The sequence below is a fragment of the Chiloscyllium punctatum genome, chromosome 31, assembly GCF_047496795.1.
Source record: "Chiloscyllium punctatum isolate Juve2018m chromosome 31, sChiPun1.3, whole genome shotgun sequence".
NCBI classification, from domain to species: Eukaryota; Metazoa; Chordata; class Chondrichthyes; order Orectolobiformes; family Hemiscylliidae; genus Chiloscyllium; species Chiloscyllium punctatum.
Window position 1 is genome coordinate 40,734,858 of NC_092769.1, and position 72,089 is coordinate 40,806,946.

At 41.4% G+C, this 72,089-nt stretch overlaps 1 non-coding gene across 1 annotated transcript; it reads left to right on the plus strand.

The window, feature by feature from the left end:
• Nucleotides 1-18,945: 18,945 nt before the first annotated feature.
• On the plus strand, nt 18,946-19,136 carry LOC140457248 (U2 spliceosomal RNA). The gene has a single exon (XR_011953351.1). It is a non-coding gene; the product is annotated as a U2 spliceosomal RNA (small nuclear RNA).
• Nucleotides 19,137-72,089: the final 52,953 nt, after the last annotated feature.

Here is a 72,089-nt window from a genome sequence, read left to right on the forward strand (position 1 = left end):
GTGCGAGAATTGGAACCAGAGGTCCTAAATCATGTTTTGGAGCAGTTCGCACGTTCGTGGCTCATTCAATCAGCAACAGCAATGAAAGATATTACACTCTCAGAGGAACCTCTGGACCTGTGCTTTCATAGCGTCGCTAGTATTAAGGTGCGCCCCGAGATCTAAGCCATGTTGGAACTGAAACGGAGGAGTCGACAGAGAGGCTACAGAATGACATCGCATCCATTTGGTTTTCTTTAAATCACTGAGGAGCAGGAAAATGTAAACGGGGAGGGCGAGTGGGGAAGTCAGGCAGTTGCAGCTCTGGAGAAAGTCCTTCTTTGTGATTCACTCAGCAACCAGAGACGTGAAGGTGACTCAGGCGTGAGAGCTCTTCACATCGAGAACAAAAAGCAATCAAGGGCAGTTAGCACCTCTTCCGGAGTGGGGGTGGGGTGAGGTAATTACCTTTTGACTTCTGTTACTATGTTCAGAAACTGCCTTTTGGATTGAGGTGAACAGAAACTGCATTTCTAAAAAGCACCATGGAACTTGTTAAACTTTATTGAGTCGCTTTTTCTCATCGATTCCCACTCAGGTTTCCAACTCAGTTGGTATCCATGTGGCTCGTGTCCAGGAGTGAACATCTCTGCAGCAAATTGCACTGTTAAGGTAAAAGGCAAGGAAAGTGGCATCTCGAACTGGCTCCGAGGTCAGACCTTCCTCACAATGTAATCTGTCGTTCTCGGATTTTTTTTTATATTTCAAAAATATACTTTATTCATAAAATGATTTGATGGTCTGTACATTGGATCATGCCATACATATGTCCACATTTACAAACACAGATTCAAATTTATCCTTGTCATTTACAATCCTGTGCCTTTTTCAATCTTGTACATATACATATATTTGGCTGAGGCATCAGCAGAGCCCAAAAAAACATCCTCATGGGCCCCCTGTTCTTCTTTAGGCAGGCCGATCTTACACGGTGGTCTTTCCCCACCGCGCCTTGGCGGCAGCTGCCCCAAGCTTCAGCGCGTCCCTCAACATGTAGTCTTGGACCTTGGAATGTGCCAGTCTGCAACACTCGGTCGGGGTCAACTCCTTCAGCTGGAAGATCAACAGGTTTCGGACCGCCCAGAGAGCGTCCTTCACCGAGTTGATGATCCTCCAGGCGCAGTTGATGTTCGTCTCGGTGTGCGTCCCGGGGAACAGGCCGCAGAGCACGGAGTCCCGCGTCACGGCGCTGCTCGGGACGAACCTCGACAAGCACCACTGCATTCCTCTCCAGACTTCCTCTGCATAGGCACATTCCAGAAGGAGGTGTGTGACAGTCTCGTCCCCCCCGCAGCCACTTCGAGGGCAGCGTGCGGTGCGGCAGAGAGTCCGGGCGTGCATAAAGGATCTCACAGGCAGAGCCCTTCTCACCACCAGCCAAGCCACGTCTTGGTGCTTGTTGGAAAGTTCTGGCGATGAGGCATTCTGCCAAATGGCTTTGACAGTCTGCTCAGGGAACCGCTCGACAGGATCCGCCCTCTCCTTTTCCCGAAGGGTCTCAAGGACGCTACGTGCTGACCACTTCCTGATGGACTTGTGGTCAAAGGTGTTTTTCCTCATAAATTTCTCCACGAAGGACAGGTGATACGGAACGGTCCAACTACTCGGAGCGTTCCGCGGCAGCGAGGCCAGGCCCATCCTTCGCAACACCGGGGACAGGTAGAACCTCAGTACGTAGTGACACTTGGTGTTTGCATACCGGGGATCCACGCACAGCTTGATGCAGCCACACACAAAGGTGGCCATCAGGGTGAGGGTGGCATTGGGCGTGTTTTTTCCCCCATTGCACCGGTCTTTGTACATAGAGTCTCTTCGGACCCGGTCCATCTTTGATCTCCAAATGAATTGGAAGATGGCCCGGGTGACTGCGGCGGCACAGGTCCTGGGGATAGGCCAGACCTGTGCCACATATAGCAATACTGAGAGTACCTCACACCTGATGACCAGGTTTTTTCCCGCGATGGAGAGCGACTGTTGCCCCCATCTGCCTAGTTTCTGTCTCATCTTGCTGATCCGCTCCTCCCAAGTCTTGGCGCACGCCCCAGCCCCCCCGAACCAAATACCCAGGTGGTCAGTCCTGACGGTGAAGGGGATAGAGGATTGGTCGGCCCAGTTCCCGAAGAGCATGGCCTCGCTCTTGCCTCGGTTTACCTTGGCCCCCGAGGCCCGTTCGAACTGGTCACAGATGCACACGAGTCTGTGCACGGACAGCGGATCCGAGCAGAAAACAGCGACGTCATCCATGTACAGGGAGGCCTTAACCTGCAGGCCCCCGCTGCCAGGAATAGTCACCCCTCTCAGGCTCGCGTCCTTCCTGATGGATTCGGCAAATGGCTCTATGCAACACACAAACAAGGCGGGTGAGAGAGGGCATCCCTGCCTGACTCCAGATCTTACAGGGAAGCTATCTGATTCCCACCCATTGATTGAGACTGCGCTGACAATGTTGGTGTAGAGCAGTCTGATCCAATTTCCGATTCCCTCCCCGAAGCCCATTTTGGAGAGGACATCCCTCATATATGTATGCGATATCCTGTCAAAGGCTTTCTCCTGGTCCAGGCTGATGAGGCAGGTGTCCACCCCCCTGTCCTGCACGTAGGCGATCGTATCCCTGAGGAGTGCGAGACTCTCAGAGATCTTCCTGCCCGGTACAGCACAGGTTTGGTCCGGGTGGATCACCGATCCCAGAGCAGACCTGACCCGGTTGGCGATGACCTTTGACAAGATTTTGTAGTCTGCATTTAACAGTGAGATCGGTCTCCAATTTCTAATTTCCTCCCTCTCCCCCTTCTGCTTGTAGATGAGGGTGATGATGCCTTTCCTCATGGATTCACTCATGGTACCTGCCCGAAGCATACTGACATACACCTCCAGCAGGTCCTGGCCGATCAAGTCCCAAAGAGCGGAATAAACCTCGACCGGTAAGCCGTCGCTTCCGGGAGTTTTATTCTTTCCGAAGGACTCGAGGGCCTTGGTCAGTTCATCCAGAGATAGCGGCTGGTCCAGCCTCTCTCGTGTTCCGTCATCTAGGACCTCCGTGATAGAGGACAGGAATGACTGGGAGGCCGCGCTGTCGGTTGGCTTCGAGTCATACAGGCTGGCGTAGAAGGATTTGCTAATCCTCATGACGTCAGCCTGAGATGACGTTACCGAGCCATCTTCTTTCTTCAGGCTGCTGAGCACAGAGCTCTCTTTGTGCACCTTCTGGAAGAAGAAACGCGAGCACGTCTCGTCCTGCTCCACCGAGCGGACCCTGGACCGGAAGATTATCCTGGAGGCCTCCGAGGCAAAGAGCGAGGCTTGCTGGCCCTTCACCTCCTTGAGGTCCTCCGTGACATCGACCCCCATCGTCTGCAGCAGGAGCAGGTTCTGCATACTTTCCTGGAGCTGGGACAGTTTTCCCGCCTCTCTCTCGCCTCCTGGACACCTTTGAGGATAAAGAACCTCTTGATGTTCCCTTTTACCGTTTCCCACCAGTCCGCTGGAGACTCAAAGAGAGGCTTCACGGTTCTCCAACCTGCGTAATCCCTCTTGAGCTCTTCGATGTTTCCCGGGGTCAACAGCTTAGTGTTCAGTTTCCACGTTCCCTTGCCCGCCCGCTGTTCGTCCTGTAGGTGACAGTCGGCCAGCAGGAGGCAGTGGTCAGAGAAGAACACCGGCTTGACGTCGGTGGATCTGACCGAGAGCGTTCTCGGATTGTAATGCTACCTCCGGTTTTAGGGTGGATCATTCTTTGGGAACCTTATTCTGCAAAACAGACACAGTGACTGAAACTATGCTACACGGTACGATTTGGGACACGGCCTGCTCAGCTTCGTGCGTTTTTTCTGTAGTCCGGTGTGTTTCGTGTTCCGTGTAAACGTGAAAGTTGTCCTGTTTTGAGCAATGGGTGAAATCATTTAGCAAAGCAAGAATTGAAATTGCAGTAATGTCAAGTAGCTCATGGTAATTTGACCCAATCATAACCGATCATATATTTGCACGCACTCACAGATACATTTGTAGCTGAATCCAGTCTGAGAAGATAGACTCAGCTTACCAGTGATTTTTGTCTGGATTGATGGGCTATCGTTATCTGCTGAGAAATTGATATTGTAGACGGGCACATCCCCGCAACTGTGCGAGTCGGAGAGGGATCATGGAACCGTTTTCACGTCAGTTTGCATCTGTTGTTATGCAGGAGCACAATTGGAAGTGCAAGAAAATGGCGCGCTGGGCGTGTTGGTAGCGTGGCCGCGCGGTCTAAATCGCTGAATTATGGCTGCAGTCTCGACAGAGGCATGGGTTCGAATTCCATCACTGCTGTTTCGGCTGAACCAGTCCAACGGCGCTGACCGTTTGGAAGCTGTCTGTCGTTATTCAACGTGCGAGAATTGGCACCAGAGGTCCTAAATCATGTTTTGGAGCAGTTCGTTACCAGAGCTGCAACTGCCTCACTTCCCCACTCGCCCTCCCCGTTTGCATTTTCCTGCTCGTCAGTGATTTAAAGAAAACCAAATGGATGCGATGTCTTTCTGTAGCCTCTCTGTAGATTCCTCCATTTCACTTCCAACATGGGTTAGATCTCGGGGCGCACCATAATACTAGCAACGCCACGAAAGCACCCCTGTCACCTCAGTGTAATAACAGGCCAATTGTTTGAAAGATCTAAAGATTAACCCACCCAAAAACTTTTCCCGATCATATTTCTTCACATTTATTGCTTACTAATACACATATCCCTGTACACAGTGTGCGATTTAGCGTGCCAGCTCACCTAACCTGCACATCTTTGGATTGTGGGAGGACACCACAGCAAAGTCACATAGACTTCGGGAGAACGTGCAAAGTCCCCACTGTCACCCGAGGAGTGAATAAAACGAATGTCCCTGGCGCTGTGAGGCAGCATTGCTAACCGGGTCCCATGTAATCTTATGCAATAAGTAAAATCAGTGAACGATACGAAAAAAAAAGTTTCAAATGAACACTCTCCGACATTGTCAAGGCATGTCAATCTTACATTCAATATGAATAGGTGTATGGAAAACAATAAAAAACAAAATCCCGGCAATTCATGAATAAACTATAATTAAAAATTTAATTTGATCAAAGGTCATAACAATATTTAGACGAATTGCAATTTTTCATGACAAATGTAGGTAATTAGCTGACTAATGAATAATTGGAAGTGGCATATATTTACTGAATGCCGAAGAAAGCGACTTGTTTATCCCCTTGTCACACAGCAGAATAACTGTGTGTGTGTGTGTGTGTGTGTTCGAAATGTTTGAATCCAGCTCTTTCTATCAAAATAAATGATGACTTACGATCACTTCGCCTTGTCACCTTTAAAACCATAACATTCTCAAATATTTTCCAGGCATTTGCAACCAGAAGAACTAGTTAATTTCTTTTCATAGGAACCCAAAGAGAATAAGTAGCGGACACTGTGAATTAGTGAGTCAATGCAAGAATTCAACTGAAGGCAACATCCCTTCTTTCCAAAATGTTCAAAATTTAAAAAATCAAAATTTATTGCCATTGTTGAATGAAAGAATAGAGATACTAATTCTTTTTCATTTGATTTTGTTGCATGAAACATCCGTAAGTCGTATTATGATTACAAACACAATAAATGTGAGCATTGAAGTCAAATATAATTAATTGAATTCAACTATGTTTCAACAGGTAAAATAAAAATTGATATTTACAATGATTGAGAGATTGTGCACTGCAATATCTTTACAGTGGTTCATGTACTGTGCCGTAAATCCACATTTGCGCAATCTACTAGATTGAATAATCATTATTTTTTATTAAATAAATCAGCAACACTTGAATTATCAAAGTCTGTCAATGCATTCAAGAATAATGAAAAATCTCTTTTTACAAGTGATTGAGCAATGTCTGGAAATGAACTCGAATTAATTCAGTGAAAAGTAATTACATTTTCCTGAATTTTAAGGCTGACATTACCGTGATCATTCAAATAAGCCATCATCAGATATTTGCAATGACTTTGGATGGGAATTCATTGGTTCCTTTGTGGGGTAGGTGACCTGAAAAATAAAGGCATTTTCATACTGTATATTAGTACTCAGACATAATGGATTAAATGTAAATGTGAATCTCATTATACTTGTTCAAAAGACTTTTTTATAAATAATTGTGCCATTATTATCATGGCAATGACTTGATAATGAATGCTCTTTTGAAGAATTAAAATAATTCAATATTACAAAAGCACTTTGCTGTGATGTTGATTGGATATTTATTAAGATCAGTAAACTGAGGAATAAAACATAGTACCTAGCTTTATGGATTAAAGAAAAATGAGCCATTCTGTGATTATTGAGCGAAATTCTTCTTTTTTTAAGTAAAAAATGTACGTAATACAAGAATTGAGAATTTCCATACACCGGATTCCTTGTAGAGATATGTTTCATCAATTTATATGATCAATATTATGATCAATGTTTAAAGATTTGTGTCAGAATTAGGAAGAAAATTCGTAAGTCATGAAAGTGAGCTTGAAACTGAACAATGGAGTAAATGACATGTGGCATATATGCGATTTTAATAATATTGTCATTTTTGGACAATGATGAAAAATGGTGGAATAGAAATGTCATAAAATCAACATGGTCAAAGCAGTTCTTTTCTTACAATGAAATGAAAACAATAATCATTTTGTAGCACGCATGATTTGAAATAGCAGATTTTTAACATGACATATATAGTGAAGACTAACCCTTTTGAAAAATGTCGGAACTTCACAAATTTAAAATGCAGTATTTGTTGAATTTGTAATAAAAATGGTTATAATTTGAATTGTCTCTTGTACACACACAATAAAAAAGGAGCTTAAAGATTGTTAGATTGACAAAAATTTGCTTCCCAACGTTATTGCCGTATAGTCAATATCTGTGATAAAGTAGAATTATTGGTTTAAACAATATAAATCAACATTAACGACTGAACTGAAATATAACACATCAATTGCATTAACTGCATAGAATAGTAAATAAATGCTTACTGTTGTCATTTGTCCAAGGAACAATAAGATACTTACTCAGGTTATTCCACTGAATAGTAATCAGCTGAATATCTTTGTGTCGCTTTATGTGCACTGTTTTGTGTGAACATTGATTTCAATAAACTTAGATATTTACATGAATTCAGAACAGACTGATAACTGGGTGTGAAAGATCTTATTTAAGATTAGACAATTTTTATGATTCACTAGGTTTGCTGAACAAAACACAGTTAAGTCATCATGCAATAAACTGGATTAGAGAGAAATATGCAAATTCAATTTCAAATGGATGGACTCGGATATTTTCACAACATTTCAATCTTACATTCAATATAAATAGATGAATGGAAAACAAAAAACAAATTTCAGACAACTCATAAACAGATCAATAACTAAAAATTGATATATAGTAGGAAGTTGCATTTGTTTATTTAACTGAAGAAAAACTTGATTTTTTCCTCATATTTATACCTTTGAAGCATCAAGTTCTATGTGCAGTCTGAACTCAGCTCTTCAGAACAAACGAAAATCAAGGAATATCTGTACTTTGCATATTTCATCTTTGTGAGTGCAACATTATCAAATATTTTGCAAAGAACATTGATTGAGTGGAATTAGATACATTCTGCTATTCGCAGAATGAAGAAAATATATAGCAGATACTGTGATTATTGGAATGAACAACAAATGAAAACATATCTAATGTTGAATTGAAAGGCAATTCATTCGATTCTTAGATATTTTCTTATCAACATTCAGAGCTGCTCTGGCACAGCTCTGTGCAAGGTGGGAATTGAAATTGTACCCACGGGTCTGGTAACAGAGACACGACCAGAGTTGCACAAGATTCCTTCATAACATTCCCAAACAGGCTGGGCAGGGCTGAAAAGTAATCAGATGTTTATTGTGATAATTGGATTGGAATTAAATGGTTGGATACTGTGTGTAATCTACTGAAAATTCAGTAGTAATTTACAATAATGATGGGAGTTAACAAATGTCTTAATTAAACATGATTTTATGATCACTTGTGGAACGATAGCTTGACAGGATTATGTGATTCGTGTGCATTATATACAAAAAATCAATTTAATTATTCTATATGGTCAGAAGTTTCTCATTTTCTGAAATGCAAATTAAAATGTTTTTGATCGATACGTAAATTGGAACAAAATGATGAATTGGGCAATCAATGTGCCTATTCAGCTGAAGACAACTTTCATTCTTTCTGAAAATTTATGATTTCTAACAAGTCACCATTTCCTGTGATTGTTTAATGAAATAAGATAGATGCCAACCCTTTTTTGTATGCATCAAAAAATTCATGGGGATTTGAATGATTTTGCACATGAAAAATATTCAATTGTTATTGTGAATAAAAGCACAATAAATATTAACATTGCAGTGATTTCCAATCAAATCAATTCAAAAGTGTTTCCAAGTTTAAAATGAAAAGCAATATTCAGAGTGATTGAGAGATTGTACATTGCAATGTCCTTGCATTAGTTATTATATGGAAACATAGTTTCACAATTACACCCCTTACCGAATTGAACAATTATTAGGTATTGGCAACAAATTGATTTGAAAACTTTTATTAATGAATTTAAGAATGATGAGGTATCTCCTCTTCCTATTCCACTGAGCAATGTTCAGAAACGAAGAGAAATATTGCAGTGTAAATTAACTGGTGTTCTCTCAATTCCAATTGCTGAAAAGACTGTGATCTTTCAAATAAGCAAAAGTCAGATATTTACAAATGATGTTGCAATGGCAATTATTGGTCTTTTGTGGGTATATTGGCCTGATCGAACAGGTTTTAATATTGTAGCACTCACACTAAGAAACATGAAAGGTATTAAAAGCAAATTGTTCTTGTTATCAAGCCTAAGTTAAAGTATTGCGTAATTATTGTATTTGATCATTGTTTCTAAAATCCTGATAGATAAATTGACTTAATATTTTGAATACACTTTGCACTGATGACGATTGTATATTCATTAAGATTAATAAACTGAAAATTAAAATATAAAACGTGACTTTAATAATTTAAAAAAACTCAGCAACGATTGAACACAGTTCAATTATTTTTGGTCGGTTCTTGTCTATTTTATTAATGTAACCTTTATCATGATAAATGTTTAGACAAATGTCAGAACTAGGAAGAAAATTATTAGGCCGGGAAAGTGAGCATTATTATGAACAACACATCGGGTTAATGATATTTGGTACAGGAAGTCATTTTGTCGCAAATGACTAATAATTGTGTGATTATTGTTCACTGACAACTAATGTTGGAAGAAAATGAAACTATCTCAAAATGAAATTAAAATAAATATCATTTTGGTGGTCACATGATTTGAAAAATGTCTTTACTTTAACTTAATGTGACATTTGAGCTGAAAAATCGTTCTTTCCCCCGCCCCCTCCCCCCACACACCCAGTGTAGTCTTTTCAATAATTTAAAATTTAGTATTAGTTGAAGTAAATAACAAATAGATGTACCTACATTGTTTTTTTGCACACGAAAAAAGTAAAACAATTTTAACATGAAAATGATATCGCTCTGCAAGTAATAATTTCACAGATAATAAGTGTTTGTGTTGAATTTAAATGTCACCATAGCTGTAGGAGTGACTTCCCCTGACAGGGAATGAAGACTCAGGAGATCGGCAGTACTCAGGCAAGTGGAAAATGTTTACACATGCTGAAATCAGTTAATGAAGGGATCATCCCCCGAGGCCAAGTTCGGCAGGGAGGTCCATGACACACTGTAACGTTTACAGTAAAAAAACAGTATTTTTACACACTTTCTGTATTACAATGGCCACATGCAACGTGGTTACAGTCCTTCCCTCCTTATACTGACACCCGATCCTGTAGAAAACCTAATCTTAGATGGACATCGCTATGGATAGCCCCAGCTTCCTCTTGTTTCATGGTGTTTCCAGGTGCTATAATCGCCTGCCTTGGGATCTCTCTGTGCATTTTATTTCCGCAGATTACAAAATTAATTGCTGCAGTCCTATGGGTCTATCACTCTGCCTTATTCACTATTCTCAAGAGTATGTAATTAGAAACTTCTTAAATGTTCTGAGCAACTTTAAAATAGTAACTATTTCTGACAATCAAACTCTGTCTGCTTCCCTGATAGCAGCTGTGGAAGTTAGCTGGGCTCTATCCTACAACTGGTGTTTATTCATTCACTGGGGCAATCATTCTTTCATTAATGAAGTCAGGGTTGGTCATTTTACTGTATGCTGGCATTCTCTTATCACTATCTGGAATATGACTGTCTGGAATGGCATAGTTATGGAATTGGAGTAGGATTGTGCAAAATGTTCTTTTTTTCCATTAAGACTGTAAAAGACTGTTAGTCTTGTTAATCTACTCTCCACTATTTGTGTTTTAATTCCAAGGCAGGCTGCTCAGGGCATCCCTACAGCAGCAAATCAACAAGGATTTCAGCATTAAAATAAAAATCAACATTCGCTACCATTAGGAAACAGTACCATGCTATATGCTTAGGTCACTGAGACTTATTTCCAGACTTAAAGCCGATTATACCGGATTTGATCAATGATTAAATATTAGATATATGTAACAATTAGTGTTAAAACTGGTCACTGCAAACAAAAAAATGTTTAGATATGTCATATTGCTATCTGTTACATGTAGAATTGAACATTAATTATTGGAGTCTAAAACAATCAGGCGTATCTTCATTTGTAAGACCGAATATTAATCCAATGATTTCTGTGAGCATTCACATTAGAATATATCAGATATTTCCTGTCAGTGTTGGATGATGAATCATTGCTTGGTTTGTGGTTGTGTTGACCTGGAATAAAAGATCAATTTTTCTTTGTAAAATTGGCACTACAAAATAGTGACTTAAATTGAAATATGAATCTCACGATATTTGTTACAATACCTAAACTGAATTACTGTGTGATTGTTGAACTAATAATGAATTGGTAATCTATTTTAGAACACTGACACATTAAGGTGATTCAATATTTCCAAGCGGGTTTGCTGTGATATGGATTACATAATAATTAGTATCAGTGAACTGAGCATTAGAATGCTGGCATGATGTTTTGGAAAATACATTCGATATGCAGTCATTATTAATCATTCAACATTCTCAGATACTCCTGCAATCTGTACTTGCTGACTCAGCTTTTCTTCTGTAGAAATACAATATATAATCCATGCAAATTTTCTTGTCATCAATATTCACACATTTGTGTAAGCATTACAAAGAAAATAATTAGACAAGGAACACGGGAATTATAGCAAAAAACAGTCAGCAGCATTTACAGAGGAAATTTTTAAACATTGTCTCTGACTAAATACATGAAAAAGTTTAATGGGGATTTGTTACAATGTGCTGAGCCGCAATTACATTTTTATCATGATGACTGAGGAACCCTATCAGAAAACTCGCCTATATTTAGGAATTCCTTTACCTCAAAACATGCTACTTTCAGCATCCTTCATCGTAAACAATGAAGTGTGATTATTGGGCTGGCGAAGATGTAGTGTGTAAATTATAAGAAGGTATCTTGTATATATTTGAGATGTTGTGAAAGCGTGATGTTTGCTGTGGCTATTCATCTTGAGAACAATACAATATTGACAAAAGATTTTGCACTGAACAGTAGTTCGGTGGCCTTGAATACCATCGTGTGGCTTTATGTGCAGTGATTACTTTTATTTCAAGAGCTTTGAGATATTTTCCATGATTTGTAAAATGATTAATAATTTTGTGACAAACGTCCACATGTGGTTATGAGCTGGATTTAAAGAATCCAATGTGTTGGTGTGAAAACCCTTCATTGTTGACATTTCCAAGCGAGGTGTATAATGCTCAGGCACTGGCTGGAAGTCAAGGTGGAAGAAAATCTGATTCATCCTGGAGCTGATTGATTCCAGCTGCTGTTTGACTTAGTTTAACTAATTTTGTATTTGTCCCGATTTCTCTGCCTGTCGGTGAATTTAGAACGTCCAATTTCAGTCCAAGGGTCACTTCACATCACTGGAGAGTTAAAATATAATTCACATATTGTGATAACAATGAATTTTCAATTAAAATTTGTGTTTTCACAAACAAAACGATTGGATGTTTTCCGGGAATTAAAAATGACATTGATTAAATATTTATTAAGATTGATAAACTGAGAATTATAATCTAGTTGCAGGAATGTTAAGCTGTTAAACCACAGACTTAGGACTGTTTTGATTTGGAGTGATTTGGAGGCGACAGTGTTGGACTGGGCTGTACAAAGTTAAAAATCAAACACCACCACGGCTATCGTCCAACAGGATTATTTTGCTGAACTAGCTCTCAGAGCGCTGCTCCATCATCAGGCGGAAGCTCGTGCTTCCAAATAAACCTGTTGGACTATAGCCTGGTGTTGAGTAATTTTTAACTTTGTTTTTTAGAAGGAATGTTTTCTTTTATTCAAATATACAGGCTGTTCAAGAATTCTATCTAGCCTTCTGTGATTTTCTTTTAGAGACCACTCATGTATAATTCATACAATTTTCACTGAAATCAGTATTTCAAATTTCCATCAGATTTAAGATGAAAATGAGTAACAAGTAATGAGTACTTCCACGAATGGAAAATACAATAAATTCAATTTACAGAGGCAAGATTCAAGTTCGATCTGAATAAGCAAATAAACACTTTGAATGGAAAATATCTGAAAACGTTTACATTTAAATTTGGACGAAGTCAAATTACTTCTTTTTGAAATACATGGCCTGAAAACTTTTTTGAAAATATGAACAAATCAGGACTATCAACATGTCTTGCTGTCAGTGTCGTCGGCCAATTGTCATAAAGAATAAATACCACTTTCAGCAACAAGTATCATGTGTAATTACTGAATTGAAAAATAAGTTGATAGCTCTTGTATTTGTTCGCAAAATGATAACCAGATGTTTACTGTGGTTATTGCGCTCAGTAACAATATGATCAAGATCAATGGCTGTTAGAATCATTGGCCACTCGTAAATAAGAACAGACACTGCTTTGAGCAACAAGTATCATGAATAATTACTGAACAGAAATTTCAGAGACACCCATTGTATTTATTGGAGGGAATGATGACCAGACGCTTACTGTGGTGATTAATCTCAGGAACAATAAGACAATTACTCAGATGATTTCCTGAACACTAATTAGATGGTCATGAAGACCATTGTGTGGCTTTATGTATCGTGCTTTGTGTGAGCATTGATTTCAATAACATTGTGATAGTATACAAATGTGCAGCTGAGGTGACTTGGCCATGCTAAATTGCCCATAATGTTCACGGATGTTTAGGTTAGGTGTATTAGATTTTGTTAGAGTGGTGCTGGAAAAGCACAGCAATGCACGCAGTATCAGAGGAACAGTAAAATCGACGTTTTGGGAAAAAGCCCTTAATTAGGAATGCAGCCTGTATTCCTGATGAAGGGCTTTTGTCCAAAACATCGATTTTAATGTTCCTCGGATGCTGCCTGAACTGCTGTGCTTTTCCAGCACCACTCTAATCTAAACTCTGGTTTCCAGTATCTGCAGTCATTGTTTTTACCTAGGTTAGGTGTATTAGTCAGGGGAAATGTCGAGTAATCGAGCAAAGGAGTGTCTGGGTGGGTTAATCTTTGGATGGTCAGTGTGGACTGTTGGGCCAAATGGCCTGTTTCAACACTGTAGGGATTCTATGACTCTATGATTCTATGATTTTGGATTAAATTGATAGGTGAGTGCTAAAGATACTACTTAAAGTCAACAAAATCTTTAAGTTTAGCAAGGTACTTTGAAGCCATCATGCATGAAGTGAGATACGTGAGTGAGAGAGAGAGAGAGAGAGAGAAATTAATGTTCAAATGAAAACACGCTAATAGTTTCACAGCATATCAATCTTACATTCAATATGAAAAGGTGAATGGAAAATAAAAACAAATTCCTGACAATTCATGAATGACTAATAATTAGAACTTTAATTTGATCAATGCACATACCAGTATTTAGATGAATTGCAATGTTTAGTTACAAATGTAGGTGATCAGCTGACCAATGAATAAAATGAAGTTGCATTTGGTTATTTTGCTGAAGAGGAATTTCGACTGTTAATATTTTCCTTTTTATAATTTCCGAACTGCTCTGACACATCTCCGCTGAAGGTGGAAATTGAAATCATTCCTCCTGATGTTGTCATAGAGAAACTGTCAGAGCTCCACAAAAACCCGTCATAATGTTACCATCCGGGAAGGGCAAGTGTATAGTCATATATTTACGGCGGCAACTCAAATGAAAATTAATCAGATGTTTCTTGTAATTATTTGAATGGGAATTAATTGCGTATGTCCTGTGTGTAATGAACTGACAAACCGAATTAGTAATTTACAGTAATGATGTAACAAAGCAATAATGACTTTAATTAAATATGAATCTCGTGATTATTCATGATAAGAAAAAACCGAATCATTCGATCAGTGTACACTGATGAACGAAACTTAATCAATCAAATAGTTCTATATGTTCAATGCTTTTTATCACAGAATGAAAAGAAAATTAATATGCATTTGCAACATAAATGATTAGGAAAATAAATGAGAATTTTAAATGATTTTGTTCCATGAAAAGTGATTAACTTGTATTGTGTTTATAGATACAGTAAATGTTAACATTGAAGTTAAACATAATTAAATCAATTCAACTGTTTCCACGGTCAAAATAAAAATTGATATTCACAATGCCCACTGCAAAATCTTTACTTTATTTAATTTATGAGCCATAATTTCGTAGTAATACTTTGAACTATATTGAACAATGATTAGATAATAGCAACAATTGAATTGCCAAAATAATATCATTTCATTTAAGAATACTGAGAAATTTCAGTTAATTATTTCACTGAGCAATGTGGAGAAACGACCTGGAGTCATTCTAATGAAAAGTAATTACAGTTCTCTGAACGCTTCAGGCTGAGATTACCACGATCATTCAAATGAGCAATTATCATATATTTACAATGAGGCATCGAATGGGAAGTCATTGGTTCCATTATGGGATCGTTCACCTAAACGGTAAATTGATTTTTAAGTTGGAGTGTTCGTTCGAAGAAACAATTGATGGAATTAAAATGCGAATCGCACTATATTTGTTAGAAAAACTAACTCCAATAACTGTGCAAATTACTGTCATGGCAGTGACTGGAAAATTACGTTGTAATCTAAAAAAAAGATTCAATATTTTAAAAGCACTTTGTTGTGATGATGATTGGGTATTCATTTAGTTCAGTAAACTGAAAAATATAATATGGTAGCTAGCTTTATGATTCACAAAAATGAGCCATTCAGTGATTATTCAGCAGAATTGCTTTTGGTTCAAAAATGCAGGATTACAAGAATTACATGTTTCCATCCATTGGTTTGCTTATTGAGATGTAGCTTTAATTTACAACTTTTTGTTCATGGCCAATGTTTAGACATTCATGTCAGACGTATGAAATAAATAAGTAGATAGTGAAAGTGCACATTGCAGTGAACATAAGATACAGGGATCTTCCATAATTTTGTGATTATTGCACATCGACAAATAACTCGAGAGTAAAAAATAATTAGAAATCAACATGGAAGCAGTTTTTTTTCTTATAAGAAATTGAAAGAAATCCTTATGCATTGCACATGGTTTGAAAACACATCAGTCACCAAAACACCAAGGTCATAAAAATCATCGGTTTAAGACAATAAGACCCGTAATGAAGAGTATTCTGCTCAATGGTATTTAGAGGACCTTGAACATCTTCATGTCGTTCTTGCAGAGAAAATTCAACAGTTCTAATTGAGCACAAACAGCCAAGTTTCTGGTATTGAGATGGGGTATGTCAGGTTTCACGAGTGGCAGGTTTATGGGGTATGTCAGGTTTATGGGTGGCACGGTGGCACAGTGGTTAGCACTGCTGCCTCACAGCGCCAGAGACCTGGGTTCAATTCCTGCCACAGGCAACTCTCTGTGTGGAGTTTGCACATTCTCCCCGTGTCTGCGTGGGTTTCCTCCGGGTGTTCCGGTTTCCTCCCACACTGCAAAGATGTGCAGTTCAGGTGAATTGGCCATGCTAAATTGCCTTATTATTAGGTAAGGGGTAGATGTAGGGGTATGGGTGGGTGTGGACTTGTTGGGTCAGTTTCCACACTGTAAGTAATCTAATCTAAAAAGAGATTGATTGTGTTCAGACACTCTCTAGTCCGAGGCACAGACGGACGTTTCTGTGGCCAGCAACAAAAAATCATAATTATGTGTTGCCTCCCTGGTGCAGGATCAAGGATGTCTCCGAGAGGGTGCAGAATGTTCTCTCAGGGGAGAGGGATCAGCAGGAGGTCATTGTACACATTGGAACAATAGGAAGGAAAAAGGATGATTTTCTGAAGGGAGAAAATAGAGTGTTAGACAGGAATTTAAAAAGGAGGTCTTCGAGAGTAATAATATCTGGATTCCTCACGGTGTTACAAGCTAGTGAGGACAGGAATAGGAGGATAGAGCAGATGAATGCATGGCTGAGCAGCTGGTATTGATGGCAACCAGTTTCTAGTGGAGTGCCACAGTCCTGGGACAACATATTAATAATGACTTGGGTGAGGGAAGTGAATGTACTGTCACCAAGTTTGTAAATCAGTAGGAAGGCAAGTGGGGAGAATGTCAGTGTCTGCAGAACATTCTAGATAGTTAAATGTGTGGGTGAAAACTTGGCATGTGGAATATAAGGAGGAGAAAGTCAGGAAAAATGGAAGAGTTTAATTTTATTTAAATGGAGAAATACTGCAGATAGCTACAGAACAGAGGGATTTGGAATTCCACATCTGTGAATCAGAAAAAGCTGACATTGGAGTTCAGTGAGTAATAGAGAAGGTAAATGGAATGTTGGAACCAAAATCTGCAATTGCTGGAAAAACGCAGTACTGAAGAAGAGTCATTGGACCCAAAATATTAACTCTGTTTTCTCTCCACAAATGCTGCCAGACTTGCTGAGTTACTCAGTCAATTTCTGAATTTGTTTCTGATTTCCAGCAATCACAGTTCTTTGGATGTATTTTTTAACACATTGCTGGTTTTTATTTCAACGGGAATACAGTACAGCCTTCATCCTTTCAAAAGAGTCTCACAATCTGCTAAGCAGACCACTTTTTGCTTGTTTAGTTTACAAATTTGTTAAAGGCAAGATATCCAGCGAAAATTATGCACAAATTTCCAGTAAGCTCACACATTCCTGAACATTTACCAATTTGTCATTTAGTTTTAGGAAAAAATGAATTCTATTAAAGTCTTCACTTTTGCTGTCCTTGGCAATATCTGTGAATATGTGTGTGTGACTGCCTGCTTGTGCATGTTTGTTTGGGATATGTGTGTCTTTGTGTGTGTGTATGGGTGTCTGTCTGTGTATATGTATGTGTTTCTGAGTGTCTCAATATAGCGATAGGAGGTATATTTAGTAAGTTTGCAAATTACACCAAAATTGGAGGTGTCCTTCGAAGTGGAAATAATTGTCGGTTTGGAAGGTGTTGTCGAAGGATTTTTGGGAAACGTTTGCAGTGCACCTTGATTCAACTCAGCATCGGTGGTGGATGGAGTAGATGTTTGTAAGGCGGGTACAATTACAACACTTGAAAAGCATCTGGGTGGGTATATGAATAGGGAGGATTCAGATGCTGATAACTGGGACTAGGTTTATCCACGTTATCTGATGGATGCCAGCCACTTAAACAAAGTGTCTATTTCCGTGCTGTACAACTCCACGACTCTGTGAATCTTGATTTGCAATTCTAATGTAGCAAATTGCAATTCGAGTATTTGGAGTCAAAGCCAAATCACTTGTTGCTGATTCACTCGATCGAACTTCAGGTCCACCATGGTTCTGTTAATTTCAATTGACGGGGTTGGCAGAGTTTAATGGTTTGGAGATCAGAGTTGACATAATACAAGATGGATGGATTAGTCTAAGGATTTCCGTTCAGAACAGTCGCCTAATATTTCCAGGCAGTGATAGTACTCGATCAGAATTAGAACCCGTTTCAATTGTTTGCCTTGATTTGCCTTGTGGAGAGGCAGGAATTGTTACCATTAACAGCTCAGTTTGTTTATACCAGAGAATGGAACAGCACAAACTCCAGGCAATTGCATATATCAAGTTAAAAATCACACAACACCAGGTTATAGTCCAACAGAATTAAACCTGTTGGACTATAACCTGGTGTTGTGTGATTTTTAACTTTGTACACCCCAGTCCAACACCAGTATCTCCAAATCATGGCATAGATACATGATGGCGGGGAGTTGAGGTTAATTATTTTTGAACGAATGTCACATTTCATCAAGGTAAGTAGGTAAATCCCTACCATCTTCATTCAGTAGTTACTATTGGCTGTGCACTGCCTGAGGGGCCACTGGAGCCGGATTCAATCATCGGGAAAAGCATGGTGACTGGGACTAGGGAAGGAGCCCATACAGAGTGACAGCTGACGCAGACAATGAGAGGCTGCAGTACATCCCCCTGTGCCGCACCATTCCCTGTGTCCAGCTCTGTTCCAGTGGGTTGCTGCAATCTCATTGATACTCTGTCAGAGACACACTACCGGCTTGTTAGTGACGTACACTCGGCCCCAGCGTAGCTGATTGCTACATTGCTGGTCATCTACATTCACTATCAAACAGTTTCATAGAAAAGATTAAATGAATTCACCTGGACAAACGGATCGTTTACTCTGGTAAGAAGATCTGGAAATGACTAGGCAGCAATGAAACTGTCAGCCGTGAGCTATAGGTCTTTGTTCACAGTCAGGCTGATGGTAAATGTAGGAAGCGGCTGGGTCCTAAGGTAGTCAGGGAGACGACAAGTATTTCTTCTCGGCCTTTTGGCTAAGATCATGCGTAGTTCTGTTCTTGTCAGTTTTAATATCTGATAAGTCCCTGATTTAGGGACTGAATATTAATCTGATTTTTGCAGGACGAAGTTGTGTCAGGAGCTTGCTCCGATAACTTCACACATCATCCCAGTATTGCAGTGTTTCGGGGAATGGTGCACGTCCCCACTAAAAAAGGCGAACAGTAGATTTATTTTTTATATGTTGTATTCTTTATGATCCGAATACGGAAAGCTTTCGGTTAGTCAAGTCAGACTTGCCTTCGTGCTAATCAGCTTGTTCTACCATCCGATTCGTTTGAGTCTTTCTGCGTGTTATGTTCAGCACTCACTCTTAATGTTGTCACTTCATCCCTGGAACATGCTGCCCCTTCCCACCAACTCCAATTCCCAACAACAAAAGTTTTACAAAGTTGCCCACCAGCTCTACCTAATGGCAAACGGCATTTCAGAAAACAAAAGGGAGAACATGAAGCTATTGAAGTAATCAACAGTTCGGATTTTGATGATGATGAGAGTCACTTTGATGTATTAAATGAGAGATTTTAAGAACAATGTGAAGCAAAGATCTGATGTATTTAAGGCACAGAGTCAGAGAGATGTGCAGCACAGAAAAAGATCCTTCAGCAAAACTCGTCCATGGCAACCAGATATCCTAACCTAATTTCGTCCCATTTGCCAGCATTGGTCCATATCCTTCTAAATCCTTCCTGTTCATATATCCAACCAGATGCCCTTTAAATGCTGTAATTTAGTTTAATTTAATTTAAATGCCTCCACCACTTCCTCTGGCATCTCATTCTATACATGCACCACCCTCTGCATGAAAACGTTGCCCCTTACATCCTGTTGATTTTTTTCTGCCCTCTCATGCTGAACCTATGCCCTCTAGTTCTGGACCCCCCACCGCAGGGAAAAGAACTGCTGACCTCTACATTGGACAGAGCGACTGCTGCTCTCTATATGATACACAGGGACAGCTGTTGTCCATATTATGCACAGGTACTGCTGTTCTCCAGATAAGACACAGGAACTGCTGTTCTCTTTCTTATACACAGGTACTGCTGTTCTCTATATTCTACACATGCACTAGTAATAGACAGAGGGATTGCTATTCTCTGTATTATACATAGGGACTCATGTTCTCTATATTAGACACAGGGATTCATGTTCTCTGCATTATACAATGTGACTGCTGTTCTCTGTTTTCACAGGGACTGTTGTTCTCTATGCTATACCCTGCTATTCTCAGGAACTATAGACCGGTGAGCCTGACATCAGTTGTGGGCAAGTTATTGGAGGGATCCTGAGGGATAGGATTTACACACATCCGGTTAAGCAAGGGCTGGTTAGGGATAGTCAATGTGGCTTTGTGCATGGGAAATCATGTCTCACAAGCTGGATTGAGTATTTTGAAGAATCACCAAAGAGGATTGATGAAGGCTTTGACAAGCTCCCTCATGGTGGCCTGGTTAGCAAAATTAGGTCACATGGAATACAGGGAAATCTAGCCATTTTGATACACAACTGGCTTGAAATTAGAAGACAGATGGTGGTGGTGGTGGAGGTTTGTTTTACAGACTGAAGCCCTGTGACCATTGGGGTGCCACAGGGATTGTTTTCGGGTTCACTGCTTTTTGTCATTTATATAAATTATATGAATGTGAGCATAAGAGGTATATTTATTAATTTGCAGATGACACCAAGATTGGAGGTGGAGTGGACAGCGATGAAGGTTACCTCAGAGTATAACAGGATCTTGATCAGATGGGCTGCTGAGCTGAGGAGTGGCAGATGAAGTTTAATTTAGGTAAATGAGAGGTACTGCACTTTAGAAAGGAAAATCAGGACTGGGTTTATACACTTAATGGTAAGGTCCTGGGGAGTGTCCAATGAGACCTTGGAACACGGTTCATAGTTCCTTGAAAGGGGAGTCACAGATGGATATGTTAGTGAAGAAGGTGTTTAGTATGTTTTCCTTTATGGGACAGAGCATTGAATATGGGAGTTGAGAGGTCATATTGCAGCTGTGCAGCACATTGGTTGGGCTACTTTTGGATTATTGTGTTGCATATCAGGCTTTCTTTCTCTTCAAAGCATGTTATGAAACTTGAAAGGGTTAGAAAATACATGGGAACAAATGTTCTCGGCAATATGCACATGATCTGCTCTTCTCTATAATACAGACAGGGACAGCTACTCTCTGTAATACACACGGGGACTTCTGTTTGATATACTCAGAAATTGCTGTTTAGTATAGGATACACAGGGACTGCTGTTCACTGCAGTTTAGAGAATAAGTGCTATTCTGTATAATCTAATATTGCAGGTCAAGCGATGACCCAGTGATGTTATCGTTGGACTGCTAATCCAGAGACCCAGGTAATGTGCTGGGGACCCAGATTCAAATCTTGCCATGGCAGATGATAGAATTTGAATTTCAGAAAATTCTGCAAGTATGAGAGTAATCATGATCATGAATCCATCGCTGATTGTTTGAAGAACCCAACTTATTCTGGAATGGCTTTTAGGGAAGGAAATTGCCATCCTTACCTAGTCTGGTCTCCATGTTTTTCCAGACCCACAGCAATGTGGTGGAATCTGAACTGCTCTTTGCACCATTAGGGATGGCCAATAAATGCTGGCTGAGACAACAACACCCTCATCCCACAAATTAATAAAAAAGATAACATTTAACAAACTGGAACAGAAACGATGTGCCAAACCGCCACCTTCTGCACTGTAACATGACATTGATTACTACTTGAGGTCCTGTGGGATGTAAATTGTGGAATTTATAATTGATAATTTTGTTCAAAAAGTGTGGAGCTAAATAAACATAGCCAGTCAGGCAGCATCTGATGAGAAGAGTCGATGTCTCCAACATAAGCTCTTCCTCAAGACCATCTGTTCCTTTTCCAGCACCACACTTTTTGACACTGATCTCAAGCCTCTGCAGTCCTCACTTTCTCCCAGCATAAATTTTGTTGGTGTAGTTTTTTTCTGTGTCTCTGAACTTCACAGTATTCCTGTAATTGTGGTGATTTCTTAAAAGAACAGTTTCAAAGCTCGGCTGCAGAATGGATGGGTTTTGTGCACTAATGAATGTTTATTAAAGCTAAGCTGTTATGTCTCAAAGTCAAACAAATTTGAACTTTTAGAAAGAGATTCACTGAACTCACCAAATTTCTAGCCACTCTGTTTACGGTGAATTTCTAAGGCAACAAAAAGTGATCAACCTTATCCCAAACTGTAATCCCAGTCTTTCAAGCAAACTATATCAGTAATATTGCTCACGTACAGGTGGCAACCAGTTCTATTGTTTCGAAAACATTGCAAAAGGAGTTGAAATGTGAAAGGTGATGCTGATTGGCTAGCTCATCATTAAAATGGCATTGCAGCAAAAACAGTTAGCCGTCAATCTTAATTCTCAGACCCGATAGGTGGACTCTGATTGGTCGGGGTGTCAGCATGGGGATACAGCAGTGGTTGGTTGTCTCCATGATGCATTTCTTATCGAATAAGTGCAATGTCGGTAAAAATTCTGTTTGCCTACATGAACCAGGGTCCTGCGGAATTATATTTGTTGCTTCTAACGCATGCGCAGATGCACCCAGCTGTTGATCTTGCGTGTTTGAAGGTGGTAACCTGCCGAATGATGCCAATGATAGAAATTGTTCTCACGGTTCATTGCACCCACCAAGTCTGGGTTCCCCATGACATGTAAAATCGATGTCCCTTTTCTGTCCTATCATATCTGTTACTGAATCTGCACAGCCTGAATTGGCTGAATACTTTGTGAAACTATTATAATCATATCTAAATGAGTTTTCCACATGCACAGTGAAGGAGTCCCTCATGATTACGAAGACCACATGAGAACTACGTTCTGAGAGTGACAACATGCCCACGTGCTCTTTCAACATTGCCAGCTTATTATTATTACAGTTCAAATAAGCCATTGAAATTCAGACATACCACTTGTGTCTGATTCAGTGTTCACCAAACATCATCTCTTTTTTCCTTTCTGGTGGCATCATGGCTTCCTGGTTAACACAGCACCAGGGTTCTGGGTTCAATTCCAGCCTTGGGTAAATGTCTGTGTGAATATTGTCCCCCGTGTCTCTTTGGATACTCTCCCCAGGTCTGCATGGGTTTCCTCCTACAATCCAAAGATGTGCTGGTTAGGTGAATTGGCTGTGCTAAATTGCCCATAGTGTTCCAGGTTAGGTGCATTAGTCTGGGATAAATGTAGAGTAATAGGAGAATGGGTCTGGGTGGCTTACTGTCTGGAGGATCGGTGTGGACTTCTTAAGCCTATGGGCCTGTTTCCACGTTGTTGGGAGTCTATGATACACATGAACTGAGCACCTTGTGCAGTTGACTTCAGTTCCAATAACAACGTGTCTGACCAAATAGATAGTGTTGCCATGGGATATTCTCGAGGGAAAACTCTTCCTAACATCTTTATTGGTAACCATGCAAAACACATCTCTGATGGCATGATACCTAGCCTCTATCCATTTGCATATCTTCAACATGTAGATGACATGTTTGCGACATTTGAATCTGCATTAAAGAGTTTCTTTATAAAGCTCGATGATCGCCACCTGATGCTAAAATTCACCACTGAAATGGAGTACCCTTTCCTTGATACATTCATTGCGAAATCAGCCAAATTGTTTTTAAACTCCAATAACTGAAAGCCAACATTCACTGGTCAGCATACTTGTTAGGATTCCTACAGGCCCCAAGATCAACTTGTGGGGACCGTCATGAATATAGTCCTCACCATCCTCTCACTGTGTGGACTTGATACTGAGATAGAGCCGATCAAAACTGGTTCTTGTATTAACAGATTCCCAGATGAAACCATCACTCATTGTACATCATAAAAACTCATGAAAAGGCCTGTCTCCACCACTTTGACACTTTGCAGTGCCTTATCAGGTCATTATCTGGGAAAGGAAATGTCATAGAATCATAGAGTCATCGAGTCTGACAGCATAAAGACAGCACCTTCGGCCCATACTGGTCTAGGATAACCAGAAGATAGAACATGGAGCATTACAGCACATGCCCTTTATGGAACTGCTCGGCTAATACAGAAAGTTACACTCACAGAATATGGAGCATTACAGTGCAGTACAGGCCTTTATGCTACCCCTTGTCTAACACCAGACATTAGACGAATACAACATAGAACATTACAGCGCAGTACATGCCCTATATGGAACCGCTCAGCTAATACAGGAAGTTAGATTCAAAGAACATGGAGCATTATCACGAAGTACAGGCCCTTCGTGGAGCCGCTCAACTAATAAAGGATGTTTGACTAATATAACACAGAACATTACTGCGCAGTACAGGCCCTATATGGAACCACTCGGCTAATACAGAAAGTTTGTCTCATAGAACATAGAACATTACAGCACTGTACAGGCCCTTTGTGCAACCACTTGGATTATAAAGGAAGTTAGAGTCATAGAACATGGAGCATTAAAGTGCAGTACTGGCTGTATATGGAACCGCTCGGCTAATACAGAAAGTTAGACTCATAGAACATAGACTCAGAGTCTCAGAAATGTACAGCATGGAAACAGACCCTTCAGTCCAACCCGTCCATGCCGACCAGGTATCCAAACCCAATCTAGTCCCACCTGCCAGCACCCAGCCCATATCCCTCCAAACCCTTCCTATTCATATACACAGTTCTCCAGTTTCCTCATTTCCCCGACCCCCCACCTTGTCTCAGTCCCAACCCTCGAACCTTGCTAACCTGCAATCTTCTTCCTGACCTCTCCGCCCCCACCACCACTCCGGCCTATCACCCTTACCTTATCACCCTCACCTTAACCTCCTTCCACCTATCGCATTTCCAACGCCCCTCCCCCAAGTCCCTCCTGCCTACCTTATATCTTAGCCTGTTTGGCACACTCTCCTCATTCCTGAAGAAGGGCTCATGACCGAAACGTCGATTCTCCTGCTCCTTGGATGCTGCTTGACCTGCTGCGCTTTACCAGCAACACATTTTCAGCTCTGATCTCCAGCATCTGCTGTCCTCACTTTCCCCTATTCATATACCCATCCAAATTCCTTTTAAATGTTGCAATTGTACCAGACTCCTCTGGCAGCTCATTCCACAGACTACCACACTCTGCATGAAAAAGTTGCCCCTTATGTCTCCTTCATATCTTTCCCCTCTCACCCTAAACCTATGCCGTCTAGTTCTGGACTCCCCGACTCCAGGGAAAAGACTTTGCGTATTTATCCTACCCATGCCCCTCATAATTTTGTAAACCTCTATAAGGTTCACCGCTCAGCCTCCGACGCTTCAGGGAAAACAGCCCCAACCTGTTCAGCCTCTCCCTATAGCTCAGATCCTCCAACCCTGGTAACAGCATTGTCAATCTTTTCTGAACCTTTTCAAGTTTCACAACATCTTTCTGATAGGAAGGAGACCAGAATTGCATGCAATATTCCAACAGTGGCCGAAACAATGTCCTAACCAATGTCCTCCCAACTCCTGTTCTCAATACTCTGACCAATAAAGGAAAGCATACCAAACGCCTTCTTCACTATCCTATTTACCTGCGACTCCACTTTCAAGGAGCTATGAACCTGCACTCCAAGGTCTCTTTGTTCAGCAACACTCCCTAGGACCTTACCATTAAGTGTATAAGTCCTGCTAAGATTTGCTTTCCCAAAATGTAGCACCTCGCATTTATCTGAATTAAACTCCATCTGCCACTTCTCAGCCCTTTGGCCCATCTGGTCAAGGTCCTGTTGTAATCTGAGGTAACCCTCTTCGCTCTCCACTACACCTCCAATTTTGGTGTCATCTGCAAACTTACTCACTATACCTCCTATGCTCACATCCAAATCATTTATGTAAATGACAAAAAGTAGACTGCCCAGCACTGATCCTGGTGGCACTCCACTGGTCACATGGAACATTACAGCACAGAACAGACCTCTTATGGAACTGCTCGTCTAATTCAGCGTGTTAGACTCAGAAAATAGATCATTACAGTGCAATACAGACCCTTTATGGAACCGTTTGGTGAATACAGGGTGTTACACTTATAGAACATAGATCTATAAGTGTAGTACAGGCCCTTTATGGAACTGCTCGGCTAACACAGGAAGTTACTCTCACAGAACATGGAGCATTACAGCACTGTACAGGCCCTCTATGGAAACACTCGGCTAATACTGGACGTTAGACTCATACAATATGGAGCATTACACCGCAGTACCGGCCCTTTATGCCACAGCTTGGCTAATACCGGATGTTAGACTAATACAACATTGAACATTACAGCGCAGTACATGCTGTATATGAAACCAGTTTTGTTTGTGTTCCGTGTTAATTGCTTTCTGTTTTGCGATTCGCTCAATACATTACGAATTAACAGGGTTTCTGAGGTAACTTTCAGCTGCAAAAATCCTCAACTGAGAATCTGGGAAACTTTCACGGAGTATGGTCAGTCGGAGCAAAAGTAAGGAAGTCGTTCGTTTCTGCAGTGTTTCACAATACTACCTTTCCCGTGAGCAGTCGAACAGACTAAAGATTTTGCCACAGACTGCGACGGTAAGCTCCGCAAAAACGTAATTCTTTAAAGCAGGTGTGAGCAACACAACGTTATTAGGAACACCGCGTGGAAACAGATACTTCGGTGTATCTCGTCCATGTTCACCACATAGCCAAATTTAAACAAGTCCCATTAAACAACGAGCTAATGGAAACAGAAAGGTGAAAGGTAGAATGGCTTCAACTTTCAGTGCTGGATGCCACTGAGCCCCAGCAGGGACGGCAGAGGCCTGTTTCTGTAGTGTAGTGGTCATCACGTTCGCCTCACACGCGAAACGTCCCCATTTCGAAACTGGGCAGAAACTGCTTTGTTCTTCATCTGCAGCCTTCTACATGGAAAAGACAGAACTTTCTTGCTTGCTTTCCCATCTGCAAACCTGCCTTCGAGTTTTCTTAAACAAATCTGCTCTCGTAGTGAAATGAAATGCAATGCAATTCCATTTACTTACAGTGCAAAGCATTGCAACGTTTTTCTCCAACCTAGTTCTGATCATATGCCATTCTGTTTGAGAGTGTAGTTACCCCCTTCTGATCCTTCCACGAAACGTAGTACAGCATTTGCATTCTTTGTGCAGGCGGCCCGGTTCAAAGACAGGGAAGAAGCTGATGCGCTGGTGTCACAGCGCACCACCGAGTTCCTGAACTAATCTGTCTGTCAAATGTATCCCAAAGTCGTCTCTGAAAGACCTCATTTGGAAGGTGTCTGTCGTTATTCAACGTTTGAGAATTGGCACCAGAGATCCTGAATCATGTTTTGGAGCATTTCGCACGTTGGTGGCTCATTCAATCAGCAACAGCAATGAACGAAATTACACTCTCAGAGGAACCTCTGGACCTGTGCTTTCATAGCGTCGCTAGTATTAAGGCCCCGAGATCTAAGCCACGTTGGAACTGAAACGGAGGAATCGACAGAGAGGCTACAGAATGACATCGCATCCATTTGGTTTTCTTTAAATCACTGACGAGCAGGAAAATGTAAACGGGGAGGACGACTGGGGAAGTGAGGCAGTTGCAGCTCTGGAGAAAGTCCTTCTTTGTGATTCACTCAGCAACCAGACACGTGAAGGTGACTCATGCGTGAGAGCTCTTCACATCGTGAACAAAAAGCAATCAAGGGCAGTTAGCACCTCTTCCGGAGTGGGGGTGGGGTGAGGTAATTACCTTTTGACTTCTGTTACTGTGTTCAGAAACTGCCTTTTAGATTGAGGTGAACAGAAACTGCATTTCTAAAAAGCACCATGGAACTTGTTAAACCTAATTGAGTCGCTTTTTCTCGTCGATTCACACACAGGTTTCCAACTCAGTTGGTATCCATGAGGCTCATGTCCAGGAGTGAACATCTCTGCAGCAAATTGCCCGTTTAAGGTAAAAGGCACGGAAAGTGTCATCTCGAACTGGCTCCGAGGGCAGAGCATCCTCACAATGTGATCTGTCGCTCTCGGAATGTAATGCGACTTCCGGTTTTAGGGTAGAGAACTTTCTTTGGGACCCTTATTCTGCAAAACAGACACAGTGACTGAAACTATGCTGCACGGTATGATTTGGGACACGGCCTGCTCAGCTTTGTGCATTTTCCCTGTAGTCCGGTGTGTTTCATGTTCCGTGTAAACGTGAAAGTTGTCCTGTTTCGAGCAATGGGAAAAATCATTTAGCAGAGCAAGAATCGAAATTGCAGTAATGTCAAGCAGCTCATGGTAATTTGACCCAATCATAACCGATCATATATTCTCACGCACTCAGATACATTTGTCGCTGAATCCAGTCTGAGAAGATAGACTCAGTTTACCATTGATTTTTGTCTGGATTGATGGGCTATCGTTAACTGCTGAGAAATTGATATTGTAGACGGGCACATCCCAGCAGCTGTGCGCGCGGAGAGGGATCATGGAACCATTTTCACGTGAGTTTACATCTGTTGTTATGCAGGAGCACAATTGGAACTGCAAGAAAATGCGGGCTTGTTGGCAGTGTGGCCGAGCGGTCTAAGGCACTGGATTAAGGCCCCAGTCTCGACAGAGGCGTCGGTTCGAGTCCCACCGCTGCCATTTCTGCTGAACAGCTCCAACGGCGCGGCTGGTTTAAATGCTGTTTCAATTCCCTGCTGCATTTCTGTTTAATACAGAAGAAAAATGGGTTTCTTTCCCGGGGAATTGACTGCGGTGTGGGAAAGTGTCTGTGCTGTCATGATTGTGTTCGCCTCCCGCGCGGAAAATCGCCAGCAGCTCTACTGTTCTGTTTTCTGTTTTCTCTACTTTCTGATCCAGGCAAATTGAGCTTTTACTGGAACCGAATGGAGACTGTTATTTCATCGCTGTTGCGAAACAGAGTCCTACGGTGACTCGGCTCGTCGTTATTTGGTTTTTTTTTAGATGACTTACAGTGTGGAAACAGGCCCTTCTGCCCAACAAGTCCACACCGCCCCGCCGAAGCGCAACCCACCCATACCCCTACATCTACCCCTTACCTAACACTACGGGCAATTTAGTATGGCCAATTCAACTGACCTGCACATCTTTGGAGTGTGGGAGGAAACCGGAGCACCCGGAGTAAACCCACGCAGACACGGGGAGAAAGTGCAAACTCCACACAGAGAGTCGCCTGAGGCGGGAATTGAACCCGGGTCTCTGGCGCTGTGAGGAAGCAGTGCTAACCACTGGCCAATGAGAAAATCGTTCCAATGTATTTCGATGTCATATGTTATTGAATTTCTCCCACTTCCTTCATTTCCGTCCTGGAGTCATCGGAAGGGAAGTGTAATCTAATCGAGACTGTGATTGGTGAAATTCACTTTTTATGGCCCATTCTTATTATGTTCTTTCTTTGTCTCTTTGCAGCATTGTCTGGGAAGTGGTGGTGCACTCAGGCTCCAGTATGTTTGACAGAGTAGTTTGGAATTGCCCTGTTGTTAGTTGTGTGATTCCTTTATGGCTCATGCCCCCGGACTGTCTCACATTTAGCAATCATGCATCTCTGTGTCTGAAAATGCATTTGGTTTTCCAGTTTTGTTTGTGTTCCGTGTTAAATGCTTTCTGTTTTGCGATTTGCTCAATACATTACGAATTAACAGTGTTTCTGAGGTAACTTCCAGCTGCAAAAATCCTCAACTGAGAATCTGGGAAACTTTCACGGAGTATGGTCAGTTGGATCAAAAGTAAGGATGTCGTTCGTTTCTGCAGTGTTTCACAATATTACCTTTCCCGTGAGCAGTCGAACAGACGAAATGATTTTGCCACAGACTGCGACGGTAAGCTCCGCAAACACGTAATTCTTTAAAGCAGGTGTAAGCAACACAACGTTATTGGGGTACACCGCGTGGAAACAGATACTTCGGTATATCTCGTCCATGCTCACCACATAGCCAAAATTAAACAAGTCCCCTTAAACAACGAGCTCATGGAAACAGAAAGGTGAAAGGTAGAATGGCTTCAACTTTCAGTGCTGGATGCCACTGACCTGCAGCGGGGCTGACCGAGGCTTGTTTCTGTCGTGTAGTGGTCATCACGCTCGCCTTACACGCGAAATGTCCCCAGTTAGAAACTGGGCAGAAACTGCTTTGCTCTTCACCTGCAGCCTTTGACATAGACAAGAACGGAGCTTTCTTGCTTGCTTTCCCATGTGCAAACCTGCCTTCGAGTTTGCTTGAATAAATTTGCTCTCGTAGTGAAATGTAATGCAATTCAATTTAATGACTATGCAAAGCATTGTAAAGTTTTTCTCCAACCTGGTTCTGATCATATGCCATTCTGTTTGAGAGTGTAGTTACCCCCTTCTGATCCTTCCACGAAACGTAGTACAGCATTTGCATTCTTTATGCAGGCGGCCCGGTTCAAAGACAGGGAAGAAGCTGATACGCCGGTGTCACAGCGTACCACGAATTCCTGAACCTGCCTGTCTGTCAAATGTACCCCAAAGTCGTGTCTGAACGGCCTCGTTTGGAAGCTGTCTGTCCTTATTCAAGTGCGCGAATTGGCACCAGAGGTCCTGAATCATGTTTTGGAGCAGTTCGCACGTTTGTGGCTCATTCCATCAGCAACAGCAAGGAAAGAAATTACACTCTCAGAGGAACCTTTGGACTTGTGCTTTCATAGCGTCGCTAGTATTAAGGTGCGCCCCGAAGTCTTTGGACTTTCACCAGAGCTGCAACTGCCTCACTTCCCCACTCGTCCTCCCCGTTTACATTTTCCTGCTCGTCAGTGATTTAAAGAAAACCAAATGGATGGGATGCCATTCTGTAGCCTCTCTGTCGATTCCTCCGTTTCAGTTCCAACATGGCTTATATCTTGGGGCACACCTTAGTACTAACGACGCTATAAAAGCACCCCTGTGACCTCAGTATAATAACAGGCCAATTGTTTGAAAAAAATGACCATCTAAAGAGTAACCGAGCCAAACACTTTTCCCGATCGTATTTCTTCACATTTACTGCTGACTAACACACATATCCTTGAACACAATGTGCAATTTAACATGGCCAGCTCACCGAACCTGCTCATCTTTGAATTGTGGGATAACACCACAGCAAAGTCGCATCGACTTGGGGAGAACGTGCAAAGTCCCCACAGTCACCCGAGGAGTGAATCAAACCAATGTCCCTGCCGCTGTGAGGCAGCATCGCTAAGCACTGAGGTACCATGCAATCTTATGCAATCAGTAAAATCAGTGAAAGATACGAAAGTTTCGAATGAACACTCCGATATTGTCAAAGCATGTCAATCGTACATTCCATATGAATAGGTATATGGAAAACAAAAAAAAAACTAAATCCCAGCAATTCATGAATGAACAATGATTAAAAATTTAATTTGATCAAAGGTCATAACAATATTTAGACGAATTGCAATTTTTAATTTCAAATGTAGGTAATTAGTTGACTAATGAATAATTGGAAGTGGCATATGTCTACTCAATGCCGAAGAAAGCGACTTGTTTTTTCCCTTGTCACACAGCAGAATATCAATGTGTGTGTGTGTTTGCAATGTTTGAATCAAGCTCTTTCGAACAAAATAACTGAGGACTTACGATCACTTAACCTTGTCACCTTTGAGATCACAACATTCTCAAATATGTTCCAGGAATTTTCAACCAGAAGATTTAGTTAATTTCTTTTCATAGGAACCCAAAGAGAATAAGTAGTGGATATTGTGAATTAGTGAGTAGTGAAAGCATTCAACTGAAGACAATATCCCTTCTTTCCAAAACTATTCAAATCTTAAAAACTAAAAATTTATTGCCATTGTTGAATGAAAGAGTAAAGAGATGCTAATTCTTTTTCATTTGGTTTTGTTGGATGAAACATCCGTAAGTCATATTATGATTACAAACACAATAAATGTGAGCATTGAAGTCAAATATAATTAATTGAATTCAACTATGTTTCAAAAAAAAATAAAAATTGATATTTACAATGATCGAGAGATTGTGCACTGCAATATCTTTACAGTGGTTCATGTACTATGCCGTAATTCCACATATGCGCAACCTACTGGATTGAATAATTATTATTTTTATTATAAATCAGCAACAATAGAATTATCAAAGTCTGTCAATGCATTAAGGAATAATGAAAAATCTCTTTTTGCAAGTGATTGAGCATTGTCTGGAAATGAAAAGGAATTAATTCAGTGAAAAGTAATTACATTTTCCTGACTTTAAGGCGAGATTACCGTGATCATTCAAATGAGCAAACATCAGATATTTGGAATGATGTTGGATGGGAAGTCATTGGTTCCTTTCTGGGGTCGGTGACCTGAAAAATAAACGCATTTTCATACTGTACTATTAGTACTAAGAAATAATGAATTGAATCTAAACGTGAATCTCACTATACTTGTTCAAAATACTTTCTTAAATGATTGTGCCATCATTATAATGTGCCAGTACTTGATAGTTAATGCTGTCATAGGAAGAATTAAAATGATTCAATATTTCAAAAGAACTTTGCTGTGATGTTGATTCGATATCTATAAATATCAGTAAACTGAGGAATAAAACATAGTACCTTGATTTATGGATTGAAGAAAAATGAGCCATTCAGTGATTATTGAGCAAAATTCTTCTCTTTTTAAGTCAAAAATGTACAAGAATTGTGAATTTCCATCCACTGGATTCCTTGTAGAGATATGTTACATCGATTTATATGATTAATATTATGATCAATGTTTAAGGATTGGTGTCAGAATTAGGAAGAGAATTCGTAGATCATGAACGTGAGCTTGAAACTGAACAATGTAGTCAATGACATATGGATAATAAGCGATTTTAATAATGTTGTCATTATTGTACAATGATGAATAATGTTGGAATAGAAATTATAATAAAATCACCATTTTCAAAGCAGTTCTTTTCTTACAACGAAATGAAAACAATAATCATTTTGTAGCACGCATGATTTGAAGTAGCAGTTTTTTAATGTGACATATATAGTGAAGACTAACTTTTTGTAAAAATGTAGGAATTTCACAAATTTAAAATGCAGTGTTTGTTCAATTTGTAATAAAAATGGTTATAATTTGAATTGTCTCTTGTACACACACAACAAAAAAGGAGCTTAAAATTGTTAGAATGACAAAAATTTGGTTCCCAATGTTATTGTAGTTCAGTCAATATCCGTGATAAAGTATAATTATTGGTTTAAACAATATAAATCAACATTAACGACTGAACTGAAACATAACACATCAATTGCATTAACTGCATAGAATAGTAAATAAATGCTTACTGTTGTTATTTGTCCCAGGAACAATAAGACACTTACTCAGGTTATTCCACTGAATAGTAATCAGCTGAATATCTTTGTGTCGCTTTATGTGCATTGTTTTGTGTGAACATTGATTTCAGTAAAATTAGATATTTACATAAATGAGGAACAGAGTTATAACTGGGTGTGAAAGATCTTATTTAAGACAAGACAATTTTTAGTATTCACTAGATTTGTTAAACATAACACACTTAAGACATCATGCAGTAAATGAGATTAGAGAGAAATATGCAAATTCAATTTTCAAATGAATGCTCTCGGATATTTTCACAGCATTTCAATAGACAATAGACACTAGATGCAGGAGTAGGCCATTCAGCCCTTCGAGCCTGCACCGCCATTCAATATGATCATGGCTGATCATTCCCAATCAGTATCCTGTTCCAGGCTTATCTCCATGACCCTTGATTCCACTATCTTTAAGAGCACTATCCAATTCTTTCTTAAATGAATCCAGAGACTGGGCCTCCACTGCCCTCTGGGGCAGAGCATTCCACACAGCCACCACTCTCTGGGTGAAGTAGTTTCTCCTCATCTCTGTCCTAAATGGTCTACCCCGTATTTTTAAGTTGTATCCTCTGGTTCGGCACTCACCCATCAGCGGAAATATGTTTCCTCCTGCCAGAGTGTCCAATCCTTTCATAATCCTCTACGTTTCAATCAGATTCCCTCTCAGTCTTCTAAACTCAAGGGTATACAAGCCCAGTAGCTTCAGTCTTTCCGTGTAAGGCAATCCTGCCATTCCAGGAATTGACCTTGTGAACCTACGCTGGACTCCCTCAATAGCCAGAATGTCTTTCCTCAAATTTGGAGACCAGAACTGTACACAGTACTCCAGGTGTGGTCTCACCAGGGCCCTGTACAGCTGCAGAAGCACCTCTTTGCTTCTATATGAGTGAGGGCGGCACGGTGGCACTGTGGTTAGCACTGCTGACTCACAGTGCCAGAGACCTGGGTTCAATTCCCACCTCAGGCGACTGACTGTGTGGAGTTTGCACATTCTCTTTCTTCCGGGTGCTCCGGTTTCCTCCCACAGTCACAAAGATGTGCAGGTCAGGTGAATTGGCCATGCTAAATTGCTCGTAGTGTTAGGTAAGGGTTAAATGTAGGGGTAGGGGTATGGGTGGGTTGCGCTTCGGCAGGGCGGTGTAGAATTGTTGGGCCGAAGGGCCTGTTTCCACACTGTAAGTAATCTAATCTAATACTCAATTCCTCTTGTTTTGAAGGCCAGCATGCTATTAGCCTTCTTCACGACCTGCTGCACCTGCATGCTTGCCTTCATTGACTGGTGGACAAGAACACCCAGCTCTTTCTGAACAGCCCCTTTACCTAATTTGATACCATTGAGGTAATAATCTGCCTTCCTGTTCTTGCCACCAAAGTGGATAACCAGACATTTATCCACATTAAACTGCATCTGCCATGCATCTGCCCACTCACCTAACTTGTCCAGGTCACCCTGTAATCTCCTAATATCCTCATCACATTTCACCCTACCACCCAGATTTGTATCATCAGCAAATTTGCTAATGTTATTGCTGATACCATCTTCTATATCATTTACATATATTGTAAAAAGCTGCGGTCCCAGCACGGATCCCTGCGGTACCCCACTGGTCACTGCCTGCCATTCCGAAATGGAGCCGTTAATCACTACCCTTTGTTTCCTATTAGCCAACCAATTCTCTATCCAATCTAGTACTTTGCCCCCAATACCGTGCGCTCTAATTTTACTCACTAAACTCTTGTGTGGGACTTTATCAAAAGCTTTCTGAAAGTCCAGGTACACTACATCCACTGGATCTCGCTCGTCCATCTTCCGAGTTACATCCTCAAAAAATTCAAGAAGATCAGTCAAGCATGATTTCCCCTTCATAAATCCATGCTGACTCTGTCCTATCCTGTTACTATTATCCAGATGTGCCGTAATTTCATCCTTTATAATAGACTCCAGCATCTTTCCCACCACTGAGGTCAGACTAACTGGTCTATAATTTCCTGCTTTCTCCCGCCCACCCTTCTTAAAAAGTGGCACAACATTAGCCGCCCTCCAATCCTCAGGAACCGACCCCGATTCTGTTGAACTCTGGAAAATAATCACCAGCGCATCCACGATTTCCCGAGCCACCTCCTTCAGTACCCTGGGATGCAGGCCATCAGGTCCCGGAGACTTATCAACCTTGAGACCTAACAGTCTCTCCAACACCAAATCCTGGCAAATATAAATTCCCTTAAGTTCAGGTCCTTCAGCCACTGTTACCTCAGGAAGATTGCTTGTGTCTTGCCCAGTGAACACAGATCTGAAGTACCCATTTAATTCCTCTGCCATTTCTTTGTTCCCAGTAATATATTCCCCTGTTTCTGCCTTCAAGGGCCCAATTTTTGTCCTAACCATTTTTTTGCCTTGGACATACCTAAAAAAAGGTTTTACTATCCTCCTTTATATTCTTGGCCAGTTTACCTTCGTACCTCATTTTTTCTCTGCGTATTTCCTTCTTACTAATCCTCTGTTGTTCTTTAAAAGCTTCCCAGTCCTCAGTTTTCCCACTTATCTTCGCTAAGTTATACTTTTTCTCTTTTAACTTTATATGTTTCATTACTTCCCTCGTCAGCCACGGCCGCCCATGTCTCCTCCTGGGATCTTTCTTCCTTTTAGGAATGAACTGATCCTGCAACTTCTGCATTATACACAGAAATATCCGCCATTGTTCCTCCACGGTCTTCCCTGTTAAGGTATTGCACCATTGAACTTTGGCCAGTTGCTCCCTCATAGCTCCATATTTCCCTTTATTCAACTGAAATATTGTCACTTCCGATCTTACACTCAATGTAAATAGGTGAGTGGAAAACTAAAAACAAATTTCAAGACAATTCATAAACAGATCAACAACTAAAAATTTATATATCGTAGGAAGTGGCATTTGTTTATTTTACTGAAGACGAACTTGTTTTTTTCCATATGTATAGCTTTGAAGCATCAAGTTCTATGTGCAGTCTGAACTCAGCTCTTCAGAACAAAAGGAAATCAAGGAATATCTTTAATTTGCGTACTTCATTTTTGTGTGTGCAACATTCTCAAATATTTTCCGAAGAATATTGATTGAGTTGAATTAGATGCATTCTGTTATTAGCGAACTGAAGAAAATCCAAAGCAGATACTGTGATTCTTGGAATGAACAACAAATTGAATCATATCTAATGTTGAATTGAAATGCAATTCATTCGATTCTTAGATATTTTATAATCGACATTCAGAGTTGCACTGGCACAGCTCTGTACAAAGTGGGAATTGAAATTGTATCCTCTGTTCTGGAAGCAGAGACACGACTAGAGTTACACAAGATTCCTTCATAACATTCCCAACCAGGCTGGGCAGGGCTGAAAACTAATCAGATGTTTATTGTGATAATTGGATTGGAATTAAATGGTTGGATACTGCGTGCAATATTCTGAAAATTCAGTAGTAATTTACAATAATGATGGGAGTTAACAAATGTCTTAATTAAACATGATTTTTATGATCACTTGTGGAACGACACTTGACAGGATTGTGTGATTACTGTGCATTATAAATAAAGAATAAATACAATTATTCTATATGGTCAGAAGTTTCTCATTTTCTGAAATGCAAATTAAAATTTTTGTTCTACACGTAAATTGGAACAAACTGATGAATTGGTCAGTCAATGTGCCTATTCAGCTGAAGACAACTTTCATTCTTTCCGAAAATGTACGATTTCTAAGAAGTCACCATTTCCTGTGATTGTTTAATGAAATAAGAGAGATGGCAACCCTTTTTAGAGTACTTTAAAAAAATTTAAACGTGTTTCCAAGTTTAAAATGAAAAGCAATATTCAGAGTGATTGAGTGATTGTACATTGCAATGTCCTTGCATTAGTTATTATATGGAAACATAGTTCCACAATTACACCCCTTACCGAATTGAACAATTATTAGGTATTGGCAACAAATCGATTTGAAAAATGTTATTTATGAATTTAAGAATAATGAGGTATCTCCTCTTACTATTCCACTGAGTAATGTTCAGAAGTGAAGAGAAATATTGCAGTGTAAAGTAACTGGTTTATCTGAATTAAAATGGCTGAGAAGACTGTGATCTTTCAAATGAGCAAAAGTCAGATATTTACAATTGATGTTGCAATGGCAATTATAGGTCTTTTTTGAGTATATTGGCCTGATTAAACAAGTTTTAATATTGTAGCATTCACACTAAGAAATATGAAAGATATTCAAAGAACACTGTGCTTGTTATAAAGCCGAAGTTAAAGTATTGCGTAATTATTGTAATTGTTCATGGTTTCTAAAATTCTGACAGATAAATTGACGTAATATTTTGAATACACTTTGCTCTGATGTCGATTGTATATTCATGAAGATTAATAAAATGAAAATTAAAACATAAAACGTGGCTTTAATAATTTTAAAAACTCAGCAACGATTGAACACAGTTCAACATTTTTTTTGGTTGGTTCATATCTACTTTATTAATGTAACTTTTATCATGATAAATGTTTAGACAAATGTCAGAACTAAGAAGAAAATAATTCGGACGGGAAAATGAGTATTATTACGAACAAAACATCGAGTTAATGATATTTGGTACAGGAAGTCATTTTGTAGAAAATGACTAATAATTGTGTGATTCTTGTTAATTGACAACTAATGATAGAAGAAAATGAAACTTTCTCAAAATGAAATTACAATAAATATTGAAAAACAGAAACCGTCACTTAATGTGACATTTGAGCTGAAAAATCGTTCTCCCCCCCTCCCACCCCAGTGTAGTCTTTTCAATAATTTAAAATTTAGTATTAGTTGAATTAAATAACAAATGGATCTACCTACACTGTTTCTTGCACACGAAAAAAGTAAAACAATTTTAACATGAAAATGATATCGTTCTGCAAGTAATAATTTCATAGATAATAAGTATTTGTATTCAATTTAAATGTACCCTGACAGGGAATGAAGACTGAGGAGATAGGCATAACTCGGGCAAGTGGAAGATGTTTACTCACGCTGAAATCAGTTAATGCAGGGATCATCCCCCGAGGCCAAGCTCGGAAGGGAGGTCCATGACAAATTGTAACGTGTACAGTAAAAAATAGTATTTTCACACACTTTCTGTATTACAATGGCCACATGCAACGTGGTTACAGTCCTTCCCTCCTTTTCCTGACACCCAATCCTGTAGAACACCTAATCTCAGATGGACATCGCTCTGGATAGCCCCAGATTCCTATTGTTTTATGGTGTTTACAGATGCTATAATCCCCAGGTTTTGGGATCTCTCTGTGCAATTTATTTCCGAAGATTACAAAATTAATTGCTGCAGTCCTTTGGGCCTCTCACTCTGCCTTATTCACGATTCTCAAGAGTATGTAATTAGAAACTTTTTAAATGTTCTGAGCAACTTTAAAAGAGTAACTATTTCTGACAATCAAACCCTGTCTGTTTTCCTGATAGCAGCTGTGGAAGTTACCTGGGCTTTATCCTGCAGCTGGTGTTTATTCATTCACTGGGACAATTATTCTTTCATTAATGAAGGTCAGGGTTGGTCATCTTTCTGTATGCTGGCATTCTCTTATCACTATCTGGAAAATGACTGTCTGGAATGGCATACGTATGGACTTGGAGTAGGATTGTACAAAATGTTCTTTTTTTTCCTGAAGACTGAATCAGACCGTTAGGCTTGTTTATCAACCCTCCACCAATTGTGTTTTAATTCCTAGGCAGGCTGCTCAGGGCATCCCTACAGCAGCAAATCAACAAGGATTTCAGTATTAAAATAAAAATCAACATTCGCTATCATATGGAAACTGTACCGTGCAATATGCTTACGTCACTGAGACTTAATTCCACACTTAAAGCCGATTATACTGGATTTGATCAATGATTAAATATGAGATAAAAGTAACAATTAGTGTTAAAACTGGTCACTGTAAACATAAAATGATTAGAAATGTCATATTGCTATCTGTAATTCTGCAATCCGTATTGTAGAATTGAACATTAATTATTGGAGTCTAAAACAATCAGTCGTATCTTCATTTGTAAGGCCGAATATTAATCCAATGATTTCTGTGAACATTCGAATTAGAAGATATCAGATATTTCCTGTCAGTGTTGGATGAGGAATCATTGCTTCATTTGTGGTTGTGTTGACTTGAAATAAAAGATCAATTTTTCTTTGTAAAATTGGCACGTCGAAATAATGATTTAAATTTAAAAATGAATCTCACGATATTTGTTACAAAACCTAAACTGAATTACTGTGTGATTGTTGGACTCACAATGAATTGGTAATCTATTTTAGAACAATGACACATTAAGTGATTCAATATTTCCAAACGCGTTTGCTGTGATGTTGATAACATAATAATTAGTATCAGTGAACTGAGCATTAGAATGCTGGCATGATGCTTTGGAAATTACATTCGATATGCAGACATTATTGATCATTCAACATTCTCAGTATATCCTGCAATCTGTACTTGCTGTCTCAGCTTTTCTTCTGCAGAAATACAATATATAATCCATGCAACCTATCACGTCATCAATTTTCAGACATTTGTGGCAGCATTAAAAAGAAAATAAATCAACAAGGAACATGGGTATCATAGCAAAAAACGGTCAACAGCATTTATAGAGGAAATTTTTAAACATTGTCTCTTAGTGAATACATGAAAAAGTTTAATGGGGATCTGTTACAATGTACTGAGCCGCAATTACATTTTTATCATGATGACTGGGGGGAACCTATCAGAAAACTCGCCTATATTTAAAAAAACATGTTTCTATCAGTATCCTTAGTCGTAAATAATGAAGCCTGATTAATGGGGTGGGAAAGATGTGTGTAAATTATAAGAAGGTATCTCTTGCATATATTTGGGATGGTGTGAAAGTGTGATGTTTGCTGTAGTTATTCATCTTGAGAACAATACAATACTGACAAAAGGTTTTGCACTGAACAGTAATTAGGTGCCCTTGAATCCCATCGTGTAGCTTTATGTGCAGTGATGAATTTATTTCAAGAGCTTTGAGATATTTCCAATGATTTGTAAAATGATTAATAATTTTGTGACAAACATCCACATGTGGTCATGAGCTGGATTTGATCTGTTGGTGTGAAAACCCTTCATTATTGACATTTCCAAGAGAGGTGTATAATGCTCAGGCACTGGCTGGAAGTCGAGGTGTAAGAAAATCTGATTCATCCTGGAGCTGATTGATTCTAGCTGCTGTTTGATTGCGTTTGATTGATTTTGTATTTGTCCCGATTTCTCTGCCTGTAGGTGAATTTAGAGCATCCAATTTGTATCCAAGGGTCACTTCACATCACTGGAGAGTTAAAATATAATTCATATATTGTGATAACAATGACTTTTCAATTAAAGTTTCTGTTCTAACAAACAAAACAGGTTGAAGTTTTCCGGGAATTTTACACTGACATTGATTAGACATTTATTAAAATAGATAAACTGAGAATTATAACCTAGTTGCAGGATTGTTGAATTGTTAAACCACAGACTTTAGACTTGTATTTTCTGAATGATTTGGAGGTGCCAGTGTTGGACTGGGCTGTACAAAATTAAAAATCAGACACCAGCAGATTATTAACCAACATGTTTATTTTGAAGAACCAGCTTTCAGAGCGCTGCTCGTTCATCAGGTGGTTGAAGAAGCAGCGCTCCGAAAGGCGGTGCTTCCAAAAAAATATGCTGGACTATACCCTGGTATTGTGTGGTTTTTAACTTTGTATGTTTGGAAGGAATGTTTTCTTTATTCAAATATACAGGCTGTTCAAGAATTCTAACTCGCCTATCGTGATTTTCTTTTAGAGACCGCTCATGTATAATTCATACAATTTTCACTGTAATTAATATTTCAAATTTCCATCAGATCTAAGATGAAAATGAGGACCAATTAATGAGTACTTCCATGAATGGAAAGCACAATAAATTCACTTTACAGAGGCAAGATTAAAATTTGATCTGAATAAGGAAATAAACATTTTGAATGGAAAATATCTGAAAATGTTTACATTTAAATTTTAACGAAGTCAAATTACTTCTTTTTGAAATACATGACCTGAAAACCTGTTTAAAAAAACATGAACAAATCAGGACTAGCAACATGTCTTGCTGTCAGTGTCCTCGGCCAATTGTCATAAAGAATAAATACCACTTTCAGCAACAGGTATCATGTGTAATTACTGAACTGAAAAGTAAGAGGATAGTTCTTGTATTTATTGGCAAGAATTATAACCAGATTTTTACTGTGGTTATTGCACTCAGTAACAATAAGATCAAGATCAATGGCTATTAGAATCATTGGCCACTCGTAATGAAGAATAAACACTGCTTTGAGCAACAATTATCAAAGGTAATTACTGAACAGAAATTTCAGAGGACACCCATTGTATTTATTGGCAGGAATGATGACCAGATGCTTACTGTGATGACTAATCTCAGGAACAATAAGACAATTACTCAGGTTATTTCCTGAAAAGTAATTAGATGGTCATGAAGACCATTGTGTGGCTTCATGTATAGTGGTTTGTGTGAGCATTGATTTCAAAAACATTGTGATAGTATACAAGTGTGCAGCTGAGGTGAGTTGGCCATGCTAAATTGCCCATAATGATCATGGATATTTCAGGTTAGGTGCATTATATTTTGTTAGAGTGGTGCTGGAAAAGCACAGCAGTTCAGGCAGCATCCGAGGAGCAGTAAAATTGACGTTTCGGGCAAAAGCCCTTCATTAGGAATACAGCCTGTATTCCTGATGAACGGATTTTGCCCGAAACGTTGATTTTCCTGCTCCTCGGATGCTGCCTAAACTGCTGTGCTTTTTCAGCACCACTCTAATCAAAACTCTGGTTTCCAGTATATGCAGTCATTATTTTTGACCGAGTTTAGGTGTATTAGTCAGGGGAAATGTCGAGTAATCGAGAAAAGGAGTGTCTGTGTGGGTTACTGTTTAGTTGGTCAGTATGGACTGTTGGGCCAAATAGCCTGTTTCAACACTGTCGGGATTCTATGATTCTATGATTTTGGATTAAATTGACAAGTGAGTGCTAAAGATACTACTTAAAGACAACAAAATCTTTTAAGTTTAGCAAGGTACATTGAAGCCATCATGCATGAAGTGAGACAAGTGAGAGAGAGAGATAAATTAAATGTTCAAATGAAAACACGCCAATAGTTTCACAGCATATCAATCTTACATTCAATATGAAGGGGAGAATGGAAAATAAAAATAAATTCCTGACAATTCATGAATGACTAATAATTAGAACTGTAATTTGATCAAAGCAATACCAGTATTTAGATGAATTGCAATATTTAGTTACAAATGCAAGGTTCTCAGGTGAGGATTTTTGCAGCTGGAAGTTACCTCAGAAACACTGTTAATTCGTAATGTATTGAGCGAATCGCAAAACAGAAAGCATTTAACACGGAACACAAACAAAACTGGAAAACCAAATGCATTTTCAGACACAGAGATGCATGAATGCTAAATGTGAGACAGTCCGGGGGCATGAGTCATAAAGTAATCACACAACTAACAACATGGCAATTCCAAACTACTCTTTCAAACATACTGGAGCTTGAGTGCACCACCACTTCCCAGACAATGCTGCAAAGAGACAAAGAAAGAACATAGTAAGAATGGGCCATAAAAAGTGAATTTCACCATACACAGTCTCGATTAGTTTACCTTTCCCTTCCGATGTCTCCAGGACGGAAATGAAGAAAGTGGGAAAAATTCAATAACATATGACATCGAAATACATTGGAACGATTTTCTCATTGGCCAGAAAACCGAATGTCGGCGAGTCGAGTCACCGTAGGACTCTGTTTCGCAACAGCGATGAAATAACAGTCTCCATTCGGTTCCAGTAAAAGCTCAACTTGCCTGGAACTGAAAGCAACAGTAGAGCTGCTTGCGATTTTCCGCGCGGGAGGCGAACACAATCACGACAGCACAGACACTTTGGAAAATTCGCCACTTTTCCACACCGCAGTCAATTCCCCGGGAAGCAAATCCGTTTTTCTTCTGTTTAAAAGAGAAATGCAGCAGGGATCGAAACAGCATTTTAACAAGCTGTGTCGACGGAGCTGTTCAGAGGAAATGGCAGCGGAGGGATTCGAACCCTCGACCCTGTCGAGACTGGAGCCATTATCCAGCACCTTAGACCGCTCGGCCACACAACCAACGCTCCCTGCTTGTCATTTTCTTGCAATTCTAATTGTGCTCCTGCATAACAACAGATGCAAACTCTCGTGAGAAGGGTTCCTTGATCCCTCTCCGACTCGCACAGCTGCTCGGATGTGCCCGTCTACAATATCAATTTCTCAGCAGATAATGACAGCCCATCAATCCAGACAAAAATCACTGGTAAGCTGAGTCTATCTTCTCAGGCTGGATTCAGCTACAAATGTATCTGTGAGTGCGTGAGAATATATGATCGGTTATGATTGGGTCAAATTACCATCAGCTGCTTGACATTACTGCAATTCGGATTCTTGCTTAGCTAAATGATTTCACCCATTGCTCGAAACAGGACAACTTTCACGTTTACACCGAACATGAAACACACCGGGCTACAGGGAAAATGCACAAAGCTGAGCAGGCCGTGTCCCAAATCATACCGTGCAGCATAGTTTCAGTCACTCTGTCTGTTTTGCAGAATAAGGTTCCCAAAGAAAGTTCCACCCTAAAACCGGAGGTCGCATTCCAATCCGAGAACGACAGATTGCATCGTGAGGAAGGTCTGACCTCGGGGCCGGTTCGAGATGCCTCTTTCCTTGCCTTTTACCTTCACCGTGCAATTTGCTGCAGAGATGTTCACACCTGGACATGAGCCTCATGGATACCAACTGAGTTGGAAACCTGTGTGAGAATCGATGAGAAGCGACTCAATAAAGTTTAACAAATTCCATGGTGCTTTTTAGAAATGCAGTTTCTTTTCACCTCAATCTAAAAGGCAGTTTCTGAACATAGTAACAGAAGTCAAAAGGTAATTACCTCACCCCACCCGCACTCCGGAAGAGGTGCTAACTGCCCTCGATTGCTTTTTGTTCACGATGTGAAGAGCTCTCACGCCTGAGTCACCTTCACGTCTCTGTTTGCTGAGTGATTCATAAAGAAGGAGTTTCACCAGAGCTGCAACTGCCACACTTCCCCAGTCGCCCTCCCGTTTACATTTTCCTGCTCGTCAGTGATTTAAAGAAAACCAAATGGATGCGATGTCATTCTGTAGTCTCTCTGTCGATTCCTCCGTTTCAGTTCCAACGTGGCTTGGATCTCGGGGCGCACCTTAATACTAGCGACGCTATGAAAGCACAGATCCAGAGGTTCCTCTGAGAGTGTAATTTCTTTCATTGCTGTTGCTGATTGAATGAGCCACTGACGTGCGAACTGCTCCAAAACATGATTCAGGATCTCTGGTGCCAATTCTCGCACGTTGAATAACGACAGACACCTTCCAAATGAGGTCTTTCAGAGACGACTTTGGGATACTTTTGACAGACAGATTAGTTCAGGAATCCGTGGTGCATTGTGACACCAGCGCATCGGCCTCTTCCCTGTCTTTGAACCGGGCCGCCTGCGCAAGGAATGCAAATGCGGTAATGCTTTTCGTGGAAGGATCAGAAGGGGGTAACTACACTCTCAAACAGAAGGCATATGATCATTTACAATTCTTTTCACAGTATTTACATGGAATTGTACTGCAGTGCACTTCGAGAGCAGATTTCTTCAAGCAAATTCGAAGGCAGGTTTGCAGAAGGGAAAGCAAGCAAGAAAGCTCGGCTCTTGCTGAGCCGAGGCTGCAGTTGTGGAGCAAATCAGTTTCTGCCCACTTTCGAACTGGGAACGTTTTGCACTTAAGGCGAACGTGATGACCGCTACACTGCAGAAACAAGCCGCAGTCGCTCCTCCTGCGGCTTAGTGGCATTCAGCACTGAAAGTTGAAGCCATTGCACCGTTCACCTTTCTGTTTCCAATAGCGCGTTGCTGTTCAGCGTAATTGACATCTTGAAAACGTTAAAAAAATACACTCTTCCAACTCAGTTCCAAAACGTTTCCAACTCACTTATTATCAACGTGGCTCGTGTCCATGTGAATGTGTCTGCAGCAAATTGTACGGTTCACGTAAAATGCAGAAAAACATGCACACCAACCTGCACCAATACCTGTCTCCTGTTATTAAGCTGTTATTGACAGAAACACCAGCACACAACCTTCCACCACTACCCTGTCTCCTGCCAATAAGCAGATATATGCAGAAACACACACAACTCTCCACCAAAACCCTGTTTCTTGCCACTAATCAGATATACACTAAAACACAAAACACAAGCCTCCACCGCCACGTTGTCTCATACTATCAAGCGGATATACACAGAAGCACATACACACACAACCCTGCACCAACACTTTGCCTCCGAACAACAAGCAGATCTCCACAGAAACACACACAAATCTCTAAAACACCTTCCTGTCTCCTGCCATTAAACAAATATAACAGAAACACACACACACACACAATCATTCACGACCACACTGTCTCCTGCCATTACACAGATCTACACAGAAACACACGCACATACACTCACACACACAATGGTCTACCATCACACACTCACCGGCAATTAAACAGGTATAAAAAGAAACACACACATCTCGACACCATCGCCCTGTCTCTTGCCATTAAATAGACATACACAGAAACACACACACACAACCCTTCACCACCACGCTGTCTCCTGCAATTAAACAGATATACAGAGAAACACACACAAACCCCTTCACCGCTACATTGTTTTCTGCCATTAAACAGATATACACAGGAGCACACACACGCACACACAATCCTTGACACCCAATTTGTCTCCTGTCATTGAGCAGGTATACACAGAAACACACACGCAACCCTCCACCTGTCTCCTGTAATTAAACAGTTATGTCCAGAAATACACACACAAAACTCCAGCACCACCCTGTCTCCGGCTATTAAACAGTTATACACAGAAACACACACACATCCCTCCATCACCACCCTGTCTCCTGCCATTGAGTGGATATTCACAGGAATGCACACACACAACCCTCGACCAACTCCCTGTCTCCTGCCATTAAAAAGATATACACAGAAACAAACACTCACAACTCTCGATCACCACCCTGTCTCCTGCCATTAAACAGATATACAACGAAACACTCATACATACACAACCCTCCACTGCCATCCTGTCTCCTGCAAGTAAGCACATAGATACAGAAACACAGACATTCCACCCTCCACGACCACACTGTGTCTTGCCTATAAATAGATTTACGCAGAAACACACACACACACACCAGCCTCCTCCACCACCGTGTCCTGCAATTAAACCGATACATACAGAAACATACACACATATTTCCAGCACCACCCTGTCTCCTGTCATTAAGCAGTTAAACACAGAAACATGCACACGTTCCTCCTCCACCACTGTCTCCTGTCATTAAACACGCATGCACACTACCCTCCACCACCACCCTGTCTGCAGCCCTTAAATAGATGTATACAGAAACACACGCACAAAACACTCAACGAATACCCAGTCTCCTGCTATTAAGCAGGTGCGCACAGAAATACACACACAATCCTCCATCACCACCCTGTTTCCTGCCATTAATCAGATATGCACAGAAACACACACACACAATCCTCCATCACCACCCTGTCTCCTGCCCTTAAATAAATATGCACAGAAACACACACACAATCCTCCAACACCACCTTGTTCTCCTATTATTAAGCAGAGATATACAGAAATACACACACAACCCTCCACCACCACCCTGTCACCAGTCCTTAAACAGATATGCACAGAAACACACACACAATCATCCAACACCACCTTGTTCTCCTATTATTAAGCAGAGATATACAGAAATACACACACAACCCTCCACCACCACCCTGTCACCAGTCCTTAAACAGATATACACAGAAACACACACATACACAAACCTCCATGACACCCCATCTCCTACCCATAAACAGATATATACAGTAACACATATACAAATCCCTCCACCACCGCCCTGTCTCCTGAAATTAAACATATATACACCGATACACACACACACACCATCCTCCTCCAACACACTGTCTCCTGCAACTAAACAGATGTACACAGAAACATACACGCATATCTTCAGCACCACCCTGTCTCCTGCCATTAAACAGATATACACAGAAACACACATGCACACAACCCTCCACGAACACCAGTCTGTCTCCTGTCATTAAGCAGATATATACAGAGAAACGCACACAACCCTGCACCACCACCTTATCAACTACCATTAAAGAGACTGGCACAAAAGAAAACGCACAGACAACCCTACACCAACACTCTGTCTCCTGGCATTAAACTGATATACACAGAAACACACACACACACACAACCCTCCACCACCACACTGTTCTCGTGCCATTGAGCAGAAAAACACAGAAATACACACACACAACCCTCAACCATCACCCTGTCTCCTGCACTAAAACAGATATACACAGAAGCACAGACACAACCCTCCATTGCCAGCCTGTCTCCTGCAATTCAATATATATATAGAAACACACAAACCCCCCACTACCTCCCTGTCAGCAGCCATTAAATAGATACATGCAGAAACACACACACAGTCCTCCACCACAGCCTTATTTCCTGCCACTAAGTGGATATACATTCAAACACGCACTCTACAATTGAACCACAACCATTTCTCCTGCCACTATACAGATATACATAGAAAAACACACACACACACAATCCTCGACCGCCACCCTGTCTGCTGACATTAAACAGATATACACACAAACACACACACGTCCGTCCACCACCACCCTGTTCTGCTGTCATTTAGCAGATATATACAAAAGTACACACACACAACCCTTGACCACCATCATGTCTCTTGCCCTGAAACAGATATACACAGAAACACACATATATACAGAACCCTCCACCACCACCCCGTTTGCTGCTGTTAATCAGACATACACATAAACACACACAGACACAACCCTCCACCATCACACTCTCTCTGGCGATTAAACCGATACAAACAGAAACACAAACTAATCTCGACACCATCACCCTGTCTCCTGCCATTAAACAGACATGCATAGAAACACACACACACAACCCTCCACCACAAACCTGTCCCCTGCGATTAAACAGATATACGTAGAAATGCACAAACACACAACTGTTAACCACCACATCATTTTATGCCATTAAACAGATATACACAGAAACACCCACACACAAACACACACAAAACCCCCGACCAACATCTTGTTGCCTGCCATTAAGCAGATATACACAGAAACGCAAGCACAACCCTCAAGCACAACCATGTCTCCTGCAATTAAACAGATATACACAGAAACTCACATACAGCCTTCCACAAACACCCTGTCTACTGACTTTAAACAGGTATACACAGAAACATACACAATCCTCCACCACCCTGTCACCTGCCACTAAACACGCAGACACAGAAACACAGACACTTTACCCTTCAACACCACTGTCTCCTGACATTGAATAGATATACGCAGAAACACACACAACCCTCCATGACAATCCTGTCTCCTGCCATTGAGCAGGTATACAGAGAAACACTCACACACAATCATGTCACCTGCCATTTAGCATATATACGCAGAAGCACACACACAACCCTCCACACCAACATGCCACCTGCCATTAAACAGTTATACAAAGAAACACACACACAGCACACTCCACTCCCACCCTGTCTCTAGCCCTTAAATATATATACACATTGACACACATGCACTCAACCCAATATGACCATATTGCCTCCTGACATTAAACAGGTCGACACTGAACCCAATGCACAACCCTCCACCACCACCCTGTCTCCTGTCTTTAAGCAGATATACACACAAACACACACACATCCCTCAACCACCACCCTGTTTCCTGCCATGAAAAAGATGTATGCAGAAACTCACAAACATACACACACACGCACACACAAGCACATACAAAACTCCATGAACACCCTGCCTCCTGTCATTGGACAGATATACACAAAAAACACACACATCAAACTGTCTCGTGCCAGTAAGCACATATACATGGAAACACACACTCACTCACTCAAATCTCCTCGACCAACCTGTCTCCTGTCATCAAACAGTTATACATGGAAATGCACACACACACAACTTCCACGAAATTTACAGCTGAGGGAACGGCAGTTACGATGTGATTAGGCAAGATTTAGGAAGTATACGATGGGGAAGGAACCTGCAGGGAATGGGCACATTAGAACTGTGGAACTTATTCAAGGAAACGTTCGTGAGAGTCCTAGATAAATATGTTCCTGTCAGGCAGGGAGGAAGCTGTAGAGCGCAGGAGCTGTGGTTTACGAAGGAAGTGGAATCTCTGGTCAAGAGGAAGAGGGAGGCTTACGGTCGAATGAGATGTGAATGTTCAGTTAGGGCACTTGAGGGTTACAAGGTAGCCAGGAAAGACCTAAAGAGAGAGCTCAGAAGAGTCAGGAGGAGACATGAGAAGTTGTTGGCCGATAGGATCAGGGTGAACCATAAAGCTTTCTATAGGTATTTAAGGAATAAAAGAATGACAAGAGTAAAATTAGGGGCAATCAAGGATATTAATGGGAAGTTGTGTGAAGAGTCGGAGGAGATAGAGAAAGCACTAAATGAATATTTTTCGACAGTATTCACTCTAGAAATCGACAATGTTGTCGAGGAGAAGACTGAGATACAGGCTACTAGACTCGGTGGGATTGAGGTTCACAATGAAGAGGTATTAGAAATCCTGCAGAGTGTGAAAATAGATAAATCCACTGGGCCGGCTGGGATTTAGCCTGGGATCCTCTCGGAAGCAAGGGAGGACGTTGCTGGGCCTTTGGCATTGATCTTTAAATCGTCATTGTCTACAGGAATAGTGCTAGAAGACTGGAGGATAGCAAATGTGGTTCCCCTGTTCAAGCAGGGGAGTAGAGACAACCCTGATAATTATAAACCAGTGAGCCTTACTTCAGTTATTGCTAAAGTGTTGGAAAAGGTTATAACAGATAGGATTTACAATCATCTAGAAAATAATAATTTGATAATGGAGAGTCAGCACGGTTTTGTGAAGTTTATGTCGTGCCTCACAAACCGTATTGAGTTCTTTGAGAAAGTGACCAAACAGGTAGATGAGAGTAAACTGGATGATGTGGTGTATATGGATATCAGCAACGCATTTGATAAGGTTCTCCACAGTAGGCTATCGTTCAAAATGCGGAAGAATGGGATTGTAGGAGATATAGCAGGTTGGATCAGTAATTGATTGCTGAAAGAAGACAGAGGGTGGTGGTTGATGGGAAATGTTCATCTGGAGTTCAGTTACTAGTGATGTGCAGCAAGGGTTGGTGATGGGTCCACTGCTGTTCATCATTTTTATAAACGACCTGGATGAGGGAGTAGAAGGGTGGGTTAGTAAATTTGCAGACAACACTAAGGTCGGTGGAGTTGTGGACAGTGACGAAAGATGTTGTAGGTTACAGAGAAATATAGATAAGCTGCAGAGCTGGGCTGAGAGGTGGCAAATGGAGTTTAATGTGGACAAGTGAGAGGTGATGCACTTTGGTCGGAGGAACAGCAATTCAAAGTACTGGGCTTATGATAAGATTCTTGGTAGTGTAGATGAGCAGAGAGATCTCGGTGTCAAGGTACACAGATCCTTGAAAGTGCCACCCAGGTTGACTGTGTTGTTAGGAAGGCATTAATATAGGGATCGTGTTCTGAAACCATGAGGTTATGCTACATCTGAACAAAACTCTGGTGCAGCCGCACTTGGAGTATTGTGTACAGTTCTGGTCACCGCAATATAAGAAGTATACGAAGTATGCTTTGTAAAGAGTGCAGAAGAGATTTACTAGGATCTTGCCTGGTATGGAGAGATGGTCGTCTGAGGAAAGTCTGAGTGACTTGAGGCTGTTTTCGTTGGAGAGAAGTTTGAGACGTGACTCAATAGAGACATATAAGATAATCAGAGAATTAGATAGGGTGGACAGGGAGAGCATTTTTCCAAGTATGGTGACGGCGAGCACGAGGGGCATAGCTTTAAATTGAGAGGTGACAGATATAGGACAGATGTCAGAGGTAGTTTCTTTACTCAGAGAGTAGTAAGGGTATGGAATGCTTTGCCTGCAATGGTAGTAGATTCGCCAACTTTAAGTAAATTTATGTCGTCATTGGACAAGCATATGGACGTAAATGGAATAATGTAGGTTAGATAGGCTTCAGATTGGAATGACAGGTCAGTGCAACATTGAGGGCCGAAGTGCCTGTACTGCACCATAATGATCTATATTCTATGTTCTATGAACACCCTGCTTACTGACCTTAAACGGATATACGCAAAAACGCACATGCATACACAACCGTCCACCACCACCCTGTCTCCTGCCAGTAAGCACATAGATACAGGAATACAGACACGAAACTCTCCACTACCACCTGTCTCCTGCCTTTAAGCAGGTATATACACAAACACACAAACACACGCATACACATTCCTTGACCACCACCCCGTTTCCTGCCGTTCATCAGATATACACAGAAACACACACGCACACCCCTCCACCAACACACTCTCTCCAGCCCATAAAACAGATATACACAGAAACACATACACATCCCTCTCCCATCACCCTGTCTCCTGCCCTTAAACAGATATACACAGAAACACACATACATACAGAACGCTCCACCGCCACACTGTTTCCTGCAATTCATCAGATATACAAAGAAACAGACACACACAACCCTCCACCACCACCAGTCTGTCTCCCGACATTAAGCAGATACTTACAGAAAAACATACACATCCCTGCACCACCACCCTAACACCAGCATTAAACAGACAGACACAGAAAAAAAACAAACAAACAGACAACCCTCCAACAACCATCTGTCTCCTGGTATTAAACAGATATACACAGAAACACACATACATACAGAACGCTCCACCGCCACACTTTTTCCTGCAATTCATCAGATATACAAAGAAACAGACACACACAACCCTCCACCACCACCAGTCTGTCTCCCGACATTAAGCAGATACTTACAGAAAAACATACACATCCCTGCACCTCCACCCTAACACCAGCATTAAACAGACAGTCACAGAAAAAAAACAAACAAACAGACAACCCTCCAACAACCATCTGTCTCCTGGTATTAAACAGATATACAAAGAAACACACACACACCCCTCCACCACCACCACCCTGTCTCCTGCCATTTTACAGATATGCACAGAAACACACACACACAAACCTCCACCACCAACGTGTCTCCTACCAATAAGCACTTAGACACAGAAACACAGACATATAGCCTCCACCACCACCCTGTCTCCTGCCATTATAAAGGATATACGCAGAAACACCCACATGCACAACACTCCATGAACACCCCGCCTCCTGCCATTGGACAGATATACACAATAACATACACACACCAAATTGTCTCATGCCATTAAGCACATATGCACAGAAACACACACGCAGACTCAGTCAAACCTCCTTGACCACCACGTCTCCTCTCATCAAACAGTTATACACGGAAATATATACACACAAACTTCTACGAACACCCTGCCTACTGCCCTTAAACAGATATACACAAAAACGCACATGCAACCACAATCCTCCACCACCACCCTATCTCCTGCAATTAAATAGATACACGCAGAAACACACACACAAGCACAGCATTCCATGAACAACGTGCCTCCTGCCATTGAGCAGATATATGCTGGAATACACACTCAACCCTTCATGACCATCTTGTCTCCTGCCACTGAACAGATATACACAGAAACACACACCACCACCACAAAGGGCCTGTTTTGTGCTGTACTTTCTATGTTCTATCTCTCTGAAAAGTGTGAGTCGACCTCTGACCACCTAATGCCAACTGCAAAAGATGTTTAAAGACTTCATCGAGTTGCAAAGGTGTCAGCATTGTAATTATGTTTTGGTCATTGTTCATTTTCTTTTCCTTGATGGGTTGAAGCTTACCCCACTTCCAACACTACTGCAAAAACCGTTGTAAATATTTTACACAAGGAGATTATAACCTGCTCTGGTATTTGATATTGTCTACCTTCTGACAATGCACAGCCCCTCACCCCCATTTTATTGGACATATTAATGAAGAATTATGCTTTCATTTTGGGATCCACCACCAACTTCATTGTGCTTATTGCCCACAGGCTGCAGGGCTCGTGGAGCATGGTGACCAGAGTCTGAAAAGTAAACTTGCCAAATTGACTTCTGAGACTGTTCTTTCCTCGGTTAGGGTAGTGCCACTGGTATTGTTCCACCTACAATAAACTCCTGTGGGGAAATCTCGCTTTGCCTTTTCGAGCACTCTCACTCTGTATGATCTGAATGATAAAGTGCATTGTATCTGATCCGCAGGACACAGTGCAGAAATTATCCCATCCCAGCGGACTGAGCTGCCTCCATTGATAGAGCTGTCTCTATTGGTAGAGTATCATACAGTAACAGCAAATATCTTTTGATGTCATCCTCGAAGGTACTTGCTACAAAAACGCTGAAGACTGCGGGAAACTGCCGTGATCAGCGCTAGCGTAGAGGCCCAGCGGAAGCCTGGTCGGCCCTAAACCAGAAATCAATCGATAAAAAGATTCTTCTTTTTTGAAGAATCCCATTCAGACCATCATCTTAACCCTTCCTGGGGAGAAAATTGATATGGAAGAGCGGACAGTCTCAACTGGTTCCAGCATTGACAACCTTGTCGGTGTGACAACAAAAGCAGAAACCTGGAATTGTTTATCTTGCTTCTGAAAAACAGGTGAGTAAATTTTGAAGATCACAGATATTTCTTCCTGGTGTTCATGAAATGATCTAGAGCAGAGTACGGTTCCCTGAGTGTGGTCTGACTTCAGGGTTATGGACTGTGATATTCTGCTCACATGATCTGAACACATACAAAGTAATGACTCAGTGACAAGATCTGCTGAATCGGGTTCTGTGAAGAACAGAAGCTGATGTAATGAAAAGATCCATAAGAATGGGAATGTAACAAATTATTTTCCAGACTCGAGGTGAGTGCATAGTTCTGTTTCCCGGGGTCAATATCTGTACAAGTAGACTGAAACAGCGTTGGGTGTTATTATACTGCATCTTTTGTATAATGGTGCAAAAGCACGAAACTTTTGTATAGAGAGGATAAATACAAAATCCTCATGAGGCAAAACACACAAATGAGGTAAACAACAAAGTAACCACATAATTTGGTATTAGGTTATGGCGTAAATGTCCCTGCTCAAATTTTGCTCAAAATCGCTCTCTGTCTAATTCCTAAGACTGATGTTCGAACAGTGAATGGTCTATGTCAATAAAAACCTGCTCCGGTCTCACAACTTCAGCATTTCATACGCCCCCTTATGTATGTCTGGCAATAGTAATTGATTCCTCACTGTGTAACTTCAGCACACATAGAGAAGAAATAACTATAAGAACAACAGTCAAGTATGTGACTGGGATTTGACCCGATTCTGTTGCAGCTGTAATTGAAATTGCTTCCACCTTTCCTGTTTCGGCAATAAGATTGCACAGCTTAGTGGTGAGTTTACATGCATTGAATTCGACCCAGCATCCTTTCTCAGGTTGAAATTTGCAGGGATATAAGGACATGAATAATGACACGGGCACCGTTTACTGAAATACAAAGACGTTAGGAATGACACGCCCATGACACCATGTTGTTCGAAATGAAGGAAATGAGGTTTACTGGGAGATAAAGCCATCAGAAAAGAAAAGAGGCGGTTTAATGGGATGATGGCATAGATAAAGAATAATGCGGGAGAAATCAGGAGAGACTTAGTTGTGTTCGAATAGAGGTTATCCAGCTGATGTGAAGATCTTAAGAGTAAATATGAGGGAAGTTTCCTCGTTTCAGTGAGTGGAAACTAGACGTTAGAAATTCAAACCCAGCAGGGCACGGGAAATAATTTTGGTCAGGCATTTTATATTCTGAGAGTTATTGCATTCGGACATGAATTTTCAGAAATAAAAACATTTTAGGAGCTGATTCCAGAATATTCGAAAAGCGCGTGCAGGCACACAAGAAGTGAATTAAACAGCGACAGTGATTCTGGGCTGCCTGGATGGGGGTGCAAAAGGGAAACACTCTGGAAGTGGTTAACATTCATAGGAAAGAAATTGCATAACACCTGCAATTGAAAATATTAAGTGTAAGAAGAGCTAATGTAGTTGGAAGGTGCAGCAGCTCATTCTACATGAAATATTATGTAATTCAAATGCACTGATCTGTTTGGTTTAGCTCTGCATTGAATGGAAGTCGGTTAGCTCAGTTCGTTGACTAACTGGTTTGTGACAAAAATGAGACCAACAGCGTGGGATTAATTCTCTCACTGTCTATCCGCCGTTTGATATGATCATGGCTGACCAAACATGTCAATGTCTTTGCCCAGCTCATCCACAACAACCTGTCATACAATGCGATAAAGACAGTTAAGCAATCGAAAATTTCTGTTCATACAGGTAACATGATACATATCGCATCCGTCAATAATCTTCACCATTCGGACATCCAAGAACACGTTGCACAGTGGGTTTCTGCACGAAATTTGCAGGTTTTGCCGATGAGCATCTGATTCTGATCTGATCATTATTCAAACGATATGATTCTGTAAAAACTCACAACCAAGAAGGTAATGAATTTCCTCTGGTCAGGAGCAGGGATGAGAACTCCAGACGATAGGAATTGGCGATGAATCAGCACAACACTCAACGGTTCAGCTGAAAACTGAATTTAACTCCAATTCTAGTGCGGTTCAAACCCACAAACATTGAATTGCAAAGTTACCAAATTTGTAGAAATCTAACACGCTTTCCATTGCGCCACAGAGCTGCACTCGTCACAATTTTACTGCACCCAAAGTTGCAGTTGTCATCGAGAAGATGTCGACAATCACCAGGAGATGGGGAGTTTTTCAAGGAGATCTTTTATTGGCAAACAAAAACAGTGACATTCAGAAAACAAATTTTTGACTCGCACGAACCTCAGGGTCCATGGCATAGAGTCATAGAGTCATTGAGATGTGCAGCATCAAAACAGACACTGCAGTCCAACTTGTCCATGCCGACCAGATATCCCAACCAGTCTAGTCCCACCTGCAATCACCCGGACCATATTCCTCCAAACACTTCCTAGACACATGCCTCTCAAATGTTGCAATTGTACAAGCCTCCACCACATCCTCTGGCAGCTCATTCCATTCACGTACCACCCTCTGTGTGAAAGGTTTACCCCTTAGGTCTCTTTCATATCTTAACCCTCTCACACTAAACCTATGCCCTCTAGTTCTGGACTGCCCGAACCCCAGGGAAAATATTTTGTCTATTTATCCTTTCCATGCACCTCATAATTTTGTAAATCTCTATGAGGTCACCCCTCAGCTTCCGAAGCTCCAGGGAAAACAGCCCCAGCCTGTTCAGCCTCTCCCTATAGCTCAAATCCTCCAACCCTGACAACATCCTTGTGAATCTTTTCTGAACCCTTACAAGTTTCACAGCATCTTTCCGATCGGAAGGACACCAGAATTGCACGCAATATTGCAACAGTGGCCTAACCAATGTCCTGTACAGCCGCAACATGCCCTCCCAACACCCGTACTCAACACTCTGACCAAAAAAGGAAAGCATACCAAATGCCTTCTTCACTATCTTATCTACCTGCGACTCCACTTTCAAGGAGATATGAACCTCCACTCCAAGGTCTCTTTGTTCAGCAACACTCCCTAGGGACTTTCCAATAAGTGTATAAGTCCTGCTAAGATTTGCTTTCCCAAAATTCAGCACCTCACATGCATCTGAATTAACCTCCATCACTTTATAACTTTTTCTTTAATCATGTATTGTTCGCTTATCAGAATGCCAACTGTGTTAGTCAGAATTACCTCACTCCAGCTATACAATAAACCAATGGTGCTAATTCCGATTATCGTTCTACTTCTGCCACTATTGTTTTTCCTAATTTATTCTACTGTAACTATTAAGTATTCTACTGTCACCTGTGCTACAATGAACCTCCATCCCAGACTAACCTGTCATGATTAGATATTTAGCTACCCCATCTATCACAATGTTTTCCTGTCCCAAGCTGACTCTACTAACTACTAATTCGATATTTCATGCCATATCCTGCGACAAGTGTCTCGAGCAGGCTGACTCGATTATCAATTAATTATTTAAATTCATGTCCTAAGTATGTACTGTCACGACGTTTCTCAAACTGCCATGATAATATTTAGTAGGAATATAATATAATTGATATTATCTCAGCTTGCCATAGTAACCTTTCAGCCTCAGTCTGACTCTGCTAATTGGTGTAGGAGCATTCCACTGTACGTATCCCATCCTGCCACAGTGACCTTTTGATAAATGTAGCATTCCGGAGACCCCTTGTAACAGATTGCCAGTCGTTTCCATGCCTTTAACCTTCCCATGCTTTCATGCTCTGTATTTTTTGTGCAGTGTTGCGTTCTTTCATCAGACATCTTCACCCCACTTTCCAGTAACTGGTCCTTATCCAAGAGTGCTCTCGCTTCTCAAGTATTCGGCTAAATACTCCTGGAATGTTTTGATGACTCATAGCTTTACCTCACGTTCAAACAGTGATTTCCAATTATACAATACTCTCAGAGTGAGAACGTTCTTCCTATATCTCATCTGAACATCCTCTCTCCCTTGCGTTTAACAGAAAACCCTGGATGTTAACTCTTCCCATAAGAAGTTCATTCCTATCACACACACCGATCCCCTTAATGTGCACCTTAATCACTTCCTCACTTAGCCTTCTCCGCTCCCACATAAAGAGCCTGAACATAGCTTGTCTATCTTCGCCATGGCAATAGTGTCGTGCTGGAAAAGTATAGCAGGTCAGGCAGCATCCATGGAGCGGGAGAATCGACGTTTCTGGCATAAATCTTTCATCAGGAATGAGGCTTGAGGGTGGGGACTGAGAGATAATTGGGAGGGAGTTGGGGTTGGGTGCAAGGTAGCTGGGAAAGCAAATGGTGGATGGAGGCGGGGAGAAGGTAATAAGTCAGAGGGGTAGAGATGAATAGGTCCGAAGGGTGGTGCTGAGTTGGATGTTTCAGACTGTGATAATGTGGGGGAGGGGAAATGAGGAATCCGCTGAAATCCACATTTATCCCGTGTGGTTGCAGGGTCCCAAGGCAGAATATGAGGCGTTCATCTTCCAGGCGTCAGGTGGTAAAGTTTTGGTGGTGGCTTATGTCCGAACCGTCGATTGTCCTGCTCTGCAATTCACATGACAGGAGAGATGTGAAAACCAGAGACTAAAAAAAGGACAAAAACTTATAGATTCAGAGTTAATGGAATTTGACACAGTGCATACAGAAACCATTTGGCCAGTTGAGTCTGCACTGTGCCATGGAAGAGATTCACACTCTCCACTCTATCTTTCTAAACCAGCATTTGTGGTGCACCTACAAAAATAGAAATTACTCGAAAAGCTCAGCGGGTCAGGCAGCATCAGTGGAGAGAAATCAGAATTAACATTGAGAATTTAAATGAGGTCCGACGAAGGGTCTGTCGACCCGAAATGGTCATTCTGTTTTCCCCGACCTGCAATTCTGAATTTTGTATCTTATTTACAGCACTTACAGTCCATTCAGATTTTCTTTGCCATTTACCTGAATTGCACAAATTTGCATTGTGGGAAGGAATCGGAGCAGCCAGAGAAAACTCACATGGGAGAGAGAGAGAGAGAGCAGGAGTGTGCAAATTCCACACAGTCAGTCACACAAGACTTGAATCGAAGGCGGATTTCTGACGCTGAATGGTGCAGTTCTACCCACTGAGACCTCCCAATATGCAAGCGCCTGTCCTGGAAGCAAATTGAACCCGACCTCACGCAGTGACAGGCGGTGGTACTACCCAGGAATTCTATGCAAAAATAAGCCTATGTGTTAATACTGGAAATTAACATTCGCTTAACTATCGGAACACTTTTTAAAATTACTTGGCCTATAGCCTTGTATGTCTTGGCATCACAAATTCACATCGGAAAACTTCTGAAAGTTCTGAGGATTTCTGCCTCTGCAACCTTTGCATGCACTGAGTTCCAGATTTCAACCCACAGCTGTTTCAAGACATTTGTCTGCACATTCACTCAAACCTTTCCTCCTCTATCCTTAAATCTATGCCACCCTGCCCCTCCCCCCGTGATCGATCTCACCATCAAAGAAAAAACATTGATTTCAGTCTATGCCATCCATATTCCTCATTATTTTATGCATTTCAATCATGTTTCCTCTCAATCTCTTCGACTCTAAGAAAAACGCCTCCAGTCTGTCCAATTTCTCTTCTACCCAGACAATATCCTGGTAAATCTCTCCTGCATCATTTCCAGTGCTATCATATCCGTTCTATAATGCGAATTGCATAACTGCACACAATAGACAAGACAGAACTAAATGAGCAAGTGAAATAAATGATGTAGAAGTCCACAGACAGAAGTATTCTCGAATAAATTTTCTTTTCCTCAGTGCTGCCCTGTGTCCTTTTCCATAGCCTGATTTTCGAATAATCTCTGGTCCATGTGGTAAAAGCTGTAACATGATAATTGATCTCACAACCATAGTATCGAAATGGATTGATTGGCTTGAAGATGAGCACCTGGTTCTTCTATGACGGCACCGAGGCGAAAGAAATGCCAAAGCTGGGAGTGCTCCTGGTCAAAGGCGGGAACGAAGAGCAGAATTGTTGTATTAGGATACAACACCAGCATTAACCCGCACTACAGATTGGATCAGCTGAAGCGTGCTGGAGCCTTCAGCAAGCGATCGATTAATTGAAAGCATTCTCTGAAATTTTCCTTAACAATGCGCAGTTTTGTTACTTCGACAGTACGAGCTGTTTTTGATCACATCATCTCCACATCAGCCGCTTGCTCCCAGTAAACACTCCAGACCAGCGTACATCACTTTCATTCCGACACAGCCACATGTCATATTCTCATTCCCTCTGTGAAAATTTGAATTGACAATCTTATTCTCTGATATGCAGCAATGTAGCATGAAGTTGACAGAGTAGTGAACAAAGAAGAACAAAGAACAGAGAAAATTTACAGCCCAGGAACACGCCCTTTGGATATCGAAGCCTGAGCTGATCCAAATCCATTGTCGAAACCTATCACCCAATTCCAAAGCATCCCTCTGCACTCTTCCTACACATGCATCTGTCCAGGAATTAGACTTCCCAAAATGCATCAACTCACATTTGCCTGGATTCAACTCCATCTGCCTCTTCTCCGCTCAACTGCCCTATCTATCATTCTCCTTCATTCTTTGACAGTCCACTATGCTTTCTGCTACTCCACCAATCTTCGTGTCATCTGTAAATATAATGGCGATATTTGGGCGAGCAACCCTTGGAGACTGGAGCATTGAAGCTGCTGGTAATTAGATTCGATGAATAAAATCTGGAATATGAACCTGCTCAGAGGAAGAGTTTTAATTTGCTGAAAACCCATTCATTCGTGTCCCTTCAAAAGGGAAATCTGCCGTCCTTAAAGAGACCTGCCAACATATAACTCCAGACCCACAATAGTACGGTTCACCCATACATTCCCTCTGACTCAGTTCAAGGAGAGTTAAGGATGAACAACAAATGTTGTTCAGACTATGATGGTCACACTCCTGGGGAGAATAAGGAAGGATAAAAAAGATATATGAATGACCGGGAAAATTGGGAATCGTTTCAGCGTGGTCTCAAATTCAGCTGATTATCCAAACTAAATAGACACAAGAATACCCACAAGAATACCCAAGAAGTCAGGTCCATGGGGACGGGGTCTGTCGGAAGGGATTTAATTACCCGCTGAAATGTAAACTCACTTCCTCAGTCACAATGTGGGCAGGTCATTCATCCCTCCCCTATGTGAGAAGGAATCAGTCAGGAGACCAACCTGCAGAGTTGCAATCAGGTTTACAAATGATAGCAAGGGTCCGATTCTGCTGTTATTGCAGGTGTTCATCCCATCCAGCAATGAACAATGCTTGGATGCCTGTTTCCAGTGGAGTACCACTGTTTCCTGATGTAGATCAATAATTCAAACATAGTTGTAGGAGTTACGTTTAGATGTTTACAGACGATGCAACAATTGGCCGTCTTGGTGACTGTGATGAATAATATCAGGGATCGCAGCGATGTATCAATCAGGTGGAAAGGAAAAACGGCGAATGGAATTGAATCCAAACCAATAAATGGTAATGAATTTGGAGAGTTGAAACAATAGCAGTGAGGATTCTGAGTGGTGTACAGGACCAAAGAGATTTTGGAGTAGATATTCACAGATCTCTGAAGATTGTTGGGCAGGGATATCAGTTGTACGAGAGGCTCTTTGTTGACCACAGTCTGAGAATGATATTCGATCTTTAGCAAAGCCAGTTTTGGAAACAACTGAAGGAATGAGCACAAGTCTGGTCAATGCGATAATCAACATTTTTCAAAATTGTAAAATAAAATGTGGAGGGCTCGAGTATAACTCTTTGCCCATCAAGACAGCTTCACCACTCAATGAAGTTACCACTGCTTCCTCTCCAAGTCATGCTAGTATGTGCCTTGGAGGGTAATTCATAAATGGTGGTGTTTCATTGCATCTTCAAACTTGTCATTATAATCGGTACAGTCTTTGAGCTTTGAAGGTTCTGTCAACAAAGCCTGGATGACTTCCTTCAGTGAATATTCTAGGTTGTGCACTCTGCTGCAATTGTGCCTCAGCAGTGAGGTGAATAAATATTCAGGCATTGAACAATGTACAGTAAGTGACTGTATTGTCGTGGAGGGTGTCCTTTTCCTTCAGTGGTATTTCAGCGGCACCCACCTTGGCAAATGGAGAGAGTTCTGATCAACATCTAACGTGTGCGTTGTGGACGATGTAGGCTTCACGGAGACAAGGGTTGAGTTAATAATCAAACAAAGTCGACCGACGGACATATTTTTGTAGTCAACCTCTTTTATGCGCGATCAGGTTCCATTTCTCCGAAACACTAGCTGTCAGGACGATGACACGGAGGAATTCAGCTACAATGAAGCCATCAAATGACAATCGAATATGATTAGATTCTGATTTGTCAGAGTTATCATTGCTGTATTTGGTCTGCGGCCGAAATTCCAACCCATTTCATCACCGAAATTTCTCCACCTGTCTTAAGAATATGTAAGGACGCTGCAGGGGACAGCAGAGATTTACGAGGATGTTGCCAACTCCATAAAATAGACCTTCGTGGAATGATTGGTTAGGCTGGGATTATTCTCCTCGAAACAAAGGAGGTGGAGGGGTGCTCTATAATCATATAACACGAATCATAAACGTTCAATATTTGTGGAATCTTGACAGGGTAGATACGGGCAGGTGGTTTGCCCCATGCTGTGAGGAGAGCACCAGAGGACATAATCTCAGAATTAGATATTGCCCATTTAATTCAGAAATGAGGAGTCATCTCTTTGCTCAGCGGCCAAACAATCTGTGCCATCAGTGTTTTTGGGTGTTTTCAAACTGTGCCAGATAGTTAATCAGAAAGATGATGAAAATTTGACGAGGTAAGTGGGCAGAAAGGAGTTAAAGATTATCAGATCAAACATGAGTTCGTTGAATGGTGGGGCAGACTCCATGGGCTGAATGGCAAACTCCCACTTGTTTAACATTTTGTCAAATGCATTATTTTATTAAAAAGTTCAGAATTGTGGGGGGATGGGATGAAGTGATAGAAAAGGTTTATTAAACAGATCAGACAGATCAGGAACAAGGCTCATAAGCTCAGGAATACGACTGTGACCTGGGGATAACAAATGACACTGGGCACAGCACAGGTGGCTGCATACATAAGTTGTGAAAGCTGAAGAAAGTTGGTAGACCTTATACAATTGGCAAGTCAGTGATCACGCTGGATGATGGATCGCTGTATGATTCACACACAGCAGAAATTTGTGAAAGAATGAAATGTTCGTTTCATTGCAGAGGTTTTCTGTGGTTCCAATTCCGAGTCACTGTTTGAATTACTGATCAGATCATTGTGTGAAGTGTTAGGTTAAGATACTCATGCGCCCCCCGCCCGCCCTCCCCACTGGATAAACTTGTGCTCCCGATCTATTGTTATTTGTTTCTCATTCTTTCGTTGCAAGTTCAAAGAAAGACTAGATGGAATGTGGGGCGGAAAGAAAAATGCGTTCTTTCTCATTACACCAAGTTAATCTACAATTGAATATTATGACTGCTCTCACTCTTCATTTCGACTTTAATGTGATGCCGATTATTCGTGAATCTCCCGTGCAGTGAAGGGCAAGAACAAGATTCTCTATCCATTCTATACCAGACGTGTGAGGTGCCAATAAAAACTGCTGGAGCGGTTTGTGAAGTTAGCAACCAGAGTGTGACTCGAACTCGTGAATGCGGAGCACAGTGGTGTAATAACCCACCACCACAATCATTCAGTCTTCTCAGCACATTTTATAGAGTGGTGACATGTCACCTCATCAGGGTACATGTGGTGAAAGTGAAGGATGAGAAATTTGCAGTGCGGAATCAAATCCACACCATTGTGATTCTGCTTGCACCAGAATTATAATAACAGCAAATGCCAACAAATCGCCATGCTCGTCAGAATGAATAGCTATCAGTGATACATTCTGAGTCAGAACTGTGTCGGAATGAAACAGAGAACAAGAATTTTCCCTCATAATCACATCTACATTTGACTCATAATTTCTTCAGTCACTTTCTCTCTCTCGTGAAGAAGCAGCCATGCAGAGGGAAATAAAGGCGATGTTGTGGCTCAATGGCCTTTCTCATATGGCTGAACCTGAATTGGATTAAATCGCAAGAAACACTGTTTTGTTCGTTTCATTTTAATTTTGCTGCAACCTCACAATGTTCATTGTAATAATCACAAGTGAATTAGATTTATCTCATTGGAACGATTAATGTTGCATTCAAATTTGCTCAGACTTTATTTCAGCTTTAGGAAAATACTGCTCAGAAAATCAGAGGGTTAAAGTGCAAAAGAAAATCCACCAGTTTTGTTGCTCGTTGCTTTGGCAGATTTCACCGAGTATTAAATGGACCAAACATCATGGTGTTTGTCCTCACATCCTTATCGCATGTGATTAAAACAGTAAGTCGCTCTCCAAGCAACTGGTCACTTCTTATTCATTATGTAATATCTTCCCTTCACAAGAAGAAAAATCCACTCAGTTCCATTCACAATGCTTCAGGTAGAATATTATGCCAAATCTTTCGAAATCCAGAGGTTTTGGAATCGAATCATATTCAGCTGCACACGTTCACGAAATTCTTTACATTTAAAGTCAACCCACTTAGACATTGTTTCCCCGCAACGTCCGACCGACTACACCACACCCCTACACCTTTACCTAGCCACACGCTGTCTCTCTCCTTGTGAATTTTTTTCCTTGTATGTCACCAAATGTGCCTTTCCAAATATTTTGAAAAACAGATTCTCGGAGTAACAGCGATTCTGCTCTCAACATTTCTTTGTCCTTCAAAGGTTTTATCAAAGGGTTTGAATGTCTGACGTCTAGACGTTTACTCAATTGAAATATGGAATTTTCCTCCTATTTACTCTGTCCAAACATCTCATAATATGAACACCCCCCCCCCCCCCCCAATTAAGTCTTTCTTGGTTCAGGGATAACTGTTCTAAATTTTCGAAGACAACAAGTGAATAAAATCTCATCCTCAGTACATCCCGTCTCAGCATCGTCTCTAATGGCTTTACACCCCAGGAAACACCTTCATAACCCTCTCCGAGAGAATCACAGAATCCTACAGTGCAGAGAGAGCATTTCAGTCAATCAAGCCGGTGTCGACACACTGAAGAGCATCTCACCCAGACCTAGCTCCCCCCCCCATTTCTTTATACTTCACCAGAAGAAGGGGCAACCCTCCCCATTATGATGTCAAAAAAAAGCTGTTGGGCTATAACCTGGCGTCCTGTGACTTCTGGCATTGTCCCCGCGTTATGCATGGCTAATTCACTTAATTTACTTAATTCAATCCCTGGACACGAGAGGGCAATTTAACTTGGCCAATCAATATAACCCTCAGACCGAACAGCAATGCGAATTACTGAGCCAATGTTCCATCATTGTGAGCAAAACCTCTATCATTCTTAATGGCTTTATATCCTGGTAACTCAGCCTCATCAAAGCAAATCAACCCAAATTCAATGTATCGAAACACTACTCTGTGCTTTACAATCTGATTCGTGCTGCGGGAAATGTTTCTGCACTCATATTTGAACGCTTTTACGCTGTTCCTTCCTCACCTTCCTGCTTTCAATAAACACTTCAATCCGGAACAAGTCTGTCAAATGCTTTTCATTCCAACACAGTAAAAAGGTGCAGTTTGCAGAGATCACGTGTTTGCACTTTCACTGACACTGCCTCCCTGAGAGCTGCAGCCCTTTCCCACACTGATTCAGGCAGCACTGTCCTTCCTGTGACATGCCACATCGAGAATGGAAGGACAGGTATCAACACCCGCCCTTGGAAATGGAGCGACAATTTTAAAATATTTACATCGTGCCCAGTGGAGAATTGAGCCCTGTGACAAGCAGGGATATTAACCATTCTACTACCGAGGACAAGAGTGTCAAAGGAGGCCCTTCCACCAATTGTGGCCACACTTGTCAAAAACAACTGCCTAATGAACTGAATCCTATTTCAGAATGCTTACCCCACAGCCTTATTTGTCTTGGCATCAAAAGTTCACATCTGAATATTTGTTCAGGCTATAAGGGTTTCTGCCGCTTTGAACAATGCAGACAGTGTATTCCAAATTCCAACCCCCCGCTACCTGTTAAAGATTTTTCGAACATCTTCTCAAACCTTTCTGTCTTTCTCCTTAAATCTCTGGCCCCTGCTGATCGATCCCTCCATCAATGGCAAACTCTTTCAGTCAACCCTGTCCATACCCCAACTCAATCATGTCTTGTCTCCATCTCCTTTGCACTGCCACAAACACTCCACTCTGTCCTGTTTTTCTTCCAAACTGAAACTCTTCAGCCCAAACAATATCCCGGTAAATATCTCCTGTAATGTTCTCAGTGTGATCACATCCATGCTTTCATGTGACTTGCAAGACTGCACACAACGCTCTTGCTTGAGGCTAATGAGCATTTGTTTTTTAAATTTCTGGATTAGTATGAGGGCGATTCTGGCTGGGCAGAGTTTATTACCCATTCCAAATTGCCCAGAGGGCAGTTGAGACTCAACCATATTGCTTCGAGTCTGAAGTCACATGCAGCCCAGACCAAGTAAGGATAGCAAATTCCATCCCGAAATAACATCAATGAAACAGATTTTTTTTTAATCAACCATTGTCATTGGATATATAGTAGTCATTAGATTCTTCAATGCAGATATTTATTGAATCCAAATTTGACGATCATGGCTTTATGGGATTCAAGCCCGAGTACCCAGACTATTACCTCGGTCTCTGGATTATCAGTCCTATGAAATTACCACAAGACCAACACAGAAAGCCACAAAGATAATCTTGAACAATAAAACGTCTTTTCACCAAAACCGCCCTGGGTATTTTCCATGAGCCTGACGCTACAATTGTCTCTGGCCATTGTCAGTAAAAGCTGCTACATGGGGATTGATTTCACAACCGCGGTATCCAAATGGATCGACTTGTTTGAAGGTCCCGATGGTGGGATTGGGGCACGTTCACCCAACAACAGTGACCGCAGCAGCAGCACAGACAGAACAGTATGAATGTGAAAGAGAGTGATAGATTGGGCATTGCCTCAGAGAAATGGGGGGAGGGACGGAAAGGAGGTTTAATGATCGTGGGAAGGACCGGAATCTCTGACAACGGGCCTGTTTGAACCCTGATATATGAAACGCAGAGATGTAAGAGAGTGGAATTTGAAGATAAAACAATTAACTTCTGAGCATGTGTCACAAAAAGGACAACGGAGAGAACAATTAGTGCCGTGACTTGGTTTCAAATCGAGGTTGCTGTGGTCACAATGCAAAATACCGACAACTACGATCACAGCAACCACAGAACAGGATGCTTGCAAGCAGCAATAATTATACTAGCAGAGAAAATGTTCGGAAGAACAGCAAATGTACAATATCAGTACTCAGCGAACGGTGACAGTCATGTGGGAACTGAGAATGAGCTGAATCTTTCAGTTCGATGTCCTCAGAGACTGTGGAGATCCCTTGAATGACAGTGAGATCGATCGATTTCGACAAAACATCAAAGACTCGGGGGACAGTACAGGATATTGTTGAAATGTATGCTTCAATAGCATTTTAGCTTAACATCAGCACAGCCGCCCAGATCCAACCGGAAATGGGGATGGGAATGTGCGCGCGGAGTTACTCTCTGGTTCCAGTGATGCAATAGGTGAGCGTCCTGTCCTTCTGTGATGGTATAGGGGCGCAAGAAATTCCTCGGTTGAGTTTGCTCCTGCTCAAGGGAATGTTTGGTCCCGTTTATACTATCATAGCGATTTCCGGAGTATCTTTCTAAGACAGCTGAGTGGCACAAGTTGGAGCGTGTTGAGCCCTTAACTTTGCAATGGTTTTGCTGCAAAGATGATTTTGCTGTTTGGATCTGTGTTTCCGACACTGGCGGTGGCAGCTACATTTGCTCGCATCAGCTCAGTATCAGTTTCTTCCACACAGTCAAGACTTCAACCTGGAGAAGGTGCTTCTGGCGGTGTTATTTTAAACTAGTCATCCTTGGGGGTTGGGACACCGGAAATTTTGATGTTTACGTTCGACAAATAAAACATGAAATACAAGCCTGACCGCAGGAACAGAGATCATGACTTTAATTTCCTGCAATCCCATTCATTCATGTCCCCGATGCAGGGGATTCAACCATCTTCACTCAGTCCTGCCTACGAGAGACTCCAGGACCAGAAAAACATGAGCTGACCCTTAATTAAAGAATCTCCACCGCGTGGCGAAGCAGTCGAATCGGCCCTTCCAGTCCACACGGTACAGCCGAAGCGCATCCCACCAGACCCCACGGTATTCCCTGTCCCAAAAGCCTGCATTTCCCATTGTTGATCCCTGTAACTGGCACATCATTTGTCAGAGGGAGAAATAAAAACGCAAACACAAAGAGAATGTGTAGACTGCCCACAGACAGACACCCGAGGCTGGGATCACATCCGGGTTTGTGGTGTAGCCAGACAGCAACGAACGAGGGGCAAAGAATAAATGTTGTCATCACCAGTGATACTCACACCCTGTGGGTGAATGAGGAAGAATGAAAACACATTCACAACATGGAAAACAGGATTTGTATCTGTGTGGACACAATTTAAAAGGATCGTTCACCCTGTGTAGAAAAAAAGGACACTGATACCACAGAGAAAGCAGGGCAATGTGGGAACTGCTGGAAGAGAGTTAATTCACCATAGAAATGGAATCTCATTTAATCAGTAACACTGGGGAGAGACCGTTCACCAGTCCCGTGTGTGGGAAGGGATGACTGAGCAAACCAACCTCCGGAGACTCCAGCAGGATTACATATCCCATCAGGTGTTCGATTATGATGTCAATGCGGCTGTTCATCCCAACCAGCTATTTGTTCCATAGCGTCAGTCAGAGTCATACAACATGAAAACAGGCCTGTCAGTGCACCCGATCCATGCTGAACATACTGCCAAACTAACCCATTCCCGTCTGCCTCCTCCTGTACCCGCTGAGTGGTGATAATGCCCTTGTAGTTTTATTCCTGTGTTGTTTATCCAAAGCACAGGTAATATTTTGGGGACAAAGGGTTCAGGTCCTGGCATGGCAGATAGTGGAGTTTGAATTCAATAAGCACCTGGAATTGAAGAGTCTCGTGATGACCTGAAAAAGATGTGTGGAAAAACCCATCTGATTCACTCATGCCAGTTCGGGAAGCAACCTGCCATATTCATCTGCTCTGTCCCACATGAGACTCCAGATGGATAATACCGTGGTTGACTCTTAAATGCGCTCTGGGAAATAACTGACCTACTAGGCATGAATACATTTATTTTTAAAATCCTACTTTCCCATTCATGTTTGGAATCAATTGTCCATTAAATGCTGCAAACATTCCCTCATCAATCACTTCCTCAGCAAGTTCATTACACACGTAAAACACCGTCCCTCAAACAATGCCGCACATGTCTTTTTTTTTAAAAGATCTCTCTTTTCATCATAAACATATGCCCTCTCGTCTTGACATTCCCCTCTTGCGAAAAGGCCGCCTTCGTTAACTCTAAACTTGTCTCTCAATAATTCATAAACTTCTGTCAGGTCGCCGTTCAAACCCCTAAGCTAGAGTGAAAACACTCTCAACTAGGAGAAAGTGAGAACTGCAGATGAGAGATCAGAGTCGAGAATGTTGTGCTGGGAAAGCACAGCAGATCAGGCAGCATTTGAGGAGCAGGAGAATCGACGTTTCGGGGAAGAGCCTGGTGAAGGACACTTGCGCGAAAAAAAAATATTTTCCTGCTCCTGGGATGCTGCCTTACCTGATGTGGTTTTCCAGCACCCCGATCTCGAATCTGAAAATAGTATCAGCCTATCCAGCCTTTCATTATAACTCAAACCTTCCACAGGCAATAAGCGTGTATACCTTTTGTGATACTACACCAATGAATAATATCATTCCTACAAATGGGCGACCAGAACTGGACATAATATTCCAGAAAACGCCTCATCAATGTCCTGCAAAACTTCAACATAACGTCCCAACTACTATACACAAAGGACTGAACAATGAAGGGAAGTATGTTAAATGCCTTTGAACCATCTTGTCTGTTGGTAATGCAAATTACAAGGAATTATGTACCTGCACACCGAGCTTCCGTGCTCTCCAACATATGCAAAGCCATATTCTTTTTGTTGTACCAAATGCAATATCTTCCATTTATCCAGATTGAACTCCATGTTACATTTTTCAGTACAACGACTCATTGGATTAAGATCCTTTTGAAACTTAGATAATCTTCCTCACTGTCTACAATTCTGGCGTCGCCTGCAAACCTACGAAGCATGCCTGCTGTGTGTTCCACTGTTTTCTCATATAGATCAATGAGTCATATTTACTTGTCGTGGCCGTGATTTAGCAGTGTGCAGATCATACAACAGTTAGTCATGCAATTAACCATGAGGAAGAAAGCCGCAGACTACAGGGAGATATTAAACAATTGGAAATAGAACTGGTGAAAGCAATTCATTCCAGGGAACTGGGTGATAATGAAGCAAAATTAAACTTCAAACCCGCTGCCCACGCTACAGTTATGTTACACAGCTGTCTTAGCAAGATGCAATGTAGATTGCTGTTATTATAAACTGGAACAAATTTTCCCTTCTGCCCCGCCTTTGACCAGAAGCACTCCCAACCTCGGAATTGCTTACGCCTCTAAACCGTCATAGAAACACCGTGCTTTCTCTGGTTGCGTCACTTGAGCCATCGAGTATCTCTGCAACCTCATTCCCATCTTGATTTCAAGTTGTTTATTTGCGACTGCGCCACTCAGTTCCTCTGATTCTGGGGCTGGGAAATGGGACTATGTGACAGCAGTGGTTACTGCCTTGTGTGGGGAAACTCGTGAAGTAACCGATGTTAAACTGCATTGCTATTGAAATATACATTTCAACAAAAATTTGGTAACAACAATGACTGCAGATGCTGGAAAACAGATTCTGGAATAGTGGTGCTGGATGAGCACAGCAGTTCAGGCAGCATCCAAGGAGCAGTAAGATCGACGTTTCGGGCAAAAGCTTTTCATCAAGAATTCAGGCATAGAGCCTGAAGGGTGGAGAGATAAGTGAGAGGAGGGTGGGGGTGGGGAGAAAGTAGCATAGAGTTCAATAGTTAAGTGGGGGAGGGGATGAAGGTGATTGGTCTGGGGGGAGGGTGGAATGGATAGGTGCAATAGAAGATAGGCAGGGAGGACAAGTCCGTACCAGTCATGGGGACAGTGCTGAGATGGAAGTTTAGAACTAGGGTGAGGTGGGGGAAGGGGAAATGAGGAAAATGTTGAAGTCCACATTGATGCCCTGGGGTTGAAGTGTACCAAGGCGGAAGATGAGGCGTTCTTCCTCCAGGTGTCTGGTGGTGAGGGAGCGGCGGTGAAGGAGGCCCAGGACCTCCATGTCCTCGGCAGAGTGGGAGGGGGAGTTGAAATGTTGGGCCACGGGGCGGTGTGGTTGATTGGTGCGGGTATCCCAGAGATGTTTCCTAAAGCGGTCTGTTTGGAGACGCCCAGTCTCCCCAATGTACCAGAGACTGCACTGGGAGCAACGGATACAATAAATGTTATTGGTGGATGTGCAGGTAACAAAAGCTGCTCTGTCCCCGGAATCTTTGATGTTTTGTAGAAATCTATTGATCTCAGCCTTCAAAACATTAATGATAGAATCACCACAGCCACTGGGGGAACCGATGTTAAACCGCCAGCCCATTCTGAGTTCCCACACATCTGCAACTGTTCGCTTTGCACTGATATTGTGCATTTGGTGCGCTGCCTAACATTTCTTATGACACTGTACTTATTGCACGTGTTTAGG